At 46.2% G+C, this 72,089-nt stretch overlaps 1 protein-coding gene and 2 non-coding genes across 3 annotated transcripts; 1 reads left to right on the forward strand and 2 right to left on the reverse strand.

Moving 5' to 3' along the window:
* Window positions 1-3,549: 3,549 nt before the first annotated feature.
* Trnai-uau lies at window positions 3,550-3,641 on the reverse strand. The gene is given in 2 exon segments: window positions 3,550-3,585; window positions 3,604-3,641. It is a non-coding gene; the product is annotated as a tRNA-Ile (tRNA).
* A 2,736-nt stretch (window positions 3,642-6,377) lies between these two features.
* Window positions 6,378-37,982, reverse strand: LOC115323511 (alpha-(1,6)-fucosyltransferase-like). Its single transcript, XM_040223564.1, has 6 exons — window positions 37,821-37,982; window positions 32,189-32,441; window positions 24,885-25,074; window positions 18,365-18,538; window positions 15,880-16,033; window positions 6,378-6,740 (listed from the first exon to the last, which is right to left on the reverse strand). Exons 1-6 carry the CDS (start codon window positions 37,980-37,982, stop codon window positions 6,378-6,380), a joined length of 1,296 nt encoding a protein of 431 aa, XP_040079498.1.
* A 13,120-nt stretch (window positions 37,983-51,102) lies between these two features.
* Trnan-guu lies at window positions 51,103-51,176 on the forward strand. Its single transcript has one exon. It is a non-coding gene; the product is annotated as a tRNA-Asn (tRNA).
* The last annotated feature ends 20,913 nt before the right edge of the window (window positions 51,177-72,089 follow it).

The following is a 72,089-nucleotide window of genomic DNA, read 5'->3' on the forward strand; positions in this document are numbered from 1 at the left end:
GCCTTCCCTAAGCGTTCTCCGCAGTCGCCATAGAAAAGCAAGCCGGAGAACTCCCCTCTCCCTTCCACCCCACCGGACGCTAATTCGCCTGAGCGGAGAAGGGTTTGACTGCCTCTTCCCGCGCGGGGAAGGACAGGCCAGCCCAGCAAGTACAGAGAGATGTCGCGTGATCCCGTGAGTGAACTGACTCCGGTAATATGAATGATATTTTTTGAGTTTGACTCCTGTGATCTCAGTGATAGTTCGTGATATCTATTTGAGTTTGACTCGGATGATATATTTTGAGTTTGACTCGGATGATATATTTTGAGTTTGACTCCGGTGATATGTTTTGAGTTTGACTCCGGTGATATATTTTGAATTTGACTCGGGTGATATATTTTGAGTTTGACTCGAGTGATATATTTTGAGTTTGACTCGGTTGATATATTTTGAGTTTGACTCCAATGACATATATTTGTTTTGAGTTTGACTCGGGTGATATATTTTTATTTTGAGACCTACTCGAGTTGATATCTTTTGAGTTTGACTCTGGTGATATTTTTTTGAGATTGACTCCTCTGATATCAGTTATATTAATAATCTCTCCGAGATGAGTCTCGGTGAATTTGAGGCCTTGGTAAAATTCTTGATCTGACTCATGTTGATTTTTGGATGGTGGAAAAATTCGTGATATGAGCGTGAATGAATTCGGGGGAGAGTTTGTAAAATTGAGATGATATTGAATGACTCCATCTCAAAATGCCGACCTATGCTGCTTCCTCCTTCCCGGCCAACCTTACCCCCGACCTACCTTCTTGACTTGCAACGGACTATAGACCCTTTCCGAAATTCAATCTGGCCACTTTGATCACTACCCTCATCTGTGGGACGGCATCTGTGCGGTACCAATGGCGGCCTGACTGGCAAAGAAAGACGTTGAAGGTGCTCCCATGCGGATGATGCGAGGCCTGTACATTCGGGGGGTTAGTACGACGCGACGTAGGAATGGAACACAAGAGCTACGTAAGCGATCATTTCTAACTCTGGTTCAGTCAATCTGTGGGCGGCACACAACCGGCTTTAAAGCCCCTTGGTGAATACCATTTTATCGAGGCGTCAATATTAGTTGGAGCTTTGTTCTCACTGCAGGTTCTTTGTCACTATCGAACTGAAAGAGATCAAGAAAGAGCTCACATTGAACAGTTCTTCGCGTGCCTTTGACTTGCGAAAGTGACGGTGCCCGATGAAATACAAGTTCATTTCCGCCATTGGTATGGCAAAACCTAAACCGTTTTACGAAACACCAGATGGCACTGAATTTCTGAAAGAAGGCTGGCGGGCGGAGCACTACCCCAGAAAAGCTACTCTAAGAAATAAGGGGTGTATAGGGGTACACCCCTTGTCCCATATGTAACACCCCAAAACAACAATTCGACGCTCAGTCCACACACTTCGAACCCACGATACCAACTTTTAAGAGCGACTTGAGAGTCGACCGATACAACTTATCAAAAGAGTTAATGTACGTATTAAAGGGTACAGTAATATAATTAAGGCTTTTTGGCCCTGCTGCAAAACCTCAGTGTTTTTTTTTTTTTGCTTGTTTCGTTATCTTTGATACGCAAATTAGCTATTTAGTACGTTATATCAAACAGTTATCGAGCCGCTCGCAAATTTGGTATCCCCAGTTCTACATCAGTGGACTGAACGTCCAAATGTAGTTTTGGGGAGTTACATATGGGACAAGGGGTGCACTCCTGCACACCCCTTATTTCTAAGAGTGTATAGCATCCGCACTGCAAAAGAGTGCACGAGCGAAATTTTGATACGCAGAGTACGAAAGGCACTAATCTTGCGCATATGGTTCTCTGTTGTGATAGCTATTTTGATATCGGTATTTAGTTTCGAAAACATTCATGCCATATTTCGTAAACATGTCACCTGTTTGGAGAATTTGGAGGGCGCGCAGGCAACAGCGACATTAAGTCGTTCCTCCTTAGCCACAATAATCGAATCCAATTCAATCTTTGTGTACGTAAAACGTACCCGGAGCCGTGTCTCCTATCCGCACGTGGTCCGTACAAACGCTTTCGTGTCGAACACTCAATCCGACTCATCTTTGTTTTTAATGTTCACTGGCTATGATCGCGGGTTCTCTTCGCCACATCGCTTCCAGACGCCATTTAATCCCTTCAGTATATAGTATTCAGTAGTAGCAAGCAGACGGAGCCGCCGTGAGAGCTCGATAAGAGGACGAAACACTCGGCCTCCGCATGACGCGTTTGCTGATACGTACGACCGAGCAAACACCATGTGGTCTTTAACAGGCTGGCTGATTAAACCCGGCGGCGTGTAGCATTGGGCTTTAGTCCATCGTAGGATGAGACGGAGTATAATGAGCGCTTGGCTGGACTCCACCCCTTTTAAGGCACTCTTGCTTCAGACAGATTCCTGTCAAATTTTCACGTTCAAGCTCATTTAGTGGGTCTGATCACTAGTTGTCTGCTGTACTGAAAATGGCGTGCACGGGAGCGAGCAGGTTTAGGTAGAGCTTTGGTTGTTCGAGGAAACGGTAGAAAAAGGACCCGATCTTAAATTAATTTATATCATAAGGTGTGTACGTAAAAGTTCGTCTTTCTCCAAAGAAGGCTCGCTCAAGGTCACAGTCTGTATATTTTCGACGCCACTGTGCAGTGTATGAAGCTCACCCAGAAGAGGGCGTAATTTTGATTAGGGCTATAGTTTTAAACTTTTGGCACCTTGACATCTCGGGAAAGTTCAAAACGAAGGCCTCTTCTCTCGCCCTCACTCAAAGTGTCCGCATGCGTTATGAGAAGTATGTAGCAGTGCCCAAAAGCAGCGTATTTTAAATATATTTCTGCATCGCCGAACGAAAATTCCGCGCATGAAAATATCGCGTTTCAAAAATACAAAAACCACCTTGAATATAAGCCTACATCCTTCCAAACTCACATACATTCGATCTATATGACGAACTCCTTCGGCGGAACTCTGAATTGGCCCCTCTGTCTTAATAATTCTATACAACCAGTCAAATAAGCACTTCCTATTACTCTGAACAGTTTCCTAAAGATTATTTTGCAATTTTTTTCCGTCACAGTCAAAGATTTGCGCAACGAGTCAAATTGAAGTAATCTAATGCATTTGTAATAAACAATTTACTTTGAATTATGTGCTATGTTGAGCTTCAATGATGATGATATGTATAATTTGATGTTACATATGTGAAACTAAAAGGGAGCAAAAGGTTCCGTCAATACGTTAAACAGGCTTTGCTTTTTTTGCCCTTTTTTCCGCTATTTGTTTGCCAGAATAACTTGTCTTTTATTTCTTCAAATAAACGTAAAAAGAAAACAATTTAAAAAGGAGTGCAGGTGAACTGTTGGACGCTCACCAGGATGTAAGCAACCCTGTCACCGGGGCACGAGAAAATAAAGTTTTAGTTGTGGAATCAACAGAAAAAAAAAAAAGTGAAACAGTCTTAGGTGAAACCTGACACTTGTTTGTTATCCCTACAAACCAAAAGAAAAAGTAAAAACTTTGCCTTTCCCCAGGTGAGGCTCGAACTCACAACCCCGGCATAGCTCACAAGCACTGACCTATAAGTACCGTGCGCTAACCAATTGCGCCACTGGGGAGGACAGCGGCAGCGGGGCTTTATCGCCGAGTTCCAGCCGCGAACAAATTAGCGCTATGACGTCATCAGATTTTTTTTTTTCGTTTCTTTCAGATAAATAGGCAACAGCTGCGGTTGCTGTGGCTGAGCAAAGGGCACGTTTATTTTCCCCCAGCTCTTTATGTCGTTGACGCATTCTACGATGAGCTTCGCTTTGTTGACAGGTATCTCGACGAACATTTTCGAATTCCAGACATTTCGATTCGGGTTCTTCTCTCAAGGTACCAGAATCCTCGTTAAACAAAAAAACCAACGAGGAGCAAAAAATAAAAACTCAAATACCTGAATATAATTTGGATAATAACAGCCCGTAGTAGTCATAAATAACTTTATTTTCCATTATGATACATGAATAACGGAGGCAAAGAAAACAAAAAAATAAAAGCTGTATAACAGCTTGACGGAGCCCCTTGCTCTCTAGTAGTTTAATGTAATACCTACAGCGATAAATTACACGCCGCAACAGCACATTCAACATAGTCCACAATTCAAAATAAACCGCGATTTGCGAATTTATTTATTTTTATTTAACTCATCGGGCAAATCTTTCATTGTGATTCGAATGAAAAAAGGTCGATGCTATTGTTTAGGAGAGCACTAAGCGTAGTAGAAGGTGTGTATTAGCGGCGCAATTCAAAGTTCCGTCGAACGACACGGATAAGAAATATATGCTCTCTCAGGTCAGCAAGATTAACCAATTTTGTTACTAACTAAAAACGGACCATCGGTCTGTATACTTCTACGATCTTATAAGTAGTTAAAACGGTCGCATAAGGCTAAACTGAATTTTTTCTTACATTTTATTTTTATAGAAGTTGGCAATTAATTACTCGCTAAATGTGCCCTGTTAGTGTTTTCGTACGTAAAGTCGTAGACACGTTGCTAATATAATTACTACAAAAATTCTACATTTCGCTCACTCAGAGTTGAAGAAGCGCACGACATGCTTTTCTATGTTCACGCTTTTTGATTCGAAATTGACCTTTCAGCGTTATATCGGCTAGGGAAACCATGTTTTTGGTTTCCTCTTCACGTTGCGAGGCGTATGACCTGTTTGGAGCTCTAAATGAACATGTCGATAATGAGATCTGTGTTTGTTTCTCATTTTGTGGCCTAAATATATCGGCATTTTTTTCTCCTATATTATGATTAAACTTAACTCATATCCAGAGTAATGTGAGAGTAACAGGATTGCTCCATCGGAAGAGCCTATCAGAGCCTCGAAGCCAAGTACGTCACACTGCTTTACAGGTGCGCGCTCCGACTTCGGACTGGTTCCGGTGGACGAAACCGGTCGAAAGCTCACCCGAGGTGGGCGAATTTTTTGTCCTGTGAGCTTTCAAGTTCGTTGAGTTTTTATGCCCCGCGACATCAGTTCGGGGAGCTTATGTTGGGTGAGCTTACGTTCGATGAGCTTACTTCCGGTGAGCTTAAGTTTAATGAGCTTACTTGCGGTGAACGTACTTTCGGTGAGCGTATGTCCGGTGAGCTTTTATCCAAAAATGACGCGAACAAACGGCCAACTTTGCTCACTGACACGCAAAAAAAAAAAAAAAAACTGTTGGAGAGCCAGAGGAAGTACTAGCAGCCGGTAATTATCGCAAGAAGCGTTTCAGTTGTATTAATGATGGTTGTGACCAGCATCTTCGCGGGCGCTTGTCGCGTAAATGCGAGGTAGGGAGGTGGCCGGTCCGTAAAATTCAAAAGCGGTCATGGGCCGTTTTCTTTTTTTTTTTATCGTAAGACAATGCTAATAATAAATAATGTAATCATGTTATAACTCTCCAGGTCCTGCCACAGTTGCGCTCCGCCCGATAAACACTGGGTGACGACGACCACAAAGGCATGGCAGGTTGGACTCTCCGACATGTCTCTCCACTCGTCACGGAAGGTCAGCGACTGAGTAGAAACAACCGCAAAAAGATATTGGCCAAAGCCCTAAGTTTGCTTCAGTAGAAATCGCTATTTATTCCACGTCCAAACCTAGAAGACATATATATGAAATTGTGGCTCCTGCGTCCCGATCGACTAAGACCGGTTTCAAAGCTCACCCTCCAATGGACTGCCTTCAAAGCTGCGAGCCACCAGGCCCGACCAGGAGCCAGTTGGAAAACACGGGACATATACAGCTCTGGCATGCGTATCAGAGTGGTAAGAAGCACGCACTGATACCCGTGTCGGGGTCATCTCCCGCGAGGTTTCGAACTGGCTCCTCGTTGGACCAGCCAGCCCGTAGCTTTGCCTCTATGTATACCGCTCGATGGGGGATTATCAACCTTTTGCGTCTTTCGCACTATCGCACAGCACACGCAGGGACTATTTCGTAACGCCTTATCTCTGTCTATGTCAAACAAGGATAACCGATGTGAGCACGGGACCGCGATCAGTAATGTACACTTTTTCAATAATCTCGAAATGCCGCGTGCGAAGTCCGCCACAAACCGGGGAAAAGTCCTGTACGCAGCACGTGACACCGAGTAGAGACGAGGAGGGGGAAGGGGGGGGGGGGGGGGGGGGGGCGTAGTTGCTCGCATCAGTGTCCTCCGTCGCCCCCAAGGTCGCCCCCGGCGTCTGCTATAGCCGGTTCTGTGTACAGGTTGTTCCCGGCATTCCTATCGGCGCAGCGGGTAGCTCAGCAAGCTTTGCAAAAAGAGGTTCAAGCCCGGATGACGTTTTTCTTTGTTCTTGCGAAAGCTGTTTAAGGTAAGGGCGCGGTAAAGGCCTTGAAATTTGTAACAGGGTACGTCTGCGTGGTTTTAAACCTAGGATACTGTTTGGCTTTGCTCTTCTTGGAGGCGCTCAATAGGCGACCCGGGTTGAAACCGTAGTTGTACTTTCTGTTTAACGCGTAGTAGAATGCCCAGAAGTGCGAGGGTCTCTTAATCAGCACGCCGGCCCCTGGCCAGCCAAGTTCTTCCTCCGACGCCGGTCGGTTGGCGTACAGCGCCTTCAACGGTGGGAAGGAGACGAATGCGAAGAAGTACTCCACGTCCAGAGATGTCGCCCTCAGCGAGGCATCGGGATGTTGGGTTTGCATCAGCTCGTAGGCCACCCGGCAAAACTGGAAAAAGAGGCGGAGACACCATTTCAATGAGAATACATTCTTCTCCGCTCATTTACGGTAGATGGCGCACCTATCCGCACAAAAGTAAAGCCCCTGTATACGGAAAAGTAGCGACATCCTTTGAAGAATGCCACTTGCTATCTTGGAGCGATCCAGGCGGCGCTGCCATCGACGCGCAAGCGCGAAAGAGCAAAATATAACAATAAGAGTGTGCTCGAGGGACAAGGAGGGAGAAAGAATGCCTGTGCTGTCAGAGTGCAGTGCAAGCTACGAGCTCATGTTGCCAATCAAATAACGCCTACTGTGCCACGTCACGGCTTTCACCGTGTTTCTTCGAGTACATTCTTCGAGGCTGGTAAATCGTGACAGTGCGTTTTTGAGCCTGTGTGTATGTATTTTGCGTGTCTTTCAGCCTTTGACTGTGCTCTGATTCAAGTATAGGAAGGCCGTCTGATATCTTGGAGCGATGCAGGCGGCGCTACAATCGACGCGTGGGTGTAAAAGAGCAAAACACAAAGATAAAAGGTGTGCGCGTCAGAGGAGGAGAAAAAAGATGTCGCTACCTTTCTTATTCAGGGACATTACACAAAATCCTCCCCTATCGGCGTGGACAGAGCGCGTCTGATGGTACGTTAACACTTGCGGATCCGCCAGCGAATTCGCCCAGCGTTTGCCGCTGGGGCGAAACGCTGGGCAGAAAACGCGGCGGCGAGACACGAACTCAACTCTCCTACGTCACACCGCGGTGGTGGCGCGTCGGACGCACTTCCGGTCTGGGGTGGTGGGCAGAAGTCGCCATGCGAGACATGCATTCTTGGTCTTTTCGGAGAAACCAGACAAAAAGCTGCGTTCTCGTCAAAATGTTCTGACGGGGGCTGTACAGCCTGTACCAAAAGAGTCTGGAAAGGTTTGAAGATCAGCTTTCACGTGTTTCTGCCCGCTCCGTTCGTCCGAGTAGGAGGATAGTAGCCGTGAAAAGGGTAAACCAGACGCTGTCGAACTACGATTGCTTGTGCGGGCAACACTTTTTGGTCGCCAGATGTATTTGTTTTGTTCCAACATGGACGAGAGAAAACCGCCAAGTTGTCCGGGCCACCCGCGGGTTCAGTGCGTCTTCAAATTCACTCGGCCGCCTGATCGTTCGAACTTTCGTCTGCTCTTTCAAACTTGTCTGCTTCTTGTCGCCTGCTCGTTCAAACAAAAGCGGCGCGTAGACCAAACTTTGACCCGGTGATTGCAATAAGAAGTAATGGCAGGCCTCAAACGACTTAAGTAGGCTCGGTATAAACAGTACATCAGTGTTGCGGAATGGGCACCCCCATTCCATTCCAATTCCATTCCGGGGAATTAGAGTTTTCGATAATTCAATTCCTTTCAATTCCTAGGAATGGAGACACTGAGCCCATTCCCACTCCTGGAATGGCTAAATCGTTCCATTCAATTCCTTTAATTCCTAAACGTAAAATTGGCAATTGACAGCTACATTTTGTTGCCGGCATAAGCAGCATAAAGCTGACATTATCAAATGCAGAAACAATTGGAAAAAAAGGAAAAAAAAGCTAAATTCCTCAAAAAAGCACTGATTTCTACTAAGCGGACCGCTGGTGGCAGAAAGTGTTTATTTACGATGTACTGCAAACATCGAGAAAGCCCTTTGATATGTCAATGCTTCGGTCTCGCGACCACGTCGCTCGCAACAAAGAGCAACACTTAAATCCACTCATTTTCTTTTCTTTTTTAAACTTTTTTTGCATTTGACTTTTAAGACATACGCGGCCAGCGTGTTTGTTTGATAAGACTATAAAAATATCCAGTTCGTGCGTGGCGCAGGAATAAGCTATATTACTGTATTCTTCAAATACAGTAACACGGCTAGTACACTGCTGGAAGCGACTCCATGCACAGCGGCAGAACACATCCTCTGACAAAATGCAACCTCTGTGGCGCAGCACGAGGGACCGTATAGACCATGTCACGAAACATGTTTTAAAACGCATAAGGTCACGCTTGCTTTACGAATCTCGATATTTCTTATCATATTCAATTTTTGGCTGGTTCGCCTGCCCTCTTCCACCCTTCGCATACTCATTCTCGTGTTTCCTCTTCAGACGGCGAATAAAGTTCGATGATATACGCCGACTGCACCGTGTATAGTTTCGTTTTTATTTTTTTATTTATTTATTTAGGAATACTGCAGGCCAATTGCGGCCCAAGCAGGATTTGGGGTTACAAAAGTGGAGTCAAAAGAGCGCAACACCAGGTAATCCGTAAAATGGGAGAGGGGAACAAAATAAACAAGCTGCACAACTTTCAGCGTGCAGCTTGTTTATTTTCGTCGCGGCTAATGTGGAAAAATGTCTTCTACGATGCCATGACTCGATCTGTATTTATCTTGTCTCCTCGTCCGAATTGTGATGTTCCTCTTCGCGCTGATCGAGTGGCGGGTTCAGGCAGCAGACGGTACCAACCGATTCATTCTTCTACCTCGGTGTCGGTTGTTCGCGTAGTGGCGACGGGTCGGGAAGTCAGCGTTAACAAAGCTCTTCACATCAAGATACAATTAACGGGGTAATACCGCACCGTTCGAATTGACATTCCCCGTGTTTCCTCATTAACACCGTCCAACTGACTTCTCACCGCCTCAAACCGGGTCCAGGACAAGGAGCACGAATGCAGACCGGACAGCCGAGACGCGCGGAAGCCAAAATCTCAGCAGCAGCCAGCACCCAGCTCTCCTTCTCAGTTGCCCTCACAGCAACGGTCGCACCTCGTCTGGAGCGGGACGGCCTTTCTTTCTCTCTTTCTTTCTTCCTTTTATTTCCTTTCTTTCCGGATTGACCGGGAGGTGGGCAGAGACTAAAGGCGTGATGCCTGACGAGGTCTCTGTCCCCTTTACAGTTCTAACACAGCAGTGCAGGGTACATAGATTTTTGAAGACGAAAATTTGAGAAAAGAACCTATAAAATTCTATACACCTCAGAAACAATAAACAACAGGATCGATCAATTATCCCACGATAATTTTTTTCAGCAAAGGAGGATAAAAACAAAATTGGTCAGAAACATGTTTTAACAATTCAAAAGTGAAGTATGGACATGATTTCATAAGTACACAGTACACACATATCAGAACACAATGTCACTGCCCACCAAAAGTGTCTTTAGTCTTTTTTTTAATTGAAGTATATTGCAGTTAAAATCTATTAGATCTGCAGGTCTAGTCAGTTCGGTCACACCAAGAGCGGCGACGATAGTCTACTTCACCTTACGATGAACCTCAACAGACAGCACGAGAGCCATCGAAATCAATCCAGTGCTTCCTGAGTGCTGCGTCACCCTGCAGTCCCGCTCACGGTACTGGATTGCCTAGGGTGACTCGTAGCGTCCGCAGCGGTCCATCGCAAGGTGAAACGAAGTATGCAGAGACTAAAGTCAAGAGAAATGAGTGGGAATCCGCTAGCTTACTTGAAACCCCAACCCACTAAAACAGAAAACACAGAAAACAAGCATCGGAACAAAGACCAAGTAATAGGCGGACATACAATACAAATGCAGTACAAAAAAACAAGCCTCGGAGCAAAGCGCAAGACGAGAAGGGGGAAGTGAATCTCGCTTTGTTTTAATGCCGAAGCAAACCCAGATTTCGCACTTCAAATGAGTGCGCACGAATGAACGTGGAAGGCAGCAGGGTTGGCTGCCTGCTAAACAACGTGCCTCGAACTATAAGAAAACAATACCTGATCATCTTTCGACGGCACCCAAGTCAACGAGTTATCAGAGCTCTGCGAGTTATAAGTCGCTTTCGCTCCCAGATCTCAGTCTGTGCGCGCGCGCGCATTCTACAAACCGTCGCAACAAAAAAAAAAAAGCATGACAAAAAGAACGGTGAGGAGTTGTGCATGGCGGTTTCTTTCTTCGCCGCTCCCTTTTCGTTTGCTTGGTGCTTGGTTTCTTGTTTCGCTCTCGTGTAACGCCATCGAAGCCCGACGCCTGCGCGTCCGTGAAAGGCGCCACGTTACCCCCCTTTCCCCCTTTGCTCTTTGCTTTGACGCTTGTTTTTTGTATTGCATTTTGTTGGCGTATAAGTCTGTTAGGGCTCCTCGCGGGCTAGCAGTTTCCCGCTCATTTTATTTCTGAGCAACTGACTCACTGACTGGCTCGGTTTAGCTGACCGTAAACACTAAAAAAAAAAGAAGAACCGTGCCCATTCCATTCCCATTCCATTCCAGGCAAAAGGCACCTAATTCCATTCCCATTCCATTCCCTTCAACGTTGCCGCCATTCTATTCCCATTCCATTCCTTGGTCGTGAAAATGCGGAATGATTCCGGAATCATTCCAACTCCGGAGTGGCAACTCCGCAACACTGCAGTACATACAAGATGTTGATCATTGGTACCCGTGGCCATCACCGACTTGTTACGCTTGGTCTGTTTCCGCTTCCGAATTTCAGTATCGACGTCGACCATCGCCGCTACCTTCTACACTTTTGCAGCACGAGTGACGTCGCGACCGAAAATATCTAGAAGAATCTCATCGTGGTTTTGGCGTCCATTCTGTGGCGTTCACGCGAATGAATCGCCGCACGACAAATTATTTACGCAAAGCTTAGCGGTGTAAAGCTTTGATAGTTTCACTCAGGCGATTAAAGTGGTCAGACATTGCTATGAGGACGTAGAATCGGCAATCCCAACGCGAAAAAGAGTATGCAGACTCACACAGACGCCGACAACGTGACATTCCAATGGTTTGTGAACGCGGGACGCGCTGCTTCTTGCCCGCACTCCATTTCGCATGCGTTCGAACTGCCGTCTGCTCTTTCAAACTTGTCTGCTCTTTGTCGTCAGCGCGTTCAAACGATATCGGCCCGTAAACCAAACCTTGACTCGGTAATTACAATAAGAACTAAGTGCAGGCCTCAAAACACTTTTGAAGGTTGGTTGGGAAGTAGGCTAAGCGTAAACAGTTGATACAAGAAGATGATGATTATTGTTACCAGTGGCCATCACCGACTTGTAATGCCCGATTCTACTTGCGGTTTTCAGTATCGACGTCCATTATCTCAGCAACGGTCCACGCTTTTGCAGCCCGAGCGACGTCGCGACTGAAAATAGCGAGCAGAATCTCATCGTGGGAGTCAGTATTTAGCGCCCATTCTGCAGCGTCCACGTGAAATGAATCGCCGCAAGTCACATTATTCACGTAAAGTTTTGCCTCGTCATGAGTACGCGTTCTTCTGGGAGCAGCAACGTCCGGGAGAGACAGCCGAGGTGGGAAGTCTCGCGGCTTCTCGTCATATTTGACGGGATGTTAGGAGAACAGCTGCCGCAGCCGGCGCCGCCGCCGCCGCTCAAAGGAAATAGATGTGGACGCAACCCGCTCGTCGCCGCTGCCGCCGGGGGCGGATCCGCTCCCGCGGGAGCGGATTTCTTCTGAAGTGTAAACGTACCATGAGAGAGCACAGGCGCGTCACGCTGTCCTTCTAGAGATCTACTTAAAAGTGAGGCAATAAAGTTCCCGTGCAACAGAACAGCGTGACTATGATATAGGATAGATGCACCCAGCTGCATGCCGGCCTGTTACATGAATGAAATATTGCATTTTATACTGCGTTTCTCCAAAGTAAGTCCGAGCAAAGTCGACGCTGCAATCCCATGGAGCCAATGGAGCAGATTAAAAAGCTCATCGTCAGGGCGCTCGTCGCTTTTGTCGCCGTAATCCAGCGCTTTTTCAGTGCTTGATTTGTTTATCATCTGATAGAAAACTCACGAAGACCATAGACTAATACATAATGTAACCTTAAAGAGTGACCAATGCCATAGGCCACAGCGGCTCATCCGACTGTCCGCGCACATGTTGTGAAGCTGGTCTCGTCTTCCAGTTTAAGCACTTCCGTTCCCTACATGGCTGGAGACATAGATGGCTGCTATCTAATGGAGAGGATGATTATTATTGATTCCTTTCGTATTAAACAGCAGATAGCTTGCGCCACCTAGTCTGCCATGACTAACAATAATTTTTAATTGAGGTAGGAATCGATGTGCTTAATAATGGCGAATTCAGTTGGTCAATCAGCGGCGAGCCCCTGCTGGCGGCACCAGCGAGCAGATACGCACCAGATGTGCACCACGTTACACCCTCCACCCCGAACACAGAGCGCCGGCAACTGGCGTTTTCTAAAGGCCGACGTACACTTCTCGCTTTCTACTTTTGCCCTCCTCCTCCTTTCCTATGTCCTGTCCACTTTTTACCTTGCCCCAACTGGGCTCCCCTCGGAGCTTAGGAGAAGGGATGCTGAACCGAAATCTGGATCGCCCAAAACACGCGGCAAAAGCGTGCAACGGGATGCTACAAACACCAAAACATCACTCATACTGCGATATCTCGAACGGATGACCGTATTTTTTTTAAAAAAGGAGGCGCATTTGGTAGGGATATTGACGTCATGTTCCTCCGAGAAGGAGAGGGAATGGCCTCGCGTCTTCTCTGCGTCGCCGCTTTGAGGGAGCGAAGCGAAGAGAGGAGGAAACTAGGTATCTTTACGGCACGCGCCTCGTCGGCCTGGTTCAACCTCGACCTCTTTTTCCAAAAATACGGCCTTCCATTTAAGATATCGCCTTACGAGTAGTGTTGTACGGATCGTAGCGTCCCGCTTACATCTCCAGCATAAATCAATCGAGCTTCCTTGATTGATTTATGGTATAATAAGCACGCTGTATATACGACGACGACTCTCTGAGATGTCTGTAAACACAATCGGATTCACAATAGTTTTCGAAGTATTAACATTACTACAGTTCGCATGGCTTACAGGATCTTAAATTGCAAATTCAATAAACTGGCAGATTCATAAATCGGTGAAGTGCTGCCCACACAAGCGTCAAAATGCAGTATATTTTGTTTGGATTTCCGATGAACTGTTGTCATCTTAAAAGGATCCCAAAAGAGGCTTGCCAGCGTCGCTTTTCATAATCTCTTTTATTATTATTATTACCTTCTTTTGGGACCCTCCATCTTCTCATGGTGCCCACCTGTCTTGAAATTGTAATGCATGTTCAAGTGACAAGCTGCATCACTATCTATACTTCGTTTTTATTTTATTTTTAAGAGTGGTGTAATAGCGTGTTACTACCCCGCTGTAAAAAGAAATAAAGTATAGATTGTGATGTAGCCCGTTCTCAGAGCAAACTGACCTTGCGCAGGCTGGACAAATTATATATATAAAAAAAAAACAGTTTGGCTTCCTTTAAAGGATTATCTTTACCTTTGTTGTTTTTGCTACCTCGTCTCGAAGCAGAATAGAGCGTCTGTCTCGATGGCCCCATTTGCGACTCGAACCAGTTATTTTCCGCCATTTGGCAAGCGTTGTTCCGTTTGGCTCCTTTTCTCGATTCGAATGTTACGATACCCGATACAGCCTGGCAAGCAAGCTGCCCGACCTCTCGAAGCTCGGGCAAAAATTGTGCCGCTTGTGCCATTCGAACGCCCTTGCCGCACATATGGCAAAATATTTTGCCGGGAAATGACCACCTGAATTCGCCCTAAGCAATATGAAAACCACTTCACTCAACAGAAAAAAAGGTGGAATAATCAAACAAGAAAATTGGCTAATGCTCAAGTATTTATTTTGACCAAAAACAACCATGAAAACAACAAAAACTTTTCTGCACGCATCCGTGGAACTCTTAGTACTCCATTTCATCATAATCACAAGCAAACGAGGAGCTACGAGAGCGAGCACGACGCTTCAAATGAGCCTGTAATGCATGCACGGTCGTGAAGTTAACCCGTCCTCAACCACAACGCGCATTCGCGATGAGAAGCTCGCTAGGGGCGCTTCTGTTTCTCTCCCTTTGGATAGTGCACGTGCTACCCACGTGGTTATGTTTTTATCGTCATAGCGCATAGAAGCTTGGCATTGCACGTGCTTGCACCAGCAGAGGAAGTTGAAGTATCCCCACTCTGGGTTGTAAAAAAAATTCCACCAGCAGGCGATACCCAAACCTCTCGCCGCGGGTACTCTACAGCGGGTATTCGTTGGACGCCATATTTGAGGGCGATGTTTAGAGCAATGTTTAGAGGTGGGCTATTCAGTGGTGCATTGTAAGCATATAAATAAAACAGCATAAACGAGCACAATGACAAGTAAAAGAAGGGTGGCACATGATGGCACATGAGAGTGAAGATGTCCCTACATGTTCCATTCTTCTTCTTTTTATTTCTTTGTCTTTTTATGTAGATGTGTTCTAAGAAGACGAAAAAGAGAATACGTCGTGAGTTGATTTTTTCCAGCGCTGTGTTTACGGTGTTTTATTTATATGTTTACGATGTTTAGAGTCCATGCTCCGAACGAGCTCACATAATTAGCCTGCTAAGAGTGCCAATCTCGATGGTGCCGAATGCCCGTTGCAAAAGAACTGTGGTCGCTCGCCGTCAGCACGCGTTCAGCAGCCGCGCACAGAACTATGACCGTCAGGGAATACTCCCTACAGCGTCAGCTCGCTTGACTTTGTGGAAAACAGTAAAGAGCTTTACGGCGACGCAGCTGACGATCAAGGAGACGCTCAAAACACTTTTAACATGGTTGCGCTTTAACCGTCTTACCTACGCCACAAAGAAAGAACGTCATGAACTCCACACAATAACAGCAACTGCGGATGCGGTGGGGTGCGGGCCGTGTCCGCACCACAACTGGCTGCTGTTATGGCGTCTCGCCAAAGCCTCAGTCGCAGTCGTAATATTTTCGAAAAGTGTCGAGGCTACTAATAGGAGCATGTAAATTAAAGTAGAACTCTCTCCTCGTGGTACACGTATAACGAATGTATAAATAAGTAAGCACCACTGCCCCAGCTAGCGGGTACCCTAACAGCTGGGCCACGATAGGGTTTTAGTGGCCTCCCTTTACGTACCACGACATTACTCCATGCAAAGACGACGATAGCCATGACAATGCACTTTAGGGAGTCCATGACTATCTTCATTGGGCCGTATTGCGTCGGTTCCGGGCGGATTTGGGTGCCTCAACTAATTAAAGAATTATGCTACCGGTATTTAACGCAATTCTAACTTGGCAGCAATATTCAAATGAACGACCATGAGAGCAAGAGAAGCAATACGTATCGAACATGGTTCACTCACCCCAGAGGACATTGTGCAGACTATAAAGTCCGACTCGGCCAGCAGAGTGATGTCGAGCATTACACCGAAGAGCGCGGTGTTGTTCCGACTGGTGGTCCTGGCACGTGCCTGGCGGGAAACCACCTCGTTGTTGATCACCTTGTACTGAGGATATCTGTGGCACCAGAGGAGCATTTTGCATCATGTCGCTTGCTCGCGGTATTAGGGACGAGATTGAACCGTCGCGCTCCTAGTGGTCAAGTTCAGAACCTAACCCGCCAGATGACAACCACATAATTGATTTCTATGTAATTGGGACACAGCGCGAGACGCGGCGTCACATGACGTGATGCCACGGTGTCACGTGACTTGACGTCGCATTGTACCACGTCATGTGACGTCATGGTGTGAATTGACTCCCCAAAACGACTGTTTTGATATCTTGTGAACAAATTTAAATTGGCTCCTTAAATACAACACTCCATGTATCATATAGGACTTTGAAGATGAGAGGCTCTAGTAATCTCCCTCAATTCTATAATCCTGGCTGTCAACAGACCAATGTAGGCAGAAACTGAGAAAGAGGAAGAGGCGAGAGCGCGCGGGAAAGTGCGTAGGCGAGTTGGTGCAAGTTTATGATTTATCAGGTCTGTGGCGTCGTGGTTCCGTACATAAGGAAGGAGTTTTAATGAAATCATTTAGCTGGGTTAGAGATGTGTTTGTCCCTATTTATTTTTTTCTACAACTGTAAAAAAAAATGTTTCCTCCTTCTGCTCCAGTTTCGGGCTAAGGTCATAACAAACTTACCACTTGCAGCGATAATTATACCACATTACGGTTTAAACAAACCACTCATAGCTGTCCCGAGAAGTCATGCTATCCGCATTTTCGTCTCGTATTTTTTTTACAGCGAAGCTGTTTATGGCTAGGGTTCCGTGATTTTTCGTGTGCGTGACCAAAAACTCCACGCTCGCACCACCGCACGCGTCGCACGCGCACGCCTTTCCCGTACAAACATTTCGAAGTAAAGAACCAAAATAAAGCGTAGACAAACGCGCCTGCAAGATGCCCTTTGTTTAGGCTTTTGCTTTAGAACAGTAATTGCATGCAGACACCAGCTCGCGCGGCGCGTGGACACCATTCCCTGCATTCTCGTCGATGCTTGGCTAATTTAGCAATAGGTCTATTTCACTCCCCTACTCGTCGTAATCGGGAGGCAGCGTATAGTCCAGACTCCCGAAAAGCAACGCTCCTACAAAGAGCAACGGCGGGAACGGCACCGAGAAGGACAGCGGCAGCGGAGGGCGGCAAACACCACCGATGAAGATCGTGCCAGACAAGACGACGAACGTCACAAAGCAAAAAACGCATAAAAAACAATCCAGTGTCACGTCTGTGTTGTGTGCCAAACAGCTTCGTGGCCATCCCCTCTCAAAGGGTGGGATGGCTCATGATATTTTTTTTCTTCTGACCAATTATCAACGATAACAATAATCTCGCAAAGTAACATTACTGCGCGCCGTTAAACAATATCTCTATTTTAAGAACTGTTTATATTTAGCATTTTATCTAAGAAAACAAGTGTCGATTATCGAACGTCTTTACGGTGGTTCGTTCACGCTGAAAGTCATTTCTTTTTGCCGTACAACGAGGCGCTCGATCACTTTCTGTGCAGTAAATATGTTTTTATAGATTGCCTTATCTCGTGAGGCGCGTTCTTGTTCCCTAAAATGTGTCTCTACCACAGCAAATCCACGCGCAATTCCCTTACTTCCCTACCGTACCGCGCCGTCCATCGGCTAACGTCTGTGACGTCACCGGAGAAGCACTACGGCCTTGTCGTCTAGGCGGTGTTGGCGAAACGCGCGCTTCGACGCAGGAATCTACCAAATCCACCTGGAACCGAACCTCGTCTGCCTTCCCGCCGTGGCGACGGCGGTAGCCAGGTCGCGAACCAGGGCAGAACAGATGGACCAGCAACAGACACACCAGAGGCAGGTGGCCTGTGACGCCAAGTCCGATGAACACCGACATTAAAGAAAAGCAAACGAGGCGAAGAGCAGAGCCGTCATGTTTTTTCTCGTGGGTGTCCAAACAGAAGACGGACTGCCGGACTCCAACTTTCACTTCAAAGAGCGGAGAAGTGTCGCTTCGCGTTCTGAAATATCCTAGCTGGTTGGACCCCACCATTTAGAAAGCGGCACGCTGGCGTCCGGCGTTCCCCGTTCTAAAGGCTCGTCCACACAGTGGCGTCTGCCTGCGTTAATTCTGCTTTCGTCGAACTGTTGCTATGGCGACCCTTGCGACGAGCCAAAGGGGAGGGCAACGCGGTCGACGCACTTGTGTGAAGGAGCCTTAATGAATTCGACGAGGGCCGTGGAGACAAAGACCTTTTAGTCTACCCACTGATCGTTCCAACCAGAGCTCGGTATTCTGACGACCCCCACGCTCTTGTCTCCTCCTCTTCCTTCCTTTCTGCCCGCACAGAGATCGGGAGCTGACTTACTTTTTTCGGATCTCGTTGACGACACGGGGTTCGTCCGTTGCCACGAACACCCTCTTCTTTTCGACGTGCGTTGTAAGAGAAAGCTTGGCGTAGTAATCCTCCACGTGAACCATGTACTCTTGGACATCGTGATAGACTGCCTCCAGGTACTTGTCCGACCTCCTGATATGCACTCTGTGGAAATTTCCAGAATCAAATAGCTCGTTACGTAAAATAGGAGAGTTGCGCCCATTCTAGACGTGTGCCAACACCAAATGGATCACAAAGCCCCAGTCCTGAATTTTATACATCGACTGTTGAATTATCAGCGCGAAGCATGTATTGGACAGGCTACGCGAGCGTACGGCTAAAACTAGGTTTCAATCGGTCAGAACATGAGTCTATGCCGAACACTGACACAGCGCTCGTATTCAATATGTGGCCTGCGCTGGCCGTCAGTATCGGTGACATATATATCTTTTCCACAAGGGCGCCGCCATCTTAATTGTCGTTACTTCCAGTATGGGCGAAAACATATTACTTTGCCGTCGCCACGCCAATAGAAGACAACTGGGCTATAAGCGTAATTGTCACACATTCTCGTTTTGGCTCCCGTCTATTTTTTTACTGGTTACAGGTTTAAAAGTTTTACTATTTTGTCGTCGCCCATACTGGAAGTGACGACAATTCAAGATGGCGGCGCCCCTGTGGAAAATGTCTATACGAGTTTCGTCTCGGACAGTATGCTTCCAAACGCAGCCGACGCTACGATGTAATGAAATCAATAAATCAAGCTTCAAAAGTGCAAGACACCAGGCCTTTTTGTTTATGATTGGTTCAGTGATGAAATAACACGTCTACAGAAATGTGACGAAGACAGCTCGTAGCGTCGACTGCGCCTCGACTAAGATTAAGCAGAGTATAAAAATTCTGCCGTACGACTTTCTTGTGGTGTTGTTAGAGGAAGCAATAAAAAAATAACATCACCAACAAACCCTCTAGATGTTTCTTTTTGTTGGGATAAAGCCTGACACGTAAACGTTCATACGTCTCCCGAAGCTTTGAACAAACTGGGGTGCCCTCATTTCGGGTAGTACAAGCTCACCTGATTGGGCCTCGCTCAACTTTTGACGCCTTCACTGAATGCTTTTATTTCTGTGTAGTGCTGACGAACGAAAAAAAAACCTTTCCTTTCGACGTCTAAATTGGGCACATTCATCGCCGAAAGACAATCAAAAGTGCCAGATTCATGGCACCACAGTTATAGTATGCGCCTCTCTTATCCCTAGGTGGTGTCGTCATAACATCAAACGTTCCGACGCTTTTTAGAGCGCAGCTCTTAGGCGCATGTTTCCGGCTTGAGCGACGTCGCCGTCGCCGTCGACATCCGCGTAACCGTGAGGTCACGTGACCCCCCAAGTCACGTGACCCCCCCCCCCCCCCCGAGATCATGTGACCCCTGTGGGGGGAGGAGGGGAAGGGAGGAGAGCAGGAAGGATCACCAGGGGGGACTAATCCGAATTTGTCCCTCGGCCGGCTTGGAACCGGATCCCTTTCGTTCAGGAGTAGCAGGCAGGATCATGAGGTAGGAGGAGGAGGGGTGGGTCTACCCTCCCCTCAGTACCCTTCCCTCCTCCTCCTCCTGTAACGCCGAATTGGAGCGCAGCTCCAATTCGGCGTTACAGGGAGTTGTAAACGGCTTTATTTTTTGTATTTTTATTTTTTATTTCTAACATATGATCACATGAAACGGCGTCTCTTCGGCTCACGCGCTCTATACGCCTCGCAAGTGGGCTCATTTTCGTCTTCTGCGCATGAGAAAGGAAGTAGTGGTGACGTCAGAACGCCGAGCCCTGATTGGCTGATCGCGACCCCTATCTCAGCGTCGTCTGCTCCTTTGCAACGTCGTCTGCTCAACGTCGTCTGCGTCTGTCTTACCTTTCCTGCGACTTTCGGAGCGAACTCGACTTCGCCTTTAAGGGAGGGCAGACGAAATAACTCGAGCGGTACGTTGTTTTTGTCTAACAACTAGCAGACTCGCTTCAAGGAGAGAAGTCAAAGGACTCACTGGCGAGGTGTCCCGGGGCGCTGAGGTTTGTTTGCTTAGAACCGAGAGTGAAGCGTGTTAGTGTCCGCAAGGTCCATCCCAAAATTTTTTTCCTCCATTCGTGTGCGGCGAGACCCCTCACTCTTTAACGGCGCCGGCGGGTTGGCGCAGTTAACGTCGTCTGCTTTACGCCTGCTAGTCAAAGCGATGGCTGCTTTACCTTTCCTGCGTCTGTCGGAGATTCACCGCTTTTTCACCGGCGAGTCATCGTTGCCTCGGGAAACAAGGAGATAACAGGAGGAAGAAATTGACCATTTAATCTAAAATTGAGGTCAGCGATCAAAGTATAACACGGGAAGGGTTCACAAGGGTCGCGCGTGCATATTCCATTCAGCACGTCAGCCGGTCGTGGGCAGACGGTCGCCGAGTCGCGGAGTGCCTGCTAGGCCTAACTGCCCAGCTCGTTTGGTCGCGTTCGGTCGGATCGGGGCCGTCGGAGCTTTTCCCCGGTGTTTGTGGATCCAGCGTTCTTGTTCATCGTGCTCTGTTTCAAGTAATTTTTACTTTTTTCTTGCTGCTTGAAGTCAGGACGCGTCCGAAGCTCACGTAGAAAAATAAACGTCCGTGGGTCGTCGCGACCGCGACGCTGTCGGCCATGCTGAGTTGAGCTGCCGTAGGATTTCGCCGTAGCCTGCGCAAAACTTACGAAAATTTCGTTTCGCAAATACGAAGAATGTTCTTAAGTTTTGTCTTACGCATATTTTTAGCGTAAGATTGTTTCGTAAATCTGTCCTCTGCACTTCCGAAAGTCGCAGGAAGGGTAAGACAGACGCAAACGACGTTGCGAGCAGACGACGTTGCAAAGGAGCAGACGACGCTCAGATAGGGGGTCGCGATCAGCCAATCAGGACTCGGCGTTCTGACGTCACCGCTACCCCCTGCGCAAGAAGCAGACGAACTTGCCCTCCGCATAGCTTTGACGCGTGCCTCGACGGTGCTCGAATTTCTGTTGTTTCTCTGCATTTTCCTCGTGATCGCGTTCCGCAGCAGAGCAGGCACGCTTCTGCTTGTGTGAGACGCTCAACACTGAACTGCCCAAAACAAGTCCTAACAAGTTCCTTTTCGCAACGCCCCCTGGGCAACGCGGGAGCCCTCTATCGCAGTGAAGCAAAAGCGACACCGTCTCTCAAATGAATCTTTCCTCGTTCGCTTGTTTCGATAATTTCTGATCCCGTATTATGTCAAAAGATACGACAACCGATGCCTGAGCTATCTTCCGCCCAGAACCTGCGTGCTCGTCGTTGGACAGGTCGACCCTCAGTCTTGAACCACTCTCTGCGCTTATACTGACACGCTGAGAACAGTGACAGGCGATGTAAAAGTGAGGCAAAACTATTGGTTCGGCTAGCGCGTAGCCCCCACAGCCCCGATCGCTTAGCAACGAACGGAGTCTATATATGAAAGATTCCGTGTTTTAGGTAACTACAAATATACCGCGAGAATAAAACCCCAAATCGGTTTTGTCAAAGTCAGGTCAAAATATTTTTTTTTATTTGAAGACAAGTTGTTAGATAATTACACTTATTTAGACGGGGGTCCCAAATTTTTCAAAGAAAACTGTTGAAGGGACCTTTTGGTAATAAAGGGTAAGTCAGAGATCAAGTTGGCACCATTATGTATAAAAGAAACTTGAATAAAAAATAAAGAACGAAATATAATTGCTGTATGTACATAATCAAAATATAAAACCAAGTGAAAAGAGAGAGAAAAAAAGCCAGGAAGTCAAGAAAAAAAGAAAAACAATTGCTGTGCGTGTATGTGTGTGAGAGAAGAAAAGAATTAATCGGGGGCATATAAATTGTTGATGAATCATGCAGATAGGATGTGTGCATGTATAGCTTGTTTAAAGATACAGAATGATGGCATGGCAGTTAGGCTGTGTGGTAGGGAGTTCCACGTTTTAGTAGCAATGTAAATGAAGGTGAACGCGCCGCAATTAGTTCGTATGTAGGGTGCAGACAGTGCAGACAGTGACGCTTCGGAATGTGAACGCACAGGATTCATGACATCTTGATGAGAAAAACTAATTGAAGAGCATGTTATCTGATCGGTTATAAAATTAAATGTTATTAATGATATACGATAATCGAGGCATTGATGAACTTAATCATAATGTAGAAAACCTGAGACTGTGGTAAAAGCAAGGAAACGGTGTCGAAGAAGAAGGACAGGGGAAAAGAACGTCCCCTGTCTTTCTTCTTCGACTCCGTTTCCTTGCTTTTACCACAGTCTCAGGTTTTCTACATTATGATCAACATCCACCAGCTCGCCTGCCCACTCACAGTTTTTTCATTGATGAGCTGTTAAAATGTTGAGGAAGCTGCATGCAAACTGTGCAATTTCTATAGGTTTTAGTGTTGTTTTAAATGTCATTCCATAAATGGATAACCCGTACGTAATGTAAGTATGAATAAAGCGATGATAAAGCATTTGGAGGATTCGCAAGGAAAATATATGCCGGAGTTTATATAGAATTGGTATATTTCGATATATCTTGTTAAGGGTGTCTTTTGCGTGTTGATGCCATGTTAATTTATGGTCAAGTGTTAGTCCTAAAAATTTTGTATTGTACACTCGTGTTAGGTTCATACTTGCAAACGAAAGCTGGGGTGTGTTTAAAATATTGTTTGTTTTTTGGGGGAAAAAATGCTGTAGTTTGTTTTCGCTATCTTGGGAACCATTTTGTTATAAGTTAGCCATTTAGCTAGCTTTTCTTAAGTGTTATTAGCTTCCATGAATAGTTCTGTCACGCTTGCATTAATAATATGTGTATCGTCGGCATAAAGAACACAGTCGTTTTGTAAATAGGCCCTGCCAGGTCATTAATATATATATGAAAAGAAAGGGACCTAATATTGAGCCTTGCAGAACACCAATGGTAATAGGTTTAGTTGTTGAAATTGTGTCACCTAAAGTGACAAATTGACACCTTTTAGAAAGATAACTTTGGATTAGTTTGAGAGCAACAACACGAACCTTGTAAGCACTTAATTTATGTTGTAAAAGTTAATGGTTAAAAAGGTCAAACGCTTCTGTTAGGTCTACAAAGATTCCCATTGTTAATAACTTCATTTCAATGTTTTGCTTTGTTTTCTCTACCATATTTAATAACGCAAGTTTTGTTGATTTCCCTTTAAGAAATATATATTGTGACGGAGTGATCACATTATTTTCAGAGAAGAACAAGTTCGGTCGCCTTAGTAGTAGTTTTTCGATCGCTTTTGTAATAACAGGAAGTAAGGCGATCGGTGGATAGTTCTCTGGTTTTAGTTTGTCTCCTTTTTTTAAATATTGGAATCACTTTCGCTATTTTGAATGAGTCAGAATAGGAGCTAGTCGTGAAAATTTTGCTGATAATATCAGCCAAAGCTGTAGAATGATGGAACCACAGTTTTAGTATTATCGTCTGTATTCCGTCGCACTCCGACGACGCCGCATTTCTTGGCGTGAAAATGAATCTTTCATTTACACGCCTGGCGATCTAGAAGTTTATAAACTTCTTCTAGATCGACAGGCTAAAGACAAAAAGTCGTGTCATTACGAGCTACGTTTAGTGTGCCAGTCGATAGATTTGTGAATGAAAGATAATGTACGTTTGTAGTGATAGTTGAAAAGTAGTCATTGGGAAAGGGGGGGGGGGCGGGATGTTAGAAATTTCTTGCTTGTCCGTAATTACGACTTGATCAGTGCTTAAGGCTAATACAGTTTGTTCGGTAGCACTCTTATTTAGTTCAGAATTATTTTCCAGGTTTCTCTAGGATTGTTACTGGCGCTAGAAAGGTCACTAAAAAAATACTGCTGTTTAGCTAGGCGAACCAGTTTCTTCAAACAAACATTACACGTTTTGTATTCAGATTGAAGGCTTAGATTGAATGGATTGCGTTTTCGTTTTTCTATACATAATGTTTTTGTGATGGATAGATCGTTGTAGTCCGTATGTCAGCCAGGGGATTTTACTGACTGATCTGTGGAACAGGGTTTTTGTTTTCGTACCTATTTGGATGGGAGATTTTAGTATTGCTATAAAGTTGTCTGTTTCTAGGTCCGCCGTACGTGGGCCCTTGGTGTACGTTCTCCCAAAATGAGGGAAAACCAAAAAACTTCGATTTTCATTTGCCCTTAAATAAGAACCTCAGCATAACTTCATTGTTCGGAACCGAACACATCGTCATTTTTTCTTCGCAAGAAACCCTGATAAACTTCGATCTTGTTTGACACTGAAAAACACGAAGTAAGATAAAAATATGTTTGTTTGTTTTAGTTCCGACAAGACAAGTCAAAACATTCAATCGGTCTGTTTTCTTTTCCTTTGTTGCTGCATTTTTCTTGAATTTTAAAAAGGGTCATATATCGGCGTGCATTTATTTATCGATCTTTAATTTACACTGCTTTTCAAAGACCCTATGGTATTATGATAATAGCATTCATCCTTACCCGACGATAGGGTGCTTGTACCCCCTGGACATCTTGAAGTCCGAGATTTTCTTTAACGTGGTAGCTTGGAGCCTGAGTATGTATCTCATCAGCTGTCCGTACCACCAGGCGTAGGGGCTTCCATGATTAGCCACCAGGGGTTCGGCGATGGCGGATGGAAGCTCAACGATGTTCCCCCTAACCTGACCCGCTGCACAAATGTTTTCATTTTTTTTAATAAAGTGTCAGTTATACAGTTTATACAGCAATGTTTATGACCCCTCTTTTTTTTCTTTTTTTTTTGTCTGGGAAATTTGGAATTATAAGGGAGGGTAAATATTGATCTAAATCATGGAAAATTTTCAATGGCCCAGTTCTAACGATGCCAATCTTTCTGGTAGATGTAAGTGGTCCTCAAAGAGGCCTCTGAACGTTTTTGCTAAATGGCCTGATTGAAGACATGACGCAGTCTAGAGGGCCGGAAAGTAAATACTACAATATAAAGGAAGAAATACTAAATCAATATGCCTGAATAAGAATTTAAATACAAAAATTCAAACTAGAGCAATAGTTTGAAGAAAGACATTTAAAGGGGTACTCCACCGATTTTTTGAGCTACCTCGACTAACTATATTTTCTGACTTCCCGGCCTTTACTCTCTCCGGTATGCTATTCAGAATCGCGAAATTCATAATAGTTATTGCGAATATCGGCAAATGAAAATGATGCAAAAACCAAAATTCAAATATACGCGCGCTTTTCAGGGCCGTGACGTCAGTGGCAGGCAGGCTTGCCAGTCGAGCAAGCAGCCAAAAAATAGAATATGCCGATCATTTGCTCCGTGCTGGAGCGCGGGTACTGCAGCGAGCTTCCCAAGCATTCATTTGACACCATGAAACTGCTTCGAATCAGTTTAAAACAAAATCTACAGCCCAAAGAGTGAACTCCTGCCTTCCACTGACGTCACTTTTTCACTGTTGCCAGTAGAGACTTCGAGCTTGAAAAACACGGTGAGGACCAAAACTGTAAATTCAATAACTTCGCGAAAAAACAATATTTTGACCTAATATTTGGGATACTATTTTCGCGATGTTTGTTGGTTAGTTTAGCAAAATTTCAAGCAAATCGGAGACAATGAAAAAATCGGTGGAGTAGCCCTTTAAGGTGGGTGAATACGTATAGTTCATTTTTTTAACGCATTATAGGATAATATTGAAATTATAAAATAATTGTTATCCAGAGAACTTACTAGACATAAATGCAAGCGCACAGGAAATGTGGCATATTCACACCGGGCAAAAGGCTAACTAGAATGGTCAATCTGATGACGTAGAATGCAAAAGTTACGATGACGATATACAGATAATGCAAAGGAATGGTTTCCTATGTAACGCAGACATGAAGTAGAAAAACTATGAGTAGTACTGCTGGCGATGACCATGAGCAGTAAATAATATGGCGAGAGAACCCGGGTTGTGACGCAGTTTTAAAGGGCCCATGAAACGAATTTTGGGCTGGAATAAACCAATTTAGATCGGGGTTTTACCGATAGCACATCGTTCAGTGGAGCAAAAGAAAAAAAGGTAGAAAGTCAAAAGCCTGACTTTAGGTACGAAAATTTGAAAACACAGCAGACTATTTCGCACCTCCTTCCCTTCATAACCTCTCTGCCTTTTCAGTGTGATACATCCGTGGTCCCCGCAGCGCGTCACCGGGCCCAAACGCAGGTCGCACGGCACCGGACCTCACTTAATCCCTTCACCCCTAAGCTGACATTGTGGTGGAAGCTAAGCACTTGCCGGACCAATCAGCCGCCTCCTTTTCATCACCTGACCTCAATCTCTGCGCGTGGGTATGCGCGAGAGAGCGTGATCACGTGGCAAAAGTGTGGCTGGCCCAACGAGCACGTAGCTTCCACAGCACTGTCAGCTTCGGGGTGAATAGGGTGAGGAAAGCAACTTCTCTCTGAATTTTGAGCGACGGGATAATCTTCTAGGGGGAGATTGGCTGTGTCTTGGTACACAAGCGAGATCCCGAGCAAGAGGGGACTCTTCCCTTCCCGTCTTTTTTTAAACAATGCTTTTAAACAATGCGCGATTTATGAGTTGAGGAGGAAAGCAGAACAGGAAAAAGTTGGAAAAGCGTTTCATGGACCACTTTAAAGCATGAAAGGCTTTTTAAAAACGCTACCCCCAATCCCAATCTTTTGTGCGTGCGTACGTTTGTGCACTATCCGCTAAAATTAGCGAGAAAAGTGGCGTCACGTGACGTCGTGGAAGTTGACGGCACGTGGCCTGTACGTCAGTTTCCGTACTAAATTTAGTGGGAAAATTAACGTCGAGTGGCCAAGCAGTCGATGAAGTTATTCCGCTAAATTTAGCACGAAATGGTCATGTGACAATTCTGTTGCAAACTAAATTTAGCGGGAAAATTCACGTCTTGTAACCTAAACACCAATCCAGTTTCCCCGCCAGATTTGGCGAGGGAAATCGACGCACGTGACCTGACGTCAGGTGACCATTCAACCACTCAGTTTCCCCGCTAAATTTAGCGGGGAAATATGCTACACGTGACACATCGATTCCCTCACTCCACCCCTCTCTTCCCTTCACCCTACTTTTCTCTCCCCTCCTTTTCCCTCCTAGCAACATCTCCTAGATAACCTATGTAAGGGGTCTCAAACCCATTTGAGGTCGGGGGTCAGATATCTCACCCCCGAAAGGTCGAGAGTAAATGTTTAGGGGGAGGGGGGGGGGGGGGGGGGGGGGATTCTTATGGAACAACGGACTTTATGTTCTTGCTTTTTGATAAAAAAAAATTAAAATGACACCGCCTCGGCATCATGCTGATATGTTTTGTATAAAAGAACAGAGTACGCAGACTGTAGTTCGCGTTGCTAGATTCACTCTGGAATTATTCGAACTCAAGATGTTCCGAGAAAAAAAAAACATTTCATCATACGCCAGTTATTGCTTTCATGGCGATTTTTATTGAGCACTCTTATAAAACACTCGCATTTTTATGGTGATGTTTTCTGAAGGTTAGAATTCCTAGTTCGTAGCTCGAGCCGTCACTCGAGCTTAGCGAAAGTTCATACAGCTGAAGTGACCAGAAGCTGGAAAGCAAAAAATTAAAACGAAAAAATGGGAATCATAAGAGCACAGCTACGTGTCGAGCGGAAATGCATCGCTGACATTAGATTATTATGGCGCATGCAAATTCTAGCGCTGTAGACACGGGAATACAGGCTCGGAGCCGGTTACTTGCGGGCCGTGACCCAGAGAGTCGCGGGCCCCATGCGGCCCGCGACTCATGTTGCTCCCAGGGTGCTCTTCCTCATCCATCTCTTCCTCGGTCCCCACCCACCTCCAATCCTTTTGTGATATCCTATAATCATATAACGCATTATAATTCTATGAAGTACTTTAATGCATTTCATGCGTTATAGTACTTTAAAGGTAAAGGTACCTGCCAATTGTTGTTGTTTTTTTCTCAACCTTTATATCGCGCTTTTGGTGAGCGTCGCTGACTGAAAAATTAAAAGCGCGGTTTCTTGAAGAGTGAATTTCAGTTTGAATCACGCGGCAGTGTCGTTCACCGGCGGCGGCTACATGACATTACCGAGCATAGATGGCGCTAGTTCCCCGTAAGTTTTGTAGAGAGCCTCCATTTAAGAGAGGGAACAACACAAACTAAGGAGGGGGTTTGCAATTTCATGGAAGACGCCTCCTGCGCCGATTAGTCGCAAGTGCGCATGCGTGGCGTTGTCGCAGGGTGAGGAGGAAAGCGATCGGAGAGGCCGAGACGCTTGCAGACGACCAACGCTTTTGTCGCCACCTCGCAGCTCGTGGTACAAACCTAGCCAATACACCACGTGACCCTTTTGAGCAGCTAGAAACACTCTGTAATCTAGGCACACCAAAGTTGCGCGGAGCTGGCGCCATCTGTGATCCGATGCGTGATGTATCGAGCTCTCGTACTTCTGCTACTGACTGGATACCTTTCATCAAAATCGTCAAGATATCAAGTTGCAATGTTCAGTACATGGAACGTATTGGGCGAGGACGTTCTCGCCCTCCTTTCTCCGATGGGACTAGCATTGGGTGAAACATGATCGTTTTCTATACTCTATTTCACCTTATGATGCACTGCAGGAAAGGCTACGAGCGCGAGCCCCTTGCTCTAGGGCGCATCTAGGCGGCACAAGCTCTCGTGCACCAAGGGCAGCTGCCAACGCTATGAGCTCGCGCTTCTAGCCTTCGCTGCGGTACAACTTAAGGTGAAACGGAGTATAAAATAGTTTATACTCTGTGCGCTGTGAAGAAAAACTCTGGAAGATAACGGACACCACTGCCAAAAGATTGAGTGCTCAGATGAAAGATAATAATATTACTATTACTATTAGTATTATTATTAATATTATTGCTCATTTTATGTGCCCAAAACAACCACGCTGGTCTGCACATTGGCGCACACAAGAAGATAAGAAGAAACACAACACACGCACAGCATCGAATGTACAAATCAACGTGACTACAAATAGGGGGCACACAAGAACAATCACGCGGATCTTCACATTGACGCATGTTTCGTCAATGTGAACTTCCAACGTCTTAAACATCCGTTTTTGCTCTCTCATGTGTTCAAGATGTTGACGACATTCCTTATTCTCCAAGCAGTAGTATCACCTCCATGGTCCACTAGAAGACTATACATTTCTAGAAATAAAACTGTCTGGAAAAAGACCCGAAACAAACACTTTTCTTTCATCAGAGACAATTCCCGGACTTATATGGGAAGAAAAAAATCAAGGATACGCTACTACCGCTACATTTTCGGCAAAAGCTGAGCGCTCGGCGATGCGCCGTTTATTTTTGCGGTGACGAAAACCCTGTAATTGTTCGGGATGGACGCGCTGTATACACGCAATTACATTGTTTTGAAAATGGCTCAAATTTAAAACAAACAATTTATAAAACAAAGATCTCCCAATATTTTTTTTTTCTTTTTTTCCTTTTGTAGCAGTCGCCCAACACTATTTAAGGAGTCTAATGGCTAATTCGGGTGGTCATTCCCCGGCAAAATATTTTGCCCTATCTTAGGCAAGAGCGTTCGCGCGCCATCCGAACGCTCTTAGGCAAGAGCGTTCGGATGGCGCTTCTCGGGCAGCACCGAGAGGTCGGGCAGCTTGTCTGCCAGACTGTGTCCGGTATCGATATATACGAATCGAGGAAAGCGAACGAAAGGTAACAATGCTCGCAGAAAGTGGGTTCGAGTGGAAAAAGATAGCTATGCGGAGGGCAAGTTCGTCTGCTTCTTGCGCAAGGGGTAGCGGTGACGTCAGAACGCCGAGTCCTGATTGGCTGATCGCGACCCCCTATCGGAGCGTCGTCTGCTCGCAACGTCGTCTGCGTCTGTCTTATTTTTCCTACGACTTTCGGAAGTGCAGAGGCCAGATTCACAAAACGATCTTACGCCAAAAATGTGCATACGACAAAACTTAAGAACAAATTCGCATTCACGAAACGAAATTTTCGTAAGTTTTGCGCAGGTTACGACGAAATCCTACGACAGCTCCGAAGGTGTCTTATGCACTTCTTACGGTCAAATCAGCATGGCAGACAGCGTCGCGGTCGCGACGACCCACGGACGTTTATTTTTCTACGTGCGCTTCTCACGCGTCCCGACTTCAAGCAGCAAGAAAAAAAGTAAAGAGTACTTGAAACAGACCACGACGAACAAGAACGCTGGATCCACAAACACCCGGGAAAAGCTCCAACGGCCACGATTCCACCGAACGCGACCAAGCGAGCTCAGCAGTTAGGCCTAGCAGGCACTTCGGGACTCGGCGACCGTCTGCCCACGACCGGCTGGCGTGCTGAATGGAATATGGCCGCGCGACCCTTGTGAACCCTTCCCGTATTATACTTTGATCGCTGATCTCAATTTTATAATAAGAGGTGAATTTCTTCCTCTTGTTATCTCCTTGTTTCCCGAGGCAACGATGACTCTCGCCGGTGAAAAAGCGGTGAATCTCCGACAGACGCAGGAAAGGTAAAGCAGCCATCGCTTTGACTAACAGACGTAAAGCAGACGACGTTAACTGCGCCAACCCGCCGACACCGTTAAAGAATGAGGGGTCTCGCCGCATAGGAAAGGAGGAAAAATGTATTTGGGAGGGAACTTGCGGGCACTAACACGCTCACTCTCGGTTCTTAGCAAACAAACCACGGCGCCTCGGGACACCTCGCCAGTCACTATTTGACTTCCCTCCTTGATGCGCGTCTGCTAGTTGTTCGACAAAAACAACGTACCGCTCGAGTTATTTCGTCTGCCCTGACCTGCACTTCCGAAAGTCGCAGGAAAGGTAAGACAGACGCTGACGATGTTGCGAGCAGACGATGTTGCGAGCAGACGACGTTGCAAAGGAGCAGACGATGCTCAGATAGGGGGTCGCGATCAGCCAATCAGGGCTCGGCGTTCTGTCGTCACCGCTACTTCCTTTCTCATGCGCAGAAGACGAAAATGAGCCCACTTGCGAGGCGAATTGAGACAGGCACTCCTTTGTGCTCCGAGAAAAGATAGCAAAAACAACGAAGATAAGGATAAAATGTTTTAAAGAAAGCTCGCGCAAGGTCAGCTTGCTCCGGTTAACAACCTATTATTACACCGCTTTAAAAAAAAATGTATCGGTAGTGCTGCAGCTCGACGCTTGAAAGCGCATTACTACTTCAAAGGGATGAGATCAATGAAAGGACTGAGGGTTCCAGAAAAAAGTAATGACGAGGAAATATAATATAAACAGCGAAGCTGGTAAGCCGTCTGGGAGTCTCGCAAAATGGCAGCAGTTCTTCGTAAATACAAGCAAAATATATTAATATTTCGCGTAACGCTCCCCACATATTTATTAATCTGCTCTCCTCTTAAGTTTATAATTTAAATCCTGTAAGCGTGCAAATGTGTTTATCCACATCTCAAGGTCCGAATATATGTTTCTGATGCATACTGCGTGCTTGGTCTCGTCAAATAATCGGAAAAGTTACCGAATCTCACGGGCGACCCAGGCCAACAAAAACGCCAACTGCCGGTGCTTTGTGCTGGGGTGGAGAGGGTCACGTGTTGCGCCACTAGCGCGATTTCGGTTGTCGGTTCCACCTGAAAAGGCTCGCCGGCGATTGACCACCCGAATTCACCTTAGCTTTATCAAAATTTTACCGAAGATTTTCCAGGTTCGCAAAACCACTCGAAGCGCGAGGTTCGACAAAAAGGATCGGGATGTCCTACCCGCTACCCTTATCGTGATGACTCAAAAAGCTACCTGTTACCTCCTGGGATTGGGTTCTTCGTCGTGTTCCTCGTGTCGGCATCCGCACAAGACGGGCCCAGGATAGGGAGGAACGTCTTGACCCACTTGTTTCCAGTGGCGTAGTGCCACTCGGAGGTGTCTACTACCAGCGTCCTTCCACTGCGCAACGCCACCACCAAGCACCAGAGGAGGTTGTGGACACCCGATGCCAGTCCGCACTTGTTCGTGAGAGGACAAAAGAGCTTCGGAGCCGCACTGCAATTGGCCGGATTCTGGAGAAAAACGCAGAAATTGTGAGTAGATATGTTCGTTTCTTTTTCTTCCGAAGTCTGAGCGCAGCCGACGCTGGGTCCTTCCATTTCAAACGTTCCAGACGTTGCGCTCGACCATTTTCGAGGTTTAAAGGAAATCCGTGACTTTTTACCCCAAGGTCCTTAACCTGCTCCATAAATAGTTTCACCGAATTTTTTTTCCACCGTATCTGAAGAGGCCCAAAATGCATTTCTGTACGCTCCTCATGATGTCGTCGTAGGGCATAAAATAGTAGAGGTCTTCAACGTCTACGGCGAAAGCAATGCAGCTTTTTGGGTTCTTTTCCTTCAGGAACTCAATGACAGCCAAGGAACTCGGGATGCCAAAAGGGTCACCTATAACCAGCGAGTCGAGTCAAGTGTAAATGTCTTTCATTTTTATTCTGAGGAGTATTTTGTTTTGCGGAGTATTTTGTTTTGCGGCTCCAAATATCTTTAATTTCTAATAATTCTACGGGGCTTTCAACACAAAAAACAGTTATAAATGTCAGCTAAGCACAAAGCAGTAATTAAACAAAAAATGAAAGACATTTACAAATCCCTGTAATGCGAAATTAGAGAGCAGCTCTTGAGGAGGAGGAGGATAGGGTACGGAGGGGAGGGTATGCTCCACCTCCTCGCCTCCTCCCATCTTCCTCACCACCTTGTCGCCTTCCCCTCCTTTGCTCCTTCTTCTCTCTCCTGCTCTCCCCTACTCCTCCTCCTCCTTTCTTCCTCCACTACCCTCTTCCTCCGTACCCTTCCCTCCTCCTCGTCCGGCTTTCCCTCTCCTCCTCCTCCGTGCCCTCCCTTCCTCCTCCGTCATACCCTCCCCGCCTCCAACAGTTTCCCCTCTAAATTTAGCTGAAAAATTGATGCCACGTGACCTCAACAGCGATTCAATTCCCCGCTCAATTTAGCGGGGACGGGCAAACCCACCAATACGAACAACGCCGTGACGGTGCACTTTGGTGGTGCTTGTAGCGTCGTCTAAAATATAACGGAGTGTAGCCGACTAAACGCTCTCCAATTCCCGGGATTTCTTTTTTTTTTTTTTTTTTTTACGCGAAGTTTGCAAATTTATGCGCCGGGAAACTGAGGGAGAAAAGTGGACGAGAGTGCGCGGGATCTTCAGAGCAGAGAGCTCTGGTTGGAATGATTAGTGGGTATATCCAGCCGGCCACAACCAGACGGCTCCAGCAGAGTGCGAGCCCACGCTTGTACTCCGTCTCGTTGTAACTTGGCAGAGGGTGAACGATAAGCCCCACATTGTGTGCCGACGGCTTCCATATGCGCTATGTACAGAGTCATGATTTCGAACATCAAACGAAAGATGAACAGTGCCTCAAGCATTTGCACGACTGCAGATATCTGGTCAACCAACCACAAAAGCTTCATGGGCATGACAGCTCATTGGTTCACATAAAACCTTCAGAGAGAATTCTGCGGCATTGCCAGCCGTCGCATGACAGGAAGACACACAATCATTTGACAAAATTGGTGGAATGATCTCGGAGATCCATGGCGAATTTGTTGGTTATGACCAGTGCTCCGAAATTGTATACACAGCAACAGACAACGCAAGCAACATTGTAAAGTCGTTTAAGATGTTTGGTGTTGTAGAGAATGTATCTGAAGAGTTCCAGCGGGTTCCCCCCGTGCAGGCTCAGGTAGGCGAACCTGATTTGAGTTCTGGCTTTGATGATGGAGGCAATAGTGATGAGGTTTCTTTTCCTGGCATTAGTGAAATCATGAGCCAACCGAATGAGTGCCTGGTGTCACTTCCATCCGACATGAGGTGCGCCGTTCACACATTAAACCTGATTGCAACCACTGACGTAACCAACGCTCTATCGAAACAAGGCGGTCCATAAGCTCTGGGGCAATGCCAAAATGCTTCAAACTGTGGTCAGCTTTCAATCAGAACGATCTAGAAGCAAATGTGGTTCAAGATCTTACTGGCATGTGGCTTCGAATGCCAGGAGAAACACGGTGGAACAGCACCTTCGATGCCGTTCGTTGGTTAACAGAAAAAAATAGTGAAACACCCTCTGCCAGGAATAATCGAGAAGCTAAAATTACCCCCGTTTTTCGCAGTGAAGTGGAGTGTTTAAAGGAGTACGCCACCGTGTTTTCGCCCTTGGCAGAAGCCCTCCACAGACTGCAGGGGGAAAAGCATTGTTTCCTCGGCGAACTAATGCTCACTGTCCAACAGATTGTATATAAAATCAATCTGTGTAGCCTCAGCGAACTCTCAAACACTCTTCAGAGCTTGCTGAAGCCCTCGTTGCAGGGTTGCAGAAGAGATTTGGTGAGACGATTAACTTCGCAGAAGGGAGTAAGGTCTTTACGGTTGCGGTTGTTTGTCATCCCACCTTCAAGCTTCGTTGAGTTCCCAAAGAAAAGAAGGAGTGGGCAAGAAATTGCTTCACTCTGAAGCAGCGGTGAAACACGCCAGTTTATGCGTAGGGGGAGCAAGCTCTTCAAGGCATGTATACATCAGATAAACAAGATACATTCTTCGATTTCGATGAAGACGGTGCGGGCCCCAAAGCTGTGTTCGGAGAGCCTGTGAGGATGGTGTGCTTGACTTAGAACAGGCCGCTGGTAATACAGAATGGCTAGAGCTGTCTTCTCGTGTTAAGGATGTTTTCATCCAACTGAACTGCGTGTTACCTTCCTCTGCTCCGCTATAGAGCGTATTTTTTACACCGGAGCCTTAGTTGAGACGCCAAGACGAAACCGCATGTCGGACTCCATGTTCCAAAAGCTGTTGCTTTCCAAAGCTAATGAGAAGTCTTCGTATAAGTAAATTGTTTTGTAATAAATGATTTTGGTTTAATTGCCTGCATGAGCGAGCTTCCACAGCACTTGTCTTTTCTGTTGTTTTGAGAAGACAAGAACTATACTCTGCCTCAGTCGTTGTGAACAGCGCTGAGAAAGACACGGGGACGAGCGCAATTGGTCTGTGCAGTGCCCAACTGTTGCGCAAAGACTCGTGGAAATTGAAGTTCTTTCAAGAACCATGGGCACGCGTCCGAGGTTTTCCTACTTACGCACGTAACTGTTGAGGTGGACTATAAGTCTGCACTAACCTCTAACATGTGAAAAAGCGCTATTCGTCTTTGGAGACCTCATCTCGTCATTTCTCTGAGGGAAATGATAGTGGCTATACGATTGACGCACATAAGCGCATTATAACTTTATTGTGTGCAATAGATCGTCAGCGCGAGAGAAAGAGTTTACTGTGTGACCCTTTGACCAGTTTCAATATTTGCTGCCATTTCCTCAAATAATTAATGTCCCCCTCTATTATGCGCTCAAGTACGCATGGGACTACGCGTATAATAAAGGATTTTGGTAAGAAGTACTTGTACTTACATTGCCTCCTTGTACTTACTACTTTGCTTGAAGTACATAACCTCTCAACTACTTTGTGCCTGACTTCAAGCACTTTTTTATGTACTTTACCGAACACTGAATGCAGTGTGGAGACAAAGGTAGCTAGGTAGCTTTAGGACCAATCCTCTGAATCGGATCTAAGAGTGTCTCGAAATCCCAGCTAGAAGATCAGCGCGCCAGGCGAATGCTCGGCTACTTTTCCGAGCAGCCAGATACGAAAAGCCTATCGAACCATTCACGTCTGCATGCCCGCTCGAAAAATGGCAGCCTTCAATGCGGACGCAGATGCCGGTTTTCGCTGCGAAAGTCTCTCTTTCAAGTTTCTACGCAACAGCGGAAGCGACTGGCTTCACGTGGGCGATCGTCTGGCACGGGCCTCCACAGCTCTCACTTTGAAGTCGACGCGCGTCACAGCGCTCCGAGTCAGAGGACTGCGCGATCCGAAAATCTGAGAGCACTCTGAAAGAACCTGCCAAATATACCTGGAGCGCCCGACTTCGACAAGCCGAATGTTCATCGGCTTCTCAAAGTGCTCCAAGATACTGGAAATCGACCAGCCTTACATACCATGAGAAAGGAATCGAAGAGGCGGCTGGTTCTATGACAATTATGAACAAATATTTTATTAGATCTTTTAATATGCTTTCCAGGCATCATTTTACGCTTTTAGACATGCATTTTAAGCTTTCCGTTAAAGTTGCAATCTATATTCTTCGGCGGCACGATTCGACACCTTAGTGCCCGGTAATATTCGAGAACATTGAAAATAATTGTTCCTTTTATCGGAAGTTGTCTTGGCGAGGCCGCAGTAATCAATAATTTATTTTCGGAGATTAGCAGGAACAGAAGGCCCCCGTCTCGCCTTGTTCTCTTATTTGCACTGAATGTAATTAAATGAAGTTCTTTGAAGCATATAATTTAAAAAAAAATTATTTTTTCACTGTGTTAACGATATTATTGACGCTTGGCTTGCACTCGGGCATATTTTTTTAACATACAAGGAAACCACGAGCAAAAGTATGCATCCCTAAACTTATTCCCACACTTATAGACCAGAGCCTAGATTATCACACAATCATGTGTGCACAAAAAAAATATTTACTAAGCAAGGTCTAAAAAATATATATCAGTGCATCTACTTCACGGCCGGCCATTTAGCATTGGACCTACGAGATTCTCTCGATCAATGCCAAGACGACCCAAACACCTTTCAAGCGACAAATTAAGTAAGCCATGTGACACTTAAGACGGCATTCACAGTTGTGACGTCGTGATATGTGTCGCCTTCGATCCTCTACTTTTAGGTCTTAAAGAAAATCGGTGCAACCTTACAGAGCGTTCGCTCCGAAGATTGCACAGGCTGGCTCCACGGGAGTTTTGCTAAAAAGATGACGCGTGAACAATTTTTTTTTTTTTTTTTTTTGCGGTGCATGTGGGGAGAGGAATTGAGGGAAAGGAGACGATTTGAATGATTATTGGCAGGATTAGTGGGTCGACGCAAAAGCTATCTTTCTTTCTATCTTACTGCATCTCCCTCTAATCGGAGCAAACAAGCGCGTCGCGTCTGCTCCTCGTGCAGTGTCTCGCGTTCAAACGCGTTCAAACAGAGTGACCAAGGCGACTGGCCTTTGGGTCCACTCACTCATCCTTCCAATCAGAGCCCGGCACTCTGACGCCATCAAATGCTGTCGGCTCCTCCTCTCCCTCAGTTTCCCTCGTGTCTTCCACTGACGTTACTTGGTCAGACATAATGACGAGGAAAAGGACGCGTGAGAGCGTTGTTTTCGCTGCGTAAACGAAACGCTTCTGGCAACCAGAAAGAGGGACTGACTGACGTCACGTGCGAGCTTCGCATAGGTCTGGATTGCCAAATGTACCAAATGAATTTAAAAAAAATAAGAAACTGATAACTTCTACAATAATTAAGCTTTAGCCAAATAGACCAAGGAATCTACTTACTTGCAAATCGTGAATCGTTTGTTGTACGTAGTTTTGAAGTTTCTTCATATTTTCCGCAACACGGTCTTGCACACCATCCATATTCTTTAGATGCTTGACGTCCAGTTGCGCGATTCTGAATGTGACGTGACCACCACGAAGTAACGAAGGTGCGTCGAACATAAATAGTTCAGATATTAGTAGCGAACGCATTGGACATTTACCATGGTACACTGCCTGACAAACACCTATTGCACAGGCTAAGAGAAACAGGTACACACCATATAAGTTTTGCGTCATACTGCGGTTCTTTTCTATTCTCTCCAAGCGATGGACAGTCATGTTTTTTGCTTTGTTTTTTAAGCTACGAATGACATGTTTGCCTCCTCACTTTTCGGGAGATATCTATATTGACTGTTTGCTAACCAAGCAGTGGGAATAAGGTATGGCAACCTGTTCTGTCGGTTTCTTGAGCTGCCCAATCTAGACAAATTTTTAGAACACCCATGCTTCACTCTTCCCGGCATGATATCTATTATTTATTCCTAAATTCAAAATTTTGATGGCGAAAACGTACAATGATGAGGAGCCAAAACCAAAGTTCAAATTTTACCGCTTTCTCCAGTCGGTTGACGTTACAGATATAACTTGCAAGTCGAACACAGTGTTTTGCACACATTGTTTCGTTTTTTCCTGGCGTGAGCTTAACCAGCATTCATTTCACACCACTCTTTGTGACCCGCCAAGAACAAGCTGAGAGAAATATTACAACACATGACTCACGGTTTCATTGTTGCCAGTAGAACCCCTCGACCACACAGACCAACTTTAAAAAAAACTTTCGAAAACTTCGCGAGAAAAAAACAATATTGTGACTTTTACCTTAAGTTACTATAGTTGAAGTGCGTCTATTACTAGACCCCTTTCAAAAGTTAGCGGCAACGTCTATCCTCTATTGCTTAATCACACTCTGAGTACAGATTGGACACGAGCGCTACGTCATCGCTCGGTGAGGACTTGGATTCAATCACGCGCTTCCTTGTCCAAGGATGAATGGATGAATGCTAACGGCTGCACTCTTTAAATCTGACGGCAGCTTGCGCCGCCGTGCCTAAAGTGCTTGAGACAATGGCGACCGCCAATGTTGCCTGGTGAACTTTTGAAAAGAGTCTATTCTGAGGCAAATTATAGAGTGTTTAAAAATTTCGCCGAAACTGCCTTATAAGGTCCTGTTGAGACGAAATACATGTACGTCACTCGTAAAATCAAAAGCATTCAAACTAAAGGCTAGCTCACAGTACCTTTCTCTTACGTCCCTTTAGTTATGGGCGGCTTACGTCTGCTTACGCTGCGAGTCACCGGGCATGCGAGCTTCGCATAAAGCGTGGCAACAAACCCAAGAAGTAACTTTGCACGCAGCATACGGAGCATGGATGTATCGAATACTCATGACATAACGTAAGAAAACGTGTAAATGGGTCTTTATTTCCTGGTCATTTACTGCGAATTCATGACGCGCTGTTTTAATACATGCCAACCTCACGCCGTCAACGTTTTAATCTAACTTGTTTTTCTATCGGGGCTCGAAGGCATCACAGAGAGGAGTGCAATACTGTAACACAGATGTAAAAGTAAAACTAATACTAACGCAAAAATATAATATTCCAACGAAACATTCTTTACACAAATTAGTAATTGCAATATTAAACTTAGCAAGCTTTAGTAATTGTAGCTGTATAACTTGGGAAAGACGATTCCAGTCAGTCGGGTTTCGGGGCAAGGAGAAGTAGATGTGCTGTATCGGGGTTATCCTACATTTTAATTAATCATTGGTTTATGATGACGTGTAAGATGCTTGTGAAAATAACGAATGGCGTAACAAACGTGACTTTGCGCATCAAACAACCTTTGCCTTCTTTGAAGACAACGGAATTCTGACTATCTGTAAATGTGAGGTAAGGCTTTGGATATTCCGTCATAATAAAGAGAAATTGACCCGACGAGTAATCTCGTAGATGACGATTCGTTTCGCGATAAGCGAAGAATACAACAAGGGGAAGCAAATACTATAAAGTTGTCTCTCCGGTTCTTTTTCAAGGAAGCATTCCACAAATATCTGAAGTGCAAGCCCTACTCAGGCCTCGTTCTAAAATTCACTCAATCTTACTCCAGGGTAAGGGTTTTGAACCTTGGCGCTCTAAAACCTACCCGCGTCCAGCGCTTTTCAATTTGTGTTGTCACGTGACACGACCCGCCGAAGGAAACTCGGATTCATTTGGGTAAGATTTGGAACACAGCCGCAATAAGATATGCGTCACGTACCTCAAAAAGTCCATAGATTTCTCAAGAATAAGTGATTTAGGCTCCTTTTTTTTCTGATCCTTCTTGGTTCGTAAATTATATATAAGAAAATTCCGCATGTCGTTTATTCCAAGTTGAAGTCGGTTGAATATTGTTGCTTGCTTGTCTTGAGACTCTGAAAAAGAAAAAAAAAGAGCTGATAGGAATAACAAATGTAACTCGCTTTCTATTTCTTGTTACACTTTAGGGGTTCGGTAAGCATTCATAGATCACGAAGAAGTAACTCTCAGATAAATACTGATATTGCCACGAGGAAGAAAACACAGGCTGTAGCAGGTGCCGTGGCGGCGTCATCGGTGCCTGGGGCGTGCCGTTCGGAAAAAGCAACAACCGCCATTTAGTAGACGCCAGTCTCTTCTCCCAATTATCGTAACAATATTTAAAAGTAAAAAAAGTGTTCATCGCGCAGTAATAATTAAAACCTGAGCGCGCCCGTGCAGTCTGAAATAAGGTTACGTTCAATCCCTCGCCAACAAATGACAGACCTTCGTATACAAACACGCAAATGCGTGCGCGATGAACGCAGATGGATACACTTCCACCGAGGCACGCCACGCATGCACGCACACGGTACAGAACCAAGTGAACGCTCACACAGGCCGCCGTCGCTAATAGATGGCGGTAGCTGTCCAGAGTTTTGTGTCGAGATTTGTTTGCCCACGGACACGATACTAGAGAAGCTAGCTCTTAACAGCTCCGTTGTAAAAACACGCATACTTGAACACGCATACACATTTAGATGCGATGCGCGCGTGTATAGACAAATGCAGACGCAGATACTTCCCCCGCAGGCGACTCACATACATACAAAAACAGACACATAAGGGCAAGAAAACATGCGCCTTCTTGAGCACATGAACGCCTAAAAAAGCAAGGGTTTGCTTTTTTACATACACAGACACCAACTTACTTTACACACATAAAAACAAACATAAAACCGCTGACACTCAGAAACACGCGCGTTCAAACCCAGCTATGCAAGAACAAACTTACAAAACAGGACCATCAAACACACACACACTTGTGTGCGTTTGTGGATGCCCTCACAAGCACACGCATACCAAACCGACTCACCGACTCACTTACATACGCACACAGGTGTGCGAACACACTTTTACAAATATATCGATACAAACAAGAGCCTACAAATACAACAAACACAGACTACTCGCTCTGAACACGTCACATTCAGGAAACACGGTGGCGACAGCAACTCAACAAGTTCACCGAAAGTTGGTCAACTTTGTTCTTGGCCGCCCTGTTGCCCGACAAACCTGTCACACCGCAGGAACGTCAGCACAACGCAGGCGCCAGCAACAATGTAGTCTTGGTGCACACCGAGACAACTTTCGGCAACAAAAACAGCTGCAACTCGTGTTGGACGACGGATTATGCCCAGATCGGCGGCGGAGCTAATGTTGTGCCGTCAACACGAAAACACGGATGACATCGATGGCAGACATCACTATCAATAACATGGTTTGTTTAAGCGCTTACTTAAGTTATTGGAAAACGCTATTTAACAATAATTAGGGTTGGCGCGCAGCTAAAATAGTTTCATGACTGTTTTTACTGCATAATTACGGGAAGTGATTGTCGCACCGGTCACAGCTAGGGCTGTGAACGCTAAGACGGTTGTTGAAATTAGAACTGCCGTGACCAGCTTACATTACTCCTAGTGAAATAAAATGGCATGCCTATACTCACACCTTGATACAATTTAATAAAAATCACGTACGAAAGCAAGCGATTAAAAAAATCGAAGCATGAAGACCACTATTTTGATTATGATTGTTGATGCTTGGAACTTGAAAACATCCGCTGTTAGATACCCGAATAGTTTCAAAAATCCCCAGGCCATTTTGGTGAATTAAACGATCACATAGCAGACGGTAAACGCAACTAGACAGGGTTGAAAAATATTTATTCCACCGGTCGTTATAAAAGACGACAGTCTCGTAGTTTTTAAGCACCTCAGTTGAGCTAAACAGCAAGCCATAAAGGACACTTTGGGGTACTGCCGGTGCTAATTTAATATTACACCAGAAATAGGAATCGCATGAAAGGCAGAACCCGGACAGAAACACTATACGGTGGCGTAAATCACGACCATAGCAGCGATCTCATCTTCCTCGGTTAGGGCTGGCTGCTTCGTCAGAGAACGAGGAGCATTTCGATAAAGTAGAGAGTGGAAATTTCGTCAAATTTTTTAATCACAGTAACTGGTTGATGTCGTTCCGTGGTAATTTCCAGCCGTGGAATGCACTAGCACTTTGTAAAGTCATATTTCCTGCGCCGCCGCGCCACGAACGAAGGTTCGAATGTAAACAATCAAGATGGCGGAGAGTTCCCCGTGTTGCCCACGCATTCAGCGCCATATGTGACAGGTTGTTCTCCAACTGCCGGACAACAAATCGGCGAACACAGTTACAGGGCGACAAAAGCGCGTTTCCTGATAGTTGCTCAGAACCAAGACTGCTTCGCGATCTTGGTTCTGAGCGGCGGATTATATCTTGCTGCTGCAAGAAGTAGCCGGGACAAAGCCGTTCCAGGACTGCAACGCGTAGCACCAGGAAAAAAAAAAAGTTTGCAATCCTTGTTGCTCTGACCGAAGGATGCGGCCTTCTGCTCGGCCGCTTTGTCGTGAGGACAGAACAAACCAAAGAAGCGAGCGAGCAGGCGGATATGAGGGATTTCTGTGGCGTTTCGTTTTCAATGAACAACGACACAACAAAAGAATTACGGTTGTTGTAATTTATTTTTGAAAATTTCTCTAGATGGCTTTGGCGCTTGACTCATATCGGAATAGCGTGGACAGATTGGCCGTCAGTTGTATTCAGTTACAAACATAATAGTCATTTATTTCCAAAAGAAGCGCATATAGCACTTTAATCAATAAAGGAAGACTGAGCTATAAAGATAACGACGTTAATAAAAAGATTGCAAAAATTGCTTTTCAAATATTTGTTTTTTCGCGAGCCTTATGGTGAATTCCACTCGCCGATCCAAAGCGGCTTCTAACATTCGTGAGGGAGGCAAGAGTTTCGTTCACTCCGAGGGACCCGCTCCAAATCGACTAGCGGAAGATGAACTCGCATCTTTGCAGCGACCCGCCGGATCCGCCCGAGGCGGTCCGCGGTTCAAAATAGCCTCTGCTCGGACTTGACGAGCCGACCAGCGCCTCAGCCGACTGAGCTGTCCGACGACCGGTCATGACTCACAACTGTCACTGTTTAGCTGCAGAAATAACACGCGACACAGTCCGGGTGAAAATATCCGTACCATAAGGAGCCCGTGTCACGAATAACGAGGAAGACGTCCGCGGTCGCCACCATCACATACCTTTCGGCCGCCCAGAAGCGGCGGGGAACGAACAGCGATCTCCATTGGTGGAGTTCAGGGGTGCTATGTTGCGCTTTTTGCACTCCCAGGAGACTAGGGAGAGGGAAGTGACGTCAACAACGCAGCAAACGCAGATTGGGTGTTGATTTCGTTTTCTTCTGTCAACATCCAATCTGCGTTTGCTGTGTCGTTGACGTCACTTCCCTCTTCCAAGTCTCCTGGGAGTGCAAAAAGCGCAACATAGCACCCCGGATTGCTGGGAAGATTTTACAAAGGGGTAACAAACCATCACTTGCCCAGTCGTTGCCTAGTCTGTTCTTGCTTTATTTCACGAGAAAACGCCGACGGCATGCAGTGTGAAAAGGTAAACAATCAGTGGCGGCAAAATGAACAGGCTTAACATTGCGGATTTTCTGTCGTTCTTTTTATCGCTCTTCCTCTCACGTTGACAGATGTCAGCGCTTACGATTCGCCACGCTCCAGTCCTGGCTTTGGATCCTTGAACTATGCGAGGTAAACGTTCGAGCCGTCAGAACAGATCCAAGTCGGCGGCCCGGATGGTCCGGCGACCTCGCCGCGCATGCGCAACGCCGAGATATAGCAAATGAGTGCGCTCGGCGCGCCTTTGTAAACTTCCGCCAAGCTCTCTGAAATCCCACGGTGCAAGTTAGGCGGGGTTGGAGGCGCTCCACGGGGGGGGCGCTGCTACAAATCTACGAGTGGAAGATGACCAACTTGAGCCGGATATACCGGTAGAAGATAAAGAAGGGCGATTTTGCAGCGCTCAAAGTCTGCTAACGGAATTATTAGTGTCTGAAAGAACCCTTTAATGGCGTTGCGCTAGCTCTCGTAACGCTGTAATGTGTAGCGGATTGCGAACGTTCTTCTAAAACTTAAACCCGGCATCCTCACATTGCAGGTATCACGTAACATCCACCTGCTGCTCAGTGGCGCCCCCTAGCCTGGTTGTCGCCGCGAGTAATCCTTGGGACCGGTGACACTGTGCTCTAACCAAACGTACCATCTTTCTTTTTTCTTTTTTTTTCCGTCGTATTTTCAGTTTTTGAAATTCCTTATATATATGTGTATATACAGGGTGTCACAAAAGAAAATTTACACGGTCTTTTTTATCGCAAAAATAAACTAGGCATCGACGAACGCTCATTCTGCGCCCAAAGGTAGAGCTAGAGGTCACAACCAGATGCCAAAGTTTCAGCCCAATCCGATAACTTAATCAAAAGTTATAAGTGATTTTCTGACAATTTTAATGGAATTTAAAATGGCGGCCGACGGAATTTTGAAACACATGGAGCTCTATGGTACCAGAAACCGAAAACGGGCAAAATTGGGCTCCATTTTCCCATTGAAATTTTCAGAAAATCACATAACTTTTGATTAAGTTATCGGATCAGGCTGAAACTTTGGCATCTGGTTGTGACCTCTAGCTCTACCTTTGGGCGCAGAATGAGCGTTCGGCGATGCCTAGTTTATTTTTGCGGTAAAAAAGACCGTGTAAATTTTCATTTGTGACACCCTGTATATATATATATATATATATATATATATATATATATATATATATATATATATACATGGTGAAAAAAAATGAAGTTAAGCTATTTTCGATGGCCTTAAGATTATAGAAAAAGAAAGCTTTATCAAATTTTTCTAACGATGTCGAATTGTTTGGTGTGCATAAAATGCACCTTCCTCAGTGAAAAATTTTGAATTCATCCACATTATATTTTTACGAGTCGCTCATGGTGTCATGTGTTTAAATTTGCTAACTTGCGTTTTATAAGCCATTCACGTCACTACAAGTAGAGCACGATCAAGACTTCACCTTAGAAACCAAAGATCTTTCATTGCAGTATGGTACGTTAAAAATTGGGTTGTGTGTATGTTTATACAGCCTAGAACTTGGCCTGCCTAAACGGGCGACGAGTGTCTCAGCTGTAGATGAGCAATTTAGTCAGTGCAGTACAACCGCTAGCCTGATGACTTTAACGTGCACCGCGCAGTAGTGATACATGACCGTACGCCGGTATGATGCTCATCCGGATCAAAACAGGCAGGGTTGGGGATAGAACCCAGGATCCTGGATTCTGCAGCGCGAGGTATGGTACGTTTTACCTATCTGATCTGTTCGAACGCAAATAAGCAATTGAGAGCCTCACGTGTTAGGATGCAACATCAACCATGCATTAGAAACAATTACATGGCCCAAAAGAAACCCTGGAGATGAATGGCTTACGTTTCACCATGGTGGAATCAAACCTTTCCGTGATTTTGTTTTCCGATAGGGCCATGTCAGTAGAGCTGAAAAAAAAAAAAAAAAAAGGTGCCGTGGTTATAACTGAGGATACGTTTGATGGAACATGCACTGCAGAAAATTTCATATCCTGTCGTACACTCTGAACGGCTCTATTGCGAAGCCTAATTAATGTTGCGTAGCATTAGCCTTATTTGGAACTGAACCTTTTACATGCATAGTCTTGTAGCGACGTTGCGCATTGATGATGAACTTCGCTTTGAAATAGGGATTTTTAGGAATTACGTCCTATTTTCCACTATACATGAATGTGGCAAGTACAGTGCTGACAAATAAAGCTTTCTGAGCTACACTCGTATAATTCGGAAGCAGTCCCAAGTGCTACTTCGGGACGCCAAGAGCAATTTGGATTTACATTGTTATTTTAAATTAACTAATTATTTCCAACAATTCGTGATTTCTAAAGGTGCCTACGTATATCATTGTCCTTTATGGTTTTAATGTTATGTCTCAAACACTGCAGATTTGCAAACTTCCAGTGTTATTTCTTTGTTTTCTTAAAGGTGATTTTTGCATTCTAGGGCCTATACACTCCGTGCGGGAACTATAGGGGGCGCTTTGAAAAACGCGCGTAGCGCCGCTAGCGGAGGAGCTGGCGTTCGACAGTGAGGCGCGTTCAGCAGCCTGCGGCGCCTTTTCGCATGCGAAGCTGTGGCGGCGGAAGCGCGCATGGACGAAACTTTTGCTTTTTGAGCAGATACGTTGAGGGTGACGTTGCATGAGTGCTGGGGCAGACCTAAGAAGGGCATCTAGCTGTTCTTTACTTCTTATATATTGAGTTTAAGTCGTTATGAGGGGTAATTTCTCTAGTTCCGGCCGAAAAAAGGGGTTGGAGCAATTTTCCGAAAAGCAAGACGGCCGCCACCATAATTGCTTTGAGTGGGAAATTTGTTTCGCCCCTCGCTGTAAGCGGGACTGCTGGAACGATGGTATTTGGAGGCGATTGAGATGTTCACTAAGCTTGTGCACGAAGTGTGCCAAGTGTCATTAAGACAGCAGGTGTGAAAGTTATGTTTCCAACGAATAAAGAAATAAAGCTGTACGGCATATCCAATATTGGACTCAAAATGCTGTGTTATAACCGGGCTGTACGAAGTGCGATTTTGGGCACACAGGTGCTTGGACTTGACATTAACACGATACAGCACCTATTATACCAACAAGAGGTGGCATAGGGAAACCAGGTGGAAATTTTGTTTGGGCGGCGTAACTCAATGGTAAGCGCGGTTTTGACCATGAAAGGGCTGTCAAGAGAATACCACTCGTCGTGGGAGGTGGAGACTTTAGAGGTAGGAAGGGACTAGTGGACTGTACTTCCAATTGAAACAACTTTACGAAAGGTGGTCCTAAAGCCGAGAAAACAAAGTTGTCGGCCAATACACGGTTTGGCCGTCAAAGGCTTTTGCGGTCAGCTGTTGTGTAATAACTTGTTGCGCGAGGTGCTGATTTTCGGCACACAGGTACTTGACATGACCGTAACTTGACACAACACTTATTATACCAAAAGGAGATGGCATAGTGAAACCAAGTGGAAATTTAATTTGGGCGGCGTAACCAAATGGGAACCAGTTTTGACCGTCAAAGGCTGTCAAGATAATACCACTCATCGTGGGAGGTGCACACTTTACAGGTAGGAAGGGACCAATGGACGGTACTTCCAGTTCAAACAACATTGTGATAGGTGGCTCTAAATCCGAGAAAAAAAAATGTTGTTTACAGAGCTCGGGGTGTCAGTGTTTCCACATCCAAAGGAGGCTGATCAAAAACGAAAGCACACCACATAAACTTGCATACTCAATCGTCGATTCTCCAGTGATTCCGAGTTTCATTGTAGTTTTCCTTCAATTCATATTTGTCACTTTTTTTTTTTTTTTTTTTTTTTACAGTTCGAATCTTTTTACATGAAGTACAGATTGCGTGCCATACTTGTCCGGAAATATCGACACGTACGACAAGGACGAATCTTCTTTGGAGGGCATTCCTTCAACGAAATTGGCACTGCATACCCGCGAGTGCGGGATAGTATTTCAGTTCGTCCCATCGGCGCTAACACATGTAGGCGTCACTGGTACGAAAACAAACGCAGAGCGCAAAGCGGCAGTCTAGAATATATCAGCCGTGCCGACACAGTGGCAGATATGATCGCGAGACTAAATTTCTCGCGTAGTACGGCACGGGTCCATCGTTGTCGCTGTCCCACAGAACATCGGCGAGGTGAAACACTGTGAAACTTTGTCCTCACGAGATACGACGCATAACTGTTGAAGTACTTAACGACGCAGCACCGGCAGCACTTCATGCTGTGAACCCAGCGCAACCGCACCGCTCCGACTTCAATGCGTACCAACGTACGTGGCGTGGTTTCGGTTTCGTTTTCTCTGTGGTTCTCAGTGCCTACCTTCGGTAACGGCCGCGCGGCGTGCGCCAGTCGCGTCGCACTGGAACACAAACTTCTACATTTTTGGTTCAATCAGTGTACATGCCGACGCAAACTAGCGTGCATGTGCCTAGGGTTCGGTGGAGTTCCTACTCGATTTTTTCTTTTTTTTCTTCTTTTTTTTTTTTAAAGTTAGCCATTGGTCGCTTGAGAGAAAAAAATTATTATAGACTTCCGTCCTTCCGTTTTGTTAGGAAATACACTCCAAGTTCTTACATCGCTTCGTGATGAAATCTTGTACTATATCAAGCTCTTTCTACTTAGCACAGATGTTTTCTTAATCGTATTCTCAGCAGTATTTTTCTTTTGTTTTCGATTTTTTTTTTGCTCGTATATGTAATATTTGTAAAGTCTTTATCCTCACCGAGTTTATTCACGTCGATCAAGCGATGATACTCAGCAAATGGCCATTTTTTTTAAATGTTTTGTAACAATTAAGTACAATCTATATTTGCTTCTTAAATGCAGCTCAAATATAAATCCTGCATAACATGCAGTGAGCTATCTTTTTTACACCCGAAGTCAATCGCTTGCCCAGAAGGATATGCTGCCATTTTAAATATCTTTATTCTCTTTTTAAGTCTTATGGCGCTATGACGCTTTTACGTCTTATGGCGTCCAAGGGCCATAAGACGTAAAAAGAGAACAAAGAAAAAAAAATGAAGCATTGAATTGAGCGCAAAGAGGCTTTCCACAAAGGTGTCTTTAGGTGATGCATTTGTCGTACTCAAATTTCCCGAGTGGATGGTTTTATGAAAACAATTAACACATAAAAATACCGTGTTCTTATGTACAAAAAAAAACAGTGAAAAAAAAAACGTTTGGTTCACGTTGTGACTTGCAGGTGGCACAACATGAAGCAAAAGCATGAAAGTTTTTTTTTTTTTAGACGAACACCCAAAAGCAAATTTAGCAGATACGAGTGTGAGCATGATGTGGAGTTTTAAAGAACTTGACATCATGCGCTTTATTTAAGCTAAAGATCACAAACTTGCAATACTGGTCAAAAGGGTAATATATACGAACCCTCTGTACCACTCTTCCATTCTGAGTTTCAATACAAGGCATGCTTACAAAAGTAACCTTAACTTGCCTAAAATATCCAACACACATGAACGTCGAAGCCTTCCCTTTATTGGGGCAAACATATGGAATAATCTATTTCACCCAATAAAATGTCTGACACAAAATGAACAATCAATAAAAACCTATATAATGTCTGACATTTAGAGTTCACCTAGCTGAATTTTTGTTCGTTTTGTTGAACAAAGCATGTTTTCATGTAGTTTCGTGACTCCCTGTAAGGTCCGAAGTTTTATACATTTTCGAATCTTTGTTTGTTCTGTTGAACATAATATGTATTCATGTAGTGTCTTGACTCTGTGTACAGGTCCAAAGTTTTATACATTTGTTTTGTTTCGCACCTATGATTTTATTTCATATTTTAGCACTCTTGAATTTTTTTCGCGTATTTCTCGCATCGTTCCGGACTAAAATTAAAAAAGAAAAATGCACATTTTTTGTATGGATCCCAAACTAGCCTTGTGGCTATGGATCCAGATGCCATTCACAGCATTTTTACATATGATAGTTCCGAAATAAAAACCTTCTTCTTCTTCTTCTTCTTCTTCTTCTTCTTTGAATTGCAATAGAGTGTTCTAGAGCACTGTAATAGCAGCTTCAACAGGATGGTTTTCACCGTTTTCCTCTCTCCACGTGCACAAGACGAAACCAAATTTCCAAAGCAAATCCCTTCTCCCTCTTGAAATCCACAATCGTGAAGTTTGAATATGATAACCTGGACACATTCTTGAAAACTTTCAACGCACTCCGTTCATTAAATTAATTAAGCGTATTTTTTTTCTCTCTCTTTTCTCTTCTTTCTCTTTACGCACGGATAGCGATTACGAATATACTTTATAAAGCGCTAATTGTACACGGTTTTCCCTTACGATCGACCACACCGAATGCTACGAGTCATCTCAGCCAATCCGGCACAGTTCGGGCATCACGTGACTTGGCGCCTCGCGCGACGCTGTGGTCTTCGCCAGACCCCGCAGCCCTCCGGAAGGTCATGCCACTCATGCGATATCGCTCGACATCGTCGTGTAGCTGGCCACATAGGCACACGTGTACAGGCGTAAATGTCTTCTATGCGGCCTCTAGTTAAATGTACAACAAAGCCGCCGGTGTTCAAACAATAGGCAGCACCACTGTTTGAAGACCGGTGGCTTGACTGCATTTCTTTTTTTTTTTTTTTCTCTCTCTCTCTTTTACTTTTTCTTTGAACTTTTTTTCGGGTAACCTTACATTTCAAAAATTTGACAAAAAAAGCACCATCTGTGGGCAACGCTGCACAAAATCGTAGCGCGAATTTCGCGATCGGTTTAAAGTACCTGGCTGCTATTTGGAACACAAGGTAGAAAACCATGGTTAAAAGCGCTAAAAAGACGTACACAAGATAGAAGACCAACACGGGCGATTCTATCTTGTGTACGTCGTTTTAGCGCGTTTAACCATGGTTCAATACAGTCGACACCAACTAGCCCAAACACAAATTCTTTTACAGTACTTTTCCGGAACGTCATGTATTCCGTCGGCGTAGCGTCCGCTCTCCGGGTGCTAGTTGAAAAGAAGTGCGGTCACGGAAGAAACGATAATACACTTAGAACATGGGCGGACGCAGGCACGTTTGTGTAACTCCATTAATCGGTCGCCACCAGAGCTTCTTTGGCATCTGAAATCGTCAGGAAGAAACAACTGCGACGAAACCTCGCCAACACGCGAGATTGCTCGCTTTCCTTCCGCTTTTATGCCGGCCCGACAAGCCCGCCTCCGTGGCGCAATCGGTTAGCGCGTTCGGCTGTTAACCGAAAGGTTGGTGGTTCGAGTCCACCCGGTGGCGAATATTTTTTTTTTTTTTCTTGATGCTTTTATGGATTATAAAATTGCATTAATGTGCTAACGATAACATCTCATTAGCGTTGAAGTGTAGAGGGACTTATTTTTGCATTCTTAGGTTGCAACAGATTGTCGTTCCTGCTGAATGGAATAAACCATATTTGGATTATTGACAAAAATTCGTATTTTGTGTAATCCCAAGTAAGTTTACGACAAAGGCAAGGCATCTGTTTTGTGAAATCATGAAAGGCGAACCTGACCATTAATCAAAAGATCAAAATAGTAATCAGAAGCTCGTAAATCATTACAATTGAGAGGTCAATCTTTTCCAGGTCACGGAGAAAATAAATTGCTGAGGACTCAAAGCAGCATTCATTTAAAGAAAACTTGGTAAAAAGGAAAGAGATAGGAAATTATTCAGATTTTTTCCGATTCATTGTGTGTTTTAAATGGCCAATAAAACTTCTTAACGCCATGTTGATATTTTTTTTTGCCTTTTAACTGATTTGTTTGTGTTATTCCATATTATTCCATAAGACAATCTTGACCTTTTCTAAAAGTTTTGCATGAAATACGCTTTTCCTTTGTTATTTTTATAACAAATGAAAAAAAGCGACTAAATATGCCTTCGTTGTGAATTAGTACGGTAACATAAAAAATTTTCTTTATTAAAGAATAATTAAATTAGTTTGTTTCATATTCTGTAACTTGATTATCAATGTAGAAAACTGATCGTACCGCACCGCGCACACCGTCGCTGATATTGACAGCACTATAAAAGAACATACCGGAACTTAAATCGACAAAATAAGACGTTGCACTTTGATATTGCACGTGTCTGAGATCTAATTTGAGGAAATCAAACCCCTTAGAACCCGATTTCAGAACTTGGCGTACCTTTTTCCGGATGTTGGTGGGAGCGGTGTACTGGATTCTGTATTCCTGCAATCAAAGAAAGCATTCTCAAGCAATTTTTACAGAGAAGATCGACTTTAGGTTCTGTGTCTTTTCGGTTTAATCGAAATCGGGAGAAAACCGAAAAACCCCAAACAAAAGCTAACCCAGAAAAAAAAAAAGAAAAAAAAAGCTTCATAAGGGGCAATTACTTTCATTTATGTTGACCCAGAGCCCAGCCCAAGCTGCACTATGGTTAGAGCTGCGGTACCGGGACGTCTTCTAAGTATTCGAGTCAATCGCGTGTTCCCCGGAGGCTGAGTAATTCCACGCACGTGTCATGTTTTCTTCAACGTTAACTCCGACAAAAACCCTTCTTTCATTTTTTTTTTTTTTTTTTTTTTTTTGTCCGGAAAGAAAGTCGGAAACTCCAAAAGACCGAATCTGCGTGAAAAATGAACCCTTCAAGAAACACATTAAAATTAAAAAAAAAACAAAAAAAAAACGAATGCTGGAAACACTGGGCCCCCGAGGAATGCCGCAATGTACGCCCCCTTCGCGTAGCCCAATGAGGCGACAGTTTCGTGCGACCAGAATCTCCGAGCCCGTTTACAATAGATTCTTTTCATAAGTGCGACCCATCTGGTGGCTGCTGCGCCAATTATTTGAGTCGGCCATTGTTTGCGCACGTACTCTATGAGCACCTATTGGGAACGAGAGTTCGTTACGCCAGCATTCGGCGCGAACTTGGCTCGGCTCGCGTCAAAAATGACTACTACGTCAATGTTCGGTGACGATACAGCGGTGACGACTCGGATCCATTCACACGCTTCATGCCAAATGAATGGATGGATGGATGAATGTCGACGGTTATGCCCTTTATAACGGGCGGTAGGTTGCGCCACCTAGCCTAAGTCCAAAAGGACCAACATTCGGGGACGATAAAGAGATGGTGACAACCAATGTTGCTGGATGAACTTTTCAAAAGGGGTCTATTTCAAAAGAATACATGGGTTGCACCTGAAGTCATTCAAAGAGCGCTGCTATGACCACCAGTGGGGAGAGCAAGAAGGTGCTCCCCTCTTATCAGGACCCTCTTTTGTGCCTCCCGGATTTGCACAGGCGTCGCTACTCCCCTCCCAGAAGATTAGAGAAGAATAACCCGTCAATCAAAATTCTAACAAAATCAGCTTCTCTCTCCTCCTCTTACATGCTGGTCAAAAATATGCGATGTGACGTCATTGCAATCCATGTATAAAATGTAGAAAAAAAAAAAGCTCACCCTGATTCAACTTGTGGCTGTGTCTCGAAGGCAACCGGTGAAGTGCCCGCAGCTTTGGGCCAGCTAATGCTCACGTTCAGACCCTTGTGCACCACCAGAAAGACCGATGCCACGAAAACGAGTAGGGCCACAACCGCTGCGAACTTTCCGAAGATGCCACGTTTCATATTCAAGGTCCGTTTCGTATCTAGAAAATAACGATGGCAAACATTTAAAGGGGCCCTGCAAGCACTTTTTTACTGAATTTTAATTTGCACCAAACCTGAGCGCACTGACCGTAGTAACTTAATGCAACTTTCCTTTTCTAGAATTTCACTTCACTGTAAAACCCTTAATGTTCGCGAGCCGTCAATTTTCGCGAATTTCACGAATTGAAGAATTCGCGAAATTTAATGGCGCGCGAAAATTTCGGTCCTTAAAATTTTCAATGCAGGCGTCTGGAATTCGCGAAATTTAGTGGTCGCGATTATGTCACCTGTGACCGATTCGCGAAGAATGGGGGCCGCGAAAATAAAGGGTTTTACAGTATTTTAAAAGCTATAGGCAAATTAGAATTACAAAAACGAGCAAAAAATAACCTCCCTCATGACTAGGGGTGTCGCGAACCGGCCGCGGTTCGAGTTCGACCAGGTTCTACTTTTTCGAACTTTTAGTGGAAAGTTCGACGAACCTTCTGTTGAGGTTCGACTCGCGTGCGCATGCGCGACAGTCTGGCCAGTTGGCTTCGGATTGGATGATAAGGGCTAAGAGATTAATTAAGTGCAGCGCTGATTGGCTATTTCAGTTAATACAGTACTAAAAATTAAGTTAATTACTTTTTCATTGATTAGAATTAGTTTCTTTTAATTGCAGTTGTTCACAATATAAAATAACCCTTTGCATAAAAAACATTTGCCAAACCTAGACATGCTTGTATCAAGGTCTGGCCACACTGTCCACAAAGTCGAACCGGTCGAATCTGGTGAAAAGTTCGAAGGTTCGTCGAACCGGTTCGACCCAGTCAAACCCCGAAAGTTCGACCAAAAAATCTGGTTCGACAAAAGTTCGCGACACCCCTACTCATGACGTCCTTGGTTGCTTGAGTGGCCGTGAACTAGAGGAGTGGTAGTGAGCTCAGCGAGCGATCACGGCTGCCGCACTGCGTGTCGACGGCGCGAGAGGGCGCCACTAAAGCGTGTTCTGGATAGGCTGTACACAGCGGGCAGCCAGGGCGGCTCTCATTGCATTTGCTGCGCGATTAAACACTAATTCGGCATGACACTTCATTGGCCACAAACGACAGCAAACACGGGGTAAAGATCAGTTCAGAATGGGAGCCACTTCGCGCTGCCGTACAGCGAAATGGCCAAAAAACAAAACTTCTCGCTGAAGGCCTTCGGAACGCTCGGAGCCGGTCGGATTTTCCAGTCTGTAAACGACCGCAGCGCCGCCGCGTACATCCGGGATCTTTCCGTGTCGGCGCCTGATCCCACTACTCTTTTTTAGTATGCGCCGCCTTTTCCACCGCTTGGTGGCGGGTATGTCGACGGGTCATTTCTTCTTTCCGTACGTTATAAACTGCATTTGTTTCTTTTCTGATCTAAAATACTGAACAAAAACCTCTTTTATAAATAATTTAAACGGTTCGCGCCACTTATGTTTTGTATTTCAACTAAAAAGCTTTTAGCGGCTCTGACCAGTAGTAAGCCCAGGACCTAAGACGTCACATTTCGCGAGCTTTCGGTACCGCGGGTCGCCCCCGTCGGTGGAGGAGGTTTCCGCGTCGTCCGATTAAAATATGACGCACGGATATTTAGTTGCTCTCTCCGTTCCCGCTGGATTTCCCAAAACCCCAAGAGACGTGGAAACCGCAAAAAAGGTAGACGCTTAAACATGATTGCAGGGCCCCTTTAAGGCTCGTTCACACAGACCCATTTTCTTACGTTACGTTACGAAAATTCACCGGGAAATCTGTGCTTCGTATTAAGCGTGGCTACCAATTGAAGGAGATAGCCTGGCACGCGACATTCGAGACACGAATGTTTCGGTGACGACGAGCTAGGACGGTGGGTTACCGTGGCAACCAAGGACACACGCTCGGCGTAACGTAACGTAAGGAATTGAGCTCGGTTCAACTTGTAAAACTAGTTCACACAGCACCGTTTTCTTGCGTTACGTATAAGTCACCGAAACATTCGTGTCTCGAAAGTCGCGTGCCAGGCTATCTCCTTGAATTGGTAGCCACGCTTAATACGAAGCACAGATTTCTCGGTGAATTTTGGTAACGTAACGTAAGAAAACGGGTCTGTGTGAATTAGCCTTTAGCCGGCAGTCATGCACACCGCATATACGTCATACAAAAGACAGTCTGCATCCAGGTTCGAACACGTGTCACCGCGAGATCCGTGCTTCGAACGCCGCGTGGCAATGAGTGCAAGAAGCAAACTTGGGGGCACGCGGCATTCGAACCGCGGCTATTGCGGTGACTCTTGTTTGCAGATTGTCTTTTGTCTGATGTATATGAGCAGTGTGACTCCCGCTGAGTTGCATTTCCGTACAGCTCCTAAATTTCTTCCAGGAAAAGCGTAAAAAAAAAAAATGCTTGCTTTCATTTCTCTCACTCAAGTATAGCCGACCGCTGTCTCCTAAAAATGCAGTACGGTATAGCGTATGGCGTTCAAATAATTTTGAACTCGTGCAAAAAAAAAAAAAACAACTATAAAAACAAAAAAAGAGAAAGTTTCTTCATAATATTTCTCAGGGGAATTATTAGTTTCACTGACCTAACCGAAAGTAGGCTCATTAATAGAGGTTAGCTACAGTGACCGACAGCTTAAGAAACGCCGGGAGTGTATTATTATGTTGACGCTTATCGGCGTTCTTATCGGCTGATTCGGCTACCTCATTGGCTGCTGGGCGACGATACGATTCTCGAGGCATGCCACACCTTGCGTTCATTAAGTTTGCAGCGACCATGCGGAGGGCAAGTCGTCCGCTTCTTGCTCGGAAGTTGCTGTGACGTACGTCAGAACGACGCCGAGCTCTAATTGGCTGATTAAAAAGAAAAAAACAGTGGGTAGATCTCAATTCTGGGCGCCTCGAGGTTTACTCACTATTTCTTCAATCAGCCAATGACAGCTCGGCGTCGTTCTGACGTCATCGCAACCCCGGCGCAAGAAGCGGACGACTTGCTCTCCGCATAGTTTCAATCATCAAGTTAAACACGAATAGAGCGAAGGAGAGACAAGGACGTGACCATCAAGAGTAAACAAGCCTGTAGTCCCGTCTTCGTGTCCATGTCATTGCCTCGCGCTATTTATGTTTACTACGCTTAAACACCTGAATTTATCAAATCCTGATAAATTGCCTTATATATATCTGGTTGCATGATCCAATCGCGCAGGCCAGTCATCAGGGCAGGTACACTGAATCAATAGGGGCAAGATAAAAGCGAAACACGAAAGACGAGACACTTCTACTTTGCCAGTTGGAAAAAGTATATAGTCATTTCTTTGTTAGCAAGACGAAGTAACGCTAGGGACGTTTGTACGGAAGGAGGAACCAACCGCACGCCGCGAAACGACAGGCTTACCTTGACCGAAATAATTGGATGACCCGCCGTGTGATTTCAAGAGATATCAAATATGGCTGTAGAATGAATGGATCTGGCTATTCTTCGACTGCATTTACCCGCCGCATGCTGCTACGTCTGGACCGTGGGCGCCGCAAGAACCCAACAGACACCTTCGCTCGGAGGCAAAAGATGGCAGCACTAAAACGTTTCCAATATTGTTTTTTTTTTTTTTTTTAAGTTTTAAGTAATATCAATGTTTTCCGTTGTATGTTTCCCAAACAAAGGACGCAGTTCAGAATAACTTTAAGGAGCTTGCTACTTCCTTTATTCGAACAGGTGCAGTCATGCGGAAGCTCGTGTTTCTGAAGAGGCAGCTAGTTTGGAGTCCATTCATGACCGGCACTGGACGGAAAAGCGGAATATGCTCCTCGCTTGCTCGCTTTCTCACCTGCTTTTCACGAGGCTTCTCGAGCTGTAAAAAGGCTACAGGTGTATCATTGTGTCCTATAGCGACGTCTTAGTCGTTCGTCTACCCATATTTTAACATTTCGGCGTTGAGCCGAAATGATGAAACTAATGAGCGGCGTCGCTATAGATGCGTACGCACGTTCGCAAGCGTATAAGGGTGTTTCATCAATAATTTACGGGTTCCCAGGTGGCGGGTTCGAATTCCGGCCTAGGTACTGCCTGCCATCTGGCGGTGGCTTAATTCGAAGCAGGAGCCGTCCATGTAACCGAGATCGCGGTTGCACGTCAAAGGATGCCCGCTGGCGCTTGCCAAAAACTACCAAAACTGACTTTTCTAATTAAAAACAACAACAACCACCACTGGGTAGTTTGTGTCTCACGTTTTTGACTACGTAGTGCTCTCTTGGGTCCTTTAGTTTGTTAAATGATTCAACCAGATATATAAACAAGCAACAAAGTGATTAATGCATCGTACCTTGTAGACAGATTTAAAGGGATTGTCCGGTCAAATTTTGTATTCGAGAAAACAATTGAATATCATTGTTATTGCCTCGAGAAGCATCGTACGTGCAATATCCGAATTTTATATGCCCCTCTGCGTGAGTAATTGAATTTATACTGCTCCAATCGCATTCTAGCGTAAACGCTGCTTTCGTTGGCAACATTGAAGCTCTGACGTCACAAAACACAAAGCGAGCATTTTTGTCTCGTTGTTTGCCTGCAAGTGAACGCCTCAGAGTGCTTCGTTTTTGTTGTTGTGCGCGACTTGTTTCGTGGTTGGGTGAGATTTGTGTTGCGCGGTTGGGTGCCACAACCACCGGGCAGCACATGCGAGCCAAGACATGACGTTCCACACTTTTCCGCGAGACGTGCAGTGACGAGCAAAGTGGATTGCCGTCGTGCGTAGGGACTGGGTTCCCGTCCAGATCGAGATCCTGCTTATGCAGCAATCATCTCACAGAAGAAAGCTACGAGCTGAGCTCTCAGCGGACAGATGGCTTGTAAGCTGAGGTGTGATGCCGTGCACACGATATTAAACTACGTCCACCCACTCCTCGCCCAAATCGGATCAGTCAATTTAGGTATGTTCGATACGCCTGAACTGGCTGAACTAGTTCGGCAGTGCAGGAACTGGTGCATTCGATTGAACCGGAAGTTGCACGACCGCTACACTGGCGCGTTCGATTAATCCCAGTTCTGAACGAGGTCAGACCCAGTTCCTCAAAATCTTGCACCGGCTCCGAACTCGGTTCAGCGTCCGTGCAGAAGCAGACGACAAGAGCAGACGGCGATAGCAGAACTCCTCGTCCGTCTCTGCTCGCGGTGTCATTTTTCGTAGCGATTACTCAAATGTCTGCGATGTTTAACAATAACGCCGATACGGAGTTTGCATTTCCTTTCATTTATGATAATAACGTACCCGCGGTGGACGCGGAATTGAGATCATAACCGAGGGTAGGAATTTGCTTGATTATGATATTCTAAAAGCGTTTTAGGCACCTGCTCGCGTAGATTTGGCTCCCTGTGGTGAGTGTTGAAATATTGGCTCACGTAAATTGTTTCATTTTGATGCTATGCGGGGATCCACTGTGTTGATATTCTTACTTACAGACACGGGAAAGGTATTGCCTTCTTGATGGTCTCCGCCTTCAGTTGCTCTTGGATGCATATTGACGACTCCGATAGATTGCAGAGGTCTGGCATTTAGTGCGTTGGCACTCGCATGTCGCCGTAGCTGAGCATAATACTGCATGCTTTGTCCGCTGGTATCTGTGGACGCCCACTAACAGTCCTAAGAAAAACACCGAGAATCGGCATTTTTTTTGCCGATTCTCGCTTCAACTTGACGCCAAAGTTACGGTCGATAATTGTCTTGGCCAAGACGCTATCGTCAGGCCTTCGTTTTCGAGGTGACCGGTATACCGACCGCGCGCTGCCGCCAGTGACTCCCCCGACGCAAAATGATCCTGATGCCGCGAACCTATCGTCGAAATGCAAAGATTCCCTTTGAGGGGCATTTGCTGCTGCCTTCTTGACTTCTAACCGACTAAAGTTCAGAACTTCCTGGCCGAATCGAACAGACTTTGATTATGCCGCGAAACCGAAACCAACAGCTTGGCCATCTCGAAATGATGCCAGAAGTTGTATTCAGCACGCGTGCAGCCCGATATCTGTTTGACCCGCGTGTGAAAATGGAGCGTAGCTACGATTCACCAAACTCGTCCAAGTCAAGTGACGACATGCATTTGAACGGTTCGCCGTTTGCCTTCGAGCCGTGGACGTCGCCTCTGACGGAATGACCCGCAGCCTCATCACCGATCCAGTGAATCCGCCGAAATGTGTACCCAGATGCCGCTTCGTGTACCTAAGTGCCGCTTCAGAGGCGAAATCTGCATCCTTTGCTTTGCAAGCGCCCCTAGTTCGATCGGGGTCCGTCGCAGTTGTGTTTGCGCGAAACGGCATACGTTTCCTCGAAGCTTATGGCTGTCTGCGAGTAATATCCTGCTAAAAGGCGTGACGTTTTTTGCACGTGCTTGGGAACTGCATTAAAAGAACCGTATTTCAGTAGGGTACTGCCTAGGAGACTATATAATTCGAAACAAAATACAAGACATCCATCGACCAACGCTTGTTATCCCGACCATCCGACAAACCTTAGCGTTTTGTGACGTCACGCAGCACCTACGGATGTGAGCCATTGACACTGGCGAAATTCGGGGTGCAGTTTCGTGCATAGGATCATGAAAGGTTTAATTAACAACGGAAGATCATATATCAAAATAAAAATGACGTTTGTCTATATGAAGGCTCCCTCGACGTAACGGGCGCAAGAACTTAAGTACTTCCGGTTTCGACCGGACAATCCCTTTAAGGTGTTTGCCCAAACAGGTATCAGATATTACTTGAGTAACTGTACAGGCTCTGCTTGGAGAGCCAGAGTATTGCGTTCCTTTTTGCTTTCGCCGCCAACTCCGTAATGGCGGAAAAGCGGTCACGTGCTCCGAGCTGGATCCAACCTTCGTGCGGGAAAGGCGACATTGCAGGCGCCGAGTTTCGGGCAGAGCAGATTTCTAGCTCTGCCTTTGCGACATATACATTCTACACTAAAATCGAACGAACTGGGAGGTTCCTTGACCATAGAGCATTGTGTGTAGCCCACTGGGTACACTATAGTCTTTTATCACACGAGCGTTGTTTAAAAGAATGTTTCCAAAGTATGGGAAGCAAACGACACGGAGGACGATCGCGATACCCAGTTACTTTGCGGAATTACCTCTTACCTTTGCTATCAGGAGTTGGTGCTATCAGCACCAACTCCATGGCATTCCGGAGTTATTTTAAGAAAATAAAGAAAGAACAGGAGTCCCGAGCATTACAAATAAAGGTACAGTCATAACCGACAACGCTATGAGAGCTAACTGTTCCAATGATTATTTTCAGTCAATATTTCTTAAAAACAGTAGCTGGGTGATTTCAGATAAGATCGACCAAAGGGTGGCTGGTCGACATTTTTAAATCAACTGATGTTTTTATATGATATTGTCTAGTGTCTGGTATAAACATATTCACACTTAGTTTTGACCAGAAAAAAAATTTGGAGACAAGAAAAATCGTAGGGCAGGGAGAGGTGGACAGTTGCAATAACGCGCACTGATGGAGGGGGCAAGTTTGAAAGTGAATAATTAAAACAATAAAATTAGGAGAATTTTAAAACTTTTTACAAACAAACTATGGGTACAACTTGCTTGTAATATAAAGTAATAATATTTATTAAAAATTTATTTAGTTTTCTAAAAATTGCCAAACATGCCTGCTCGAACGACAAATCGCAAACTTTGGAAATCTGTATCTCATGAAATAATTTAATCATTATTACATAACTTGCAGACATTATTTTACTAATATATGGCTATTATTGAAAAAATAAATAAGGTATCTGAGTGGCACAATAGTTACAATATATTTAGGCAAACATGGGAAAAAAATCAAAGAAAAATTCCAATGCGAATAAAAAAAAAAACCACCCTCGATTTTTTTTAAATTTAGGTAACCTGTTATACTCTATTTCGGCATTCATTTTCATTAAAAACATGTTGCATCATTTTATTGAGAAAGAAGATACAACTCCCCAAAGTACTTTTTCAAAGCCTACACTTAGCAGTGTCCTATACAAGAAGTGACTCTGAGTTCCAGTTTCATGAAACTTGTACAAATCTTTTATATACATTTATTCAGATGAGGTCATTGATAAAAAGAGCGATCGGTCACACAGTAAAAGGGAGGAGAAACTATATACAGCATTTTACATAAGCGTACAAAGTGGTATCATATTAGAGACTAATGATTTGAGAAAAGATGATGCAGTGTGAAGTTGTACCTTCCGGTATATTTTACATCTAGAGTAAAATAAATAACTTTACTTCCACACACAAAAACAAAGATATAATAGTAAGATATTTAGGTCGGCTGTGTATTTACGATTACAAACAATTTCAGGTGACGGATGCCATAGTGCCTAACTGGAGCAGCTTCGATGCTCTCGGTGTATGAATGAATCGTGGCAAGCCGATATATTTTATCCTGCTCGAGGATAACATTTTGGGATTTTTTTTATAGTGATCAGATAAAAATTATTAGTAACCACCAACAAAAACAGTAGGTTAAATACCCCGTGAAGAAAAATGTGATAAATAAGATGTCCCTGCATTCAAAATGAGCAGTCCTTGGGAAATCAAATTCGGCACTTTACGCTAAGGTTTTCCTCGCTGTACCCATTTAATAAAGTTGCTTCCAAGCAGATCCGACTGTCCGTGCTACATATACGTCACAGGTCCCTTCTGTTGATGACTTGCTGAGCCGCCACGCGTGCCAAGACTGAATGCCAGGGAAGGCGCGCACCGTCAGCCACTCTTCTTTTTTTTGTTCACGATACCGAACAACCTCATTTTCGTCCAGATATACAAGATGCACGCCTTTCAGTTTCTTTGATAGAACGCTCACCATTGTCCTGGCCGTCTGAATTGCGCTTACTGAACGTTCTCTCAGGTTGTTCAGCGTGGCCTGGTGCTTCACGAGTCCGCCAACTCCGTCACATGCATTTTTCCCATGTCCAGATGCAGAAAATAACCACTGGGCTTGTGGGCAATCGTCCTTTGCAAATTGGTGAAGCTGGTAGCGATTCTTGAAATGACTGGCGGCGCCGTCACTTACGTACGTCACGTACGAGTATAACGCAACGTTGTCTTCAACCCACTCCTTCACTTTTTCTAGAGCCAAGCAAGCGTGAGCGGCGTCGTGACACAGGTCCTCACTGATGATGGCAAAGCTGTTTGCAGATTTTCTTGTCGTCACTACACATGTAAATATCGAAACTTGTTTTTTTTTTTCCAGTGATATGCTTGCACTTCGTCAGGAAGCACGATGGTCCAGTTTTCAGCAAAGTCAAAATGAAAGACAATGCTCCCGCGTTGCATGCACTGTTTTTCATCGTAGATCGCTTTACCTTGCGTTTGCCGGATATGGTTGTGAAGTACCCAACTTCCAACCGTCACTTGGATGACTTTTAGGAAAGTCTCAGGTTCCAAAGTTTTTTCACAAGGTCGCCGGACTCCCATGTTGCAAGCACAATCTCTTCATCCTCCGGGATATCAAGTTCCTGGAGTGTAAGAAACTGGCCTTTTGGGCAGTGATCACAGTCTCCTTGAAGGCACAGTTCTGTTGCTGGGTCGCACAGAAATGCCGAGTTCATTTCACCAGTGTTGAATGTTGAGCCTGTAACGTTCTCTAGAGCGGCAATACAAAGATAATAATTGGCGCAGCGCACACAAACGCACACTTCCTGGTGTGGAATACATTGGACCCATCTAGGGCGCAACGAATAAAATTTCGTTAGCCCAACGCCGGAATCGGGATGCTTGTCTTTGTATATACGGAAGGCCTCTCGTATTGAGCGTGTCATGAAGCGCTTTGGCACGAACGTTTTCTCTCCGTTGAGCATGACAGAGATGACGTCCTTCTGGTTGGCACTTTGGCGCGAACATTGTAGCTCGTCTTTCGTGAAGTACTCTAGGGCAGCAGACAGGTTCTCAGGGCTCACCTTGCACCTCGTGTAAGGATCCGGCTCATACCACACGCCATGCTTTTCCTTGAGTTTTCGGGATTCACTGATGAGGTACATTGAGGCCTGTGGAATCATCTTTTGAACCTCATTCTTCGTCAGTGTTGACGGCAGGAGGGTAAGCAGTTGACAACGTTCCCGGAGAGAGGTGGCGGTTTCAAAGGCCTGCCGAAAGTTGTCCACCCACTCAGTGCATGTGGAGCATGTTGGTTCGGACGACCCCGATGGTGCGTCCCTGTCGTACGCAATACGTAGCCTTGAGCGTATATTCTTGACAGCAACCTGCTCCAGTTCTGTCTGCTTTCTCTTGACATAGGCAGGCCTGTCCCGACTTCTTACGACGCTGGGTTGTCTCAGCGGCGACACATCTGTAGGTAGTATGCTGCGATTTAGATCTTCAATTGCTTCTTCAGCTGGCACAAATATGTCAGGGCACTGCTCTGAGCTTCGCATCGAGATCTCCTTAGTGATGTACATGAAGCAATGGTAGCACAGGTAGTCCGTCGCACTCACTTTGGTGGAACAGTCAGGCGGAAGAATTTGCTTCAACGAGTTTAGGTCCAACTCGCCAACACTTCGAAAATTCCGCTGCTTTGGTATAGTCTTTTTGTGTTTGCAAAAGTAATCTGCACAAAACACTCGTTAGGAGCTCCAGGACGTCTTTATAATGTATACATAAATAATAGAAATTAAACCCCAACTGATGGCATATAATTGCCAAGTGAAAGAACTACTGGGTGCACAAGTGACAAGTCCGAGGCTGACGAGCTCACTCACTGCAAACGTACATTTGAAAAGAGAGGTCACAACTGAGGCTGTCGGCAAAGCTTGATCCACGTCAAAGGAAGAAAGAGGGAAAGTCTCCAGACAAAAAATTGTGGTCAGCGGCCTTCGAAAAAGACTTTCCGGAATCGCACTGTCGTCCCTCCACGCGCTGATATGAAAGCACCCGAGCTTCTACCACGTAGTTCATGACACAGCCTAAGCCATGTCGGCGACCGGTTCGCGAGGGGTTGGCGGTGGGGTTACGTTGATGGTCACTCGGATTAGCCCTTGCTGTACTGAGCTACCGCCTGCAGTGCCTTATCGCCGGCTGGTGTCAACAACGAGAACACACACACCCTGTCTACACCAAAACTACAAGCGTTCACCGCACACGCGTCGCCGCCGCTTTTAAGCTTTTGTGAAATTGCTTTCATTTACCGCGGAGAACCGCCTTATCTTAACTACGCGCCTGAAATCCTTCCAGGCGGGCAAACACAATATCAAGCGTTTCGAGAAATGCCCGTGGAGTAGAACTATGGGAAAATTCGGAGCCCGCGATGTCGATATCGTCGCCGTTGTGTTAGTACGCCGTCGCGTACTGCAGTCCCCCGTTGGGGGAGGGGGGGGGGGGGGGCGGTCTTACTACGATAACATGGCGACAGCGTTTACACTCTATGTATTTACGTGAGGCTCGAGTATTTGGGGATAATGCTGCCCGTTGGTGTGCCCCTTTGTGCCTGATATTATCGCCCGTGACGCCAGCGAGTGAGATGGCGACAGGCATGACTGCTCAGTAAACAGGCGTCGGCGGCCATGTTTTGCTGGTTGAAGCGAACCCCCTTGTCCTTGACAGCGAGTGGGGAAATGCGAAAAAAAGATTGTATCGGCCGTTTTGCCAGAACTAGCGACGAGTGACGTCTGCGGTTTCCGGCAACTATTTTGCCATAATCGTGAGCTTAGCGAGGAAATGATTTTTGCTAGCCACAGAACACTACCACGCAGAAAGGAAATGCTTGAACGTGTTTTTGTTCTGGATATATATCAGGGATATATATGAGAGAGAGAGAGAGAGAGAGATGAAGGTAGAGCGGAAGAGGGAATAGCATATAGTGTCGCAGGAGAATAAAGTAAACAAAGTTCCTAGTGGCCGATGGCTCCATGATCTTTTCTCGGATCACTAGTCCGTAATATTGCCGCGCCCAGGGCTGAGAAAGCAACGCTCGGTCAGGGACCTCCAGAAAGTTCTCGTTTATTCATGTACCGCACGTAACTGCTATCATTTATTCCTGCTTTTGTTTTCTAGAAAGTGCGTGTTCATTCTCGCCCGATCACGCGACGCTCGAGCCGCTTTCGGCGAATCTTCGAGATAGCGACGCAGTCTAGATAAGAGGCCGCCCGCGACCTTGTCGAGTCAGTTTCGCCCCAGCGCTCGACTCTGCTGTCTCGCCGACCTCGACGCTCGCGACGCTTTGTTATTATTTTCTATTCTCTTTTTGTTTTGGCACAAGTTCGCCACATTAAACGTTTAGTTCTTCCTGTTTATTTATTGTTATTCTGGTCACCACCCGTGACATTTTGGTGGAGGTGCGGGGTACCGCATGCCTGTACAGCGTTCCCCTCCAAGATCCCGCAGTGCAAGTCCGGTACCAAGCCCAGTGAGAAGACCACTCCCCGCGGAACCCGAAACTCGGACCAGCCGGCGCATCAAGGGAGAGGATCCTGAATACGGTTTGCTACTGGACAAGCCCAAGCCGAAGAAGACGACGATGGCCGACCAGGCGCAGGCCCCGGCTGCTCCTGCCGTCGTATACCTGCCCGTCGCACCCAAAACTCCGACGCCGTTCCACGGAGACGCACACGAGGACATCGAGGACTGGCTGCAACACTATGAACGGGTGGCCCGCCATAACGGGTGGTCAGCCGAGCACTGCTTGCAGAACCTTTACTTTTCGATGGAAGGAACTGCGAGGCACTGGTTGGAAAACCACGAGGCTTCTTTGACGTCGTGGGAGGTGTGCAAGCAAGAATTAAAGAAGACGTTTGCCTGCCAACACCGACGTGAGAGGGCCGAAGATCTCCTGCGAACAAGGACCCAAGACCTACATGAGAGCGTCACCAGCTTCGTTGAGGATGTTCTCCGCCTGAGCGCCCGCGCCGATCCTCAGGCTACCGAGGAGAAGAAGCTGCACCACTTGATGAGGGGTGTGAAAAGTGAGATATTCGGCGGCCTCATTCGCAATCCCCCGACAACCGTCGACGGGTTCGTCACGGAGGCGACGAATATGGAACGGGCCCTACAAGCACGCGCCAGACACTACCAGCGACACCCCGGCGTAACCACTCTGGCGACATCCGGATCCGACCTTGGCACCACCCTCCCCGGCATCCGTGAAATTATCCGTGAAGTCGTCCAAGAAGAACTCAAGAAGCTCCTGCCCGCTGCAGTACGCCCGGCCTCACTCTCCATCGCCGAGGTTGTGCGGGAAGAAGTCCAGAGAACCTTCCAGAAAGAGGCTCCCGTCGTCATGGCAGCCCCCGAGGAGCCCACGTTGACTTACGCCGCAGTGGCTCGACGGCCACCGCCTCCTCCTCGTCGCACCTATGTCGCGCCGCCCCAACGTCAGTCTCCTGCGCCGCAGCACGACCGACACCACGACGACCAGGTCCAGTACGCCTGCCCGGAGCCTCGCGCACCCCGCAAGACCGACGTGTGGCGAACGCCCGACCGACGCCCTCTGTGCTTCCATTGCGGGGAAGCGGACCACACCTACCGCCGATGCCCATACCGACGACTCGGGCTTCGCGGGTTCCACCCGAACGACCCGCGACCCCGTTATGGTGAACGCCCTCGGGAGATCGACGAGTACCTGCGACGACCTCAGTCCCCCGAGCCTACGTCCCGCCGAGAGTTCCGGTCGCCGTCGCCACGACGTCCAGCTTCGCCGATGCACCGACCCCGACGTGAAAGCCTGTCGCCCCTCGCTCCTCGCCGGGGAAACTAGGCGCGGCAACCCCTGGAGGTGGAGTTGCCGAAGACGACCGACGCCAAGATCCTCCACGAACGTCGGAGGGCCCCCACTCGAACGCTACCAGAGGTCGAAACCACGCCCCTGCAACAGTGTCCAATAACCTAAACATCGTCATCGACGGCCACGACGCATCAGCGCTCGTCGACACTGGAGCAGACTACTCAGTCTTGAGTGGGAGGCTCTCCCGCCGCCTTCGGAAAGTCACGACGCCGTGGGATGGACCTCAGATACGAACCGCCGGAGGGCACCTCATCACACCGGTCGGGAGATGCACTGCTCGCGTCGAGATCGACGGTGAGACGTGCCCTGTCAAGTTCGTCGTTCTGCAAGACTGTTCGAGGGACATTATCCTCGGAATGGACTTTCTCTGCGAGTATGGCGCCGTCATCGACCTCGGAGCAAACCGGCTGACGCTTCGAAAACCTGCTCCACCACAGGAGGACCCCAAAATGACGTCATCCGCGGTACGAGTCCTCGCAAACCACGTGAACCTACCGCCGCAGTCAAGTGTTTTCGTACCCGTCGGGGTCGATGAGACTTTCTGTGGCGACGTTTTGCTCGAAGGAAGCCTCCAGTTGCTTCTAGGAAGAGGGATCGGCATCGCAAGAGGCGTCACGGAGCTCCAAGACGGACGCACTACTGTCGCACTCGTAACGAACTTCCGACAGGAGGCCCAGCACCTTACGAGAGGCACCGCCGTGGGCCACGCCGAGGAACTCCCGGACGCAGCCGCAATCGCCGGAATATCAGAAGACCTCTCTTCGTGGCCACCTAAGACAACGCCGCCTTCGCAGTTTGACATCGACCCAACCCTGCCTACCCCACAACGACGGCAACTCAGTGACCTTCTCGCCGAGTTCAATGAGTGCTTCTCCACGTCGTCAAAGGTGCGCCAAACGACCGTTGCGAAACATCGAATTGTCACTGAAGACAACGCGCTTCCTGTGCATCGGTCGCCGTACCGTGTTTCCGTGAAAGAAAGAGAAGTCATCCAGAAGCAGGTCCAAGAAATGCTCGATGACGACATTGTCCAGCCCTCAAGCAGCCCGTGGGCTTCACCGGTAGTCCTGGTGAAAAAGAAAGACGGGACTCTTCGGTTCTGCGTGGACTATCGCCGACTAAACGCCGTAACGAAAAAGGACGTCTACCCGCTGCCACGCATCGACGACACTCTGGACCGGCTGCGCCATGCCCGATACTTTTCGTCCATGGACCTGAAGAGTGGGTACTGGCAGATCGAGGTCGACGAACGGGATCGTGAGAAGACTGCCTTCGTCACGCCGGACGGACTGTACGAATTTAAAGTGATGCCGTTCGGACTGTGCACTGCACCGGCGACGTTCCAGCGCGTAATGGACACCGTTCTTTCCGGCTTGAAATGGCAAAGCTGCCTCGTCTATCTCGACGACGTCGTGGTATTCGCAAGCGACTTCGACGAGCACCTGAGACGTTTGCGAGCCGTACTACAGGCTATCCAGAATGCTGGACTGACACTAAAGCCGTCAAAATGTCGGTTCGCATACGGCGAGCTCAAATTCCTGGGCCATGTCGTGAGTGCTCAGGGTGTAAGCCCTGATCCTTCCAAGACATCTGCTGTTGCAGAATTTCCCAAGCCATCAGACAAGAAAGCCGTAAGAAGATTTCTTGGACTGTGCGCTTACTACAGGCGTTTTGTTCGCGATTTTGCCAAGATTTCTGCACCGCTCACGCATCTGACCAAGGACGACGTGAACTTCCAGTGGGGGGAGGAGCAAGAACAAGCGTTCAACGAACTGAGGGAAAGACTCCAGTCGCCCCCTATCCTCGGACACTTCGATCCATCAGCGGAAACGGAAGTTCACACGGACGCCAGCAACGCCGGACTCGGCGCGGTACTCGTCCAAAGACAAGACGGAGCAGAGAGGGTGATCGCTTACGCAAGCCGGGCACTGTCTAAGGCAGAGAAAAATTACTCGACGACCGACAAGGAATGTCTCGCTGTCATCTGGGCGTTAACCAAGTTCCGCCCGTACCTGTACGGGATCCCGTTTCGCGTTGTCACGGACCACCACGCTCTCTGTTGGCTCGCCAACCTCAAGGACCCGTCAGGACGCCTCGCTCGCTGGAGTCTGCGACTGCAAGAATTCGACGTGGCCATTGTGCATAAGTCTGGCCGCAAGCATAACGACGCCGACTGTTTGTCTAGGGCCCCAGTCGAATCTCCTCCCGAAAGCACTGACGACGACGACGACGCCCGTTTTCTCGGTGCAGTGACAGATGCCGACATGGGAGCACTTCAACGAGACGACCCGGAACTTCGCGCCGTGATCGAACACCTAGAAGGCCAAGGAAGTTCAGTTCCGCTAGTCTTGGCCCGAGACTTGTCAAGCTTCGTTCTGCGGCGAGGTGTGCTCTTCAAGAAGAACTTCGGAACGAGCAACCCTGCTTGGCTGCTGGTTATTCCGGCCAGCCTGCGAGAAGAAATCTTTCAAGCATGCCACGACGACCCGACGGCTGGACACCTTGGCTACAGCCGGACGCTCGCCCGGATTCGTGACAAGTACTACTGGCCGAGACTCCCGAAAACAGTCCATCTGTACACAAGGTCGTGCCATGAGTGCCAACGACGTAAGAGGCCTCCGACGAAGCCAGCAGGACTCCTGCAGCCGATACCTGCCCCGACTAGGCCTTTCCAGCAAATTGGAATGGATTTGCTGGGTCCTTTTCCACCGTCGACGATGGGGAACCGCTGGATAATCGTCGCCACCGATTATCTTACTCGTTACGCCGAGACGAAAGCCCTTCCTTCGGGGACTGCTGTCGAAGTCGCCAAGTTCTTCATCGAGTCCATCGTCCTCCGCCATGGCGCCCCCGAAGTACTGATCACAGACCGAGGGTCATCGTTTATGGCACAGTTGACCCAAGAGATCCTGCGTCTGAGCCACACCGAACACCGTCGAACAACGGCATACCATCCGCAGACCAACGGGTTGACGGAGCGGCTCAACAAAACAATCGCCGACATGGTCTCTATGTACGTCGACGTGGAGCACAAGACCTGGGACGAAGTGCTGCCCTACGTCACGTTCGCCTACAACACAGCAGTGCAAGAGACCACAGGAGTGACGCCCTTCCAGCTGGTGTATGGCCGGGCGGTGACGACTATGCTAGACTCTATGTTGCCGCACGAGTCAGTCGACGACGGGAGCGATGACGCCCAGGTGGTTGCTCAACGGGCAGAAGAGGTCCGCCAGCTAGCCAGACTACGAATTCAAGACCAGCAACATGTCGACGCTCGCCGGTATAATCTTCGTCGCCGCGACGTCCACTTCCAGCCCGGAGACAGAGTTTGGGTGTGGACGCCGATTCGTCGTCGCGGTCTCAGCGAAAAACTCCTGAAGCGCTACTTTGGCCCCTACAAGATCATCCGACGCCTCGGCGATCTGAACTACGAAGTTCTACCCGACGGAACGCGCCCATCTGCAAGACGTCAGCCGCGACCCGAGGTGGTGCATGTCGTCCGGCTGAAGCCGTATTACGAACGATAGGACTCTACCACTCTCATCGACGAGTGAACTGTGGACTGTGAACTCCGGCTAGCAATTCTGCTGTCCTTTTGTTTTTTGTTTTCCGTTTTTGTGCTGCATCGGGACGATGCACTTTTAAAGGGGGGGATAATGCCGCGCCCAGGGCTGAGAAAGCAACGCTCGGTCAGGGACCTCCAGAAAGTTCTCGTTTATTCACGTACCGCACGTAACTGCTATCATTTATTCCTGCTTTTGTTTTCTAGAAAGTGCGTGTTCATTCTCGCCCGATCACGCGACGCTCGAGCCGCTTTCGGCGAATCTTCGAGATAGCGACGCAGTCTAGATAAGAGGCCGCCCGCGACCTTGTCGAGTCAGTTTCGCCCCAGCGCTCGACTCTGCTGTCTCGCCGACCTCGACGCTCGCGACGCTTTGTTATTATTTTCTATTCTCTTTTTGTTTTGGCACAAGTTCGCCACATTAAACGTTTAGTTCTTCCTGTTTATTTATTGTTATTCTGGTCACCACCCGTGACAATATGATACCTCTTTGTACACAGTAGTTTCTCCTTAATTTAAGTGTGTGAACGATTTCTTTAGTTATTATTGGCCTCATCTGAATAAAAATATATAAAAGATGTGTGTTGGTTTCATGAAACTGGAACTCAGAGTCAGTTCTTGTATAAAACACTGCTAAGTGTGGGCTTTGAAAAAGGACCCTACTTTGGGGAGTTGTATCTTCTTTCTCAATGAAATGATGCAACATGTTTTTAATGGAAATGAATGCCGAAATAGAGTATAACAGGTTACCTAAATTTAAAAAAAATCGAGGGTGGTGTTTTTTTTTTATTCGCATCGGAATTTTTCTTTGTTTGATTTTTTTTCCATGTTTGACTAAATATATCCTAACTATTGTATCACACAGATACCTTAGTTATTTTTTAAATATTAGCTATATATTAGTAGAATAATATCTGCAAATTATATCATAATGATTAAATTATTTCATGAGATACAGACCTCCAAAGTTTGCCATTTGTCGTTCGAGCAGGCATGTTTGTCAATTTTTAGAAAAATAAATAAATTTTAAATAAATATGATTACTTTAAATTACAAGCAAGCTATACCCATAGTTTGCGCCTAAAACGTATTAGAGTTCTCCTAATGTTATCGCTTTAGTTATTCACTCTCAAACGGGCCCCCTCCATCAGTGCGCGTTAATGCAACTGTCCACCACCTCATGCCTTACGATTTTTCCTGTCCCCAAGTATTTTTTCTAGTCAAAACTAAGTTTGGATTCGTTCAT

The sequence above is a fragment of the Ixodes scapularis genome, unplaced genomic scaffold (assembly GCF_016920785.2).
Source record: "Ixodes scapularis isolate PalLabHiFi unplaced genomic scaffold, ASM1692078v2 PGA_scaffold4__175_contigs__length_147842914, whole genome shotgun sequence".
NCBI lineage: Eukaryota > Metazoa > Arthropoda > Arachnida > Ixodida > Ixodidae > Ixodes > Ixodes scapularis.

Coding starts and splice junctions, on each gene's coding strand:
- LOC115323511 (XM_040223564.1), bottom strand. CDS start 37,982: ATGTTCGACGCACCTTCGTTACTTCGTGGTGGTCACGTCACATTCAGA. Junction 25,075..32,188: donor GAAGAACCCAATCCCAGGAG/GTAACAGGTAGC, acceptor ACATTTGTGCAG/CGGGTCAGGTTAGGGGGAAC. Junction 6,741..15,879: donor TCTGCACAATGTCCTCTGGG/GTGAGTGAACCA, acceptor CTCTTTTTCCAG/TTTTGCCGGGTGGCCTACGA.